This window comes from Telmatherina bonti (genome assembly GCF_933228915.1).
Source record: "Telmatherina bonti genome assembly, chromosome: 18".
Classification (NCBI taxonomy): domain Eukaryota; kingdom Metazoa; phylum Chordata; class Actinopteri; order Atheriniformes; family Telmatherinidae; genus Telmatherina; species Telmatherina bonti.
In genome coordinates, this window is record NC_136616.1 from 14,902,933 (window position 1) to 14,975,021 (window position 72,089).

Genomic DNA, 72,089 nt, shown 5'->3' on the forward strand with positions numbered 1-72,089 from the left:
ACACACCTGTTAATATTTCAGGGCAAATTGCAGCTCCGAGTGGCAGAGAAAGTCTCATTAAGCTGTCCTGTCGCCTCCCTTCCTGATGATACATTACTGTCGGAAACCGAATATAAAAGGATTACACGAGCTCTGCTTGTCAAGCCTGTCAGCACGTCTGCCGACAAGTCTCTGAAACTTGTCAAATCCTGCAGCCACTGCTGTCTCTCTTCACTTTTAAAAATATTTGATCCAGAGTTGATAATGAAGCTTTTCAGCCGGCTTGTCTGCAGATTATTCCTGCATCTGGTGGGTGAAAAATCGAGAAAGAATTTCTAAGTTGGCTTTTTCCTTTCAGCCCCTTTTAACCCTTACTTTGACCTTCTCTGAAAATTCCCTCATAGGAGGCAAAAGTTTGCACCACAGAGCTGTTTACAAAGTTTGTCTTAAACAAAGCTGCACCAGCTTTCATGCTGCTAAGCCCATGTGGTGAAATCTAAACTTATTTGCCTTCAAAGTAGCCCTTACTTTAATCTCCATTGGTTTGGCAGTAAATTGATGGACTTATAGGTTATTAGCAAACTGCTTGTGTTTATGGGTAAACAGTAAAAATGGCAAATGGACTGTACCGTCAAAGAGCTTTTATTACTTTAATGGTTCTAAAGTGCTGCGCAGTATTTTCCCTCATCCCCTCCTCCACACACACACACACACACACACACACACACACACACACACACACACACACCTTTGAGCAATTCTCAGTGGTATGGCCCTGAAAAGTGTGAAAGTCCATCCTTAGCTCTACTACAAAAGTGGCAAAAGAGAAGAGGAAAGAGAGTAAAAGCTGTCCTAATAGTGTTGGCAGTGAAACGTAACAACCACATTTCATTGAAGTAATAGGATCAAACTGTGACATTGGTAGTTCATAATACTCTCTTTACACTGAACCTCCTGCGGAGTCTCCAAGCTTTTACATGCTGCAAAGCCAGTACATCTGAAAACTCACACAGTTCTGATGCCCCATCTGTGTAGCGGTACCCAGCACCCCCGCAGCCTTCACTGGCATCTAAATCAGCACACGCTGACTTAACCACCATGCTGGCATGGCGAGAAGGCCGATCAGATTTCATACCGTTATTAATAGTCACCCTCTCCCCTTTCTCTTTGCAAACTAATAGCTAACACGGTCACACACTGTCTCTAAATGTCTCTGTACTACTCCTCTGTTACATCTCTGTCTTTTATCTGTCTGTTCCCTCCTCAGGATTAAATAAATTCCTCTTGCATGCTTAATAACTCCGCAGAAGCATGACAACATGACAATGCACAGCTGTCATCCACTGCAAACAGTAGTGTAAAATCTGTCTTCAGTGAAGTCAGAATCGTTGACAGGTTGATAAAAGACCTTAAAAAATGATGTTATGACATTTCAAATGAAAATATGCTTAATTTTTATTATAATACAGTGGTTATCCGGTGCGGCAGATCTGCGTTGAAGTGAGCTATCTTTTACAGGTTTGCTGTGAGAATAATTGTGCTGCAAAGGCCAACTTTTAAGCATCAATTAAAAAAAAAAAATCCTTAAAGCAAATGTCATGCTTTGAAAATGGTAGTTTGAAATGTCTAGCATCAGGACAAGTTCCTCATCAAACAAAGATGGAGGTATGCTTTATCGTTTCATGGAGTTCCTTCTGAAATAGATGCACAAACACAAAAGTATACAAATTAAAATGGAAAATAAATGTAAATTTTCTCCTGAAATGAGTGTTTTATTTAATTCGTGCCACATGAACTTGTACAACAAGAATATCACACTGAGTTTTAGAAATCAGAAATCATTTTAGGCTTTGCTTTGGATGAGATACAGGTCAAATAAAGGGACCGTTTCCCCCCCAACTCTCTGCATCTACCGCTTGTTGTCTTGCAGCGACCTTATATATTTAGCTGGAGTCCAGTTCTTCTGCTAAGCTCAATGTGGGAATGGTATTTTGAAACTCTTCTTTCTGCCCACTCCCATCCATCCATCCATCCATCCATCCATCCATCATCCATTCTCCCACCCACCCATCCATCCATCCATCCATCCATCCATCCATCCATCCACCCATCCATCCATCCATCCATCCATCCATCCATCCATCATCCATTCTCCCACCCACCCATCCATCCATCCATCCATCCATCCACCCATCCATCCATCCATCCGTGCCCTCAGTCCTCCAAGACACGGAGCTTATAGCAGCAGCTCTCCAAACACAACCACAGTCCCTTTTCATAGCCATCACTTCAAACAGGTGGTCCTACTGCCCCCCATGCTATTTTTCTGACCGTTGCTCAGTAGTGCTCCCCCCCCCCCCCCCACTTACATGCCAACATTTTTGGCAACTGCATGACTTGTTGATGAGTGCCCCCAACATGGCTCCCACCTCCCTTCGTTGGTCGGTGATGTCAGCAAAACCACGTGAATCGCTTTTTAAAGCCGTGGTGTCAATGTCAGACCTGTTCTTCTCTCCCCGGTGGGGACAGCAAAGTGGACCAACTCTCCTAACTCTCCCTGCTGGCCATCATCCTGCGTTAGGGGAAAAAATCTTACCTTTCAAGTCTAACTTTAAGCCCCTTTTTTTCTGCCATTAACAGGGTTTGAGAGGAGGTGTTCACTGCAGCTACCAGGAGACAATAACCATGAAGTGGGGTTGGGTGTTTTTAGGGGTTTTCCTCTCTTTGGGAACCCTGTCCTGGGGGGAGAAGGGCTTGGAGATCCCCGAGTATGATGGCAGAGATCGCGTCCATACGCTCACCACCAAGAACTACAAGTCCATCATGAAGAAGTATGACGTGATGGTAATCTACTACCACAAAAATGTGGATGGGAACCGCGGTACCATGAAGCAGTTACAGATAGAAGAGCTGGCTTTGGAGGTGGGTCTATGCTGCAGTTGGACAATGGATGGATGGATGGATGCATGGCTGGATGGATGGATGGATAGGAAAGAGTTTAACTAGGAGGAGAGGGGATCAGGAAAGGGAAGAAAGGGAAGAACTTGACTTCAGATTGTTGTTCCTTGATTCAACTGTGGCTGTTTTGGACCTTGCTGGTGGGGTTATGGGCCAAAAAAGGAGAAAGCGAACACAGGTGAAGTTTTGTCAGTAGAGCAAGAAATGAGCGATTGTAAACCTTCGAGGCATTGGCATCTTGTCAGATATGAGTGGATAGATGCTGTTGCTAAGCAGGCAGATTAGAGGCTGTCGGGGGACAGTAGAATGGAGTGATGAGAAGATATAGAAACCAAGAGTTTGTAGAAACCTTTATTTGTTCAACTTTTCAAAAAGCATGCCCAATTTCTGCAGCAGATTTAAACTTATTCATAATCTTTTTCATGAGAATAAATTTCCCTTTTTAGTCATACATTTTTCCATTCCAGTACCCTCAGAGACCCCACCCACCTTGGTCACCATCTCTTTGAACTGTTGCCTTCAGACGCTTCCGGACTTTAAAAACAAGATCACACAGACTGAAAAATGTTTTTATCCCGGAGGTGTTGCATTCTTGAACTCTGTTACCACGAAGTAATAAATCTCAGCAGTAGATTAGACCCTATAAAACAATGTTAGTTGCTTATTTCTAATTTATTTTATTTTAGCATCATCTTATCTTATTATCAAAAAATAATGATTGGTCAAAGAAATGAAGAACTGAAGAGAAAGTTTATAATAGTGTTTTTACTGATGGCTTGACCCAACACAGAGGATCAATTTGAGGACAAGTCAGCCTCTCTGTGCACTTAAAATAATTTATTTAATTAATTTTAGTTTGGCTATAATTACAACTACAAGCCATTAAAATGAATATATTTCATTTTCTCATCCACCAGTCACAAGCGGTTTATTGAGTGAGGTATTTACAACTCCACTGTAGAGGACAATGAAACCCCTTTCCACCTAGGATTGGATCTTTTCTGGTCGACATATAATGTCAATAGCAACTTAACAATTGAGCTGGTGTTAAATTATGTTCACACCAAGCAGTGAATTCGACTACATCTCATAACCATTCACATATGCAGTGCACCAGTGGTCTCCAACTCTGGTCCTCATGGGCTACCAACCTGCAGGTTTTGGCGTCTCTCTAGTCAAATGAAAAGGTTCTGTTACAATTTGTTGTCATCTTCTGCACCTTGAATGAGCCATTGATATGGGTCAGATGTGTTGCAGCAGGGAAACATTAAAACCTGCAAGATGGTATCTCAGGAGGACCAGAGCTGGTGACCCTTGCAGTAGGTTTTTTTTCTTTTGCCAGTTAGATGCTTTCAGTTTTTTGTGGGTATAGTGGTATCTGAAGGCTTCTTCTAGTGATCACGTGCAGTGAGTGATCAGCTTGGTTTTGAAATTCAGTTGTATTATTCAAATGTTAAACTTTGAGAAATCCAGGCTACACCAATTTTAGTCCAGCTAACTGTCATGGAAACACTTCACCTCAAAAACTTTAAACCCCATCTTTTACCATGACCAGTAGGTATGATCAGCTGATGAATACTATTTTATAGATTAAATTGTTCCTGTACCTTTAAAAAAAGTCAACTTACTACAGAATCATATCCAGGGTGTATGGGTTATGTGCTTGTATATGAGTTTCAAGGTTTATTTACCCTGCTGGTCCTTAAAGATACCATTAGCATAGATGTGTGGTTGGTTGCTAACCAACCGATCTGCATCCTTTTGCTGGATACACTTCACACCAGTCACATTGTTCTTGTAAACCAAAGCACACTGACAAGAAAATCAGTTTTACTGAAAATAAAGAACAAAATCAAAGTTTATGTCAAACACAGACATGAGATCTGAAAGTGATCTCATCCTAAACGTAAAGCAGCATGACAACATGGAAATTAGATACCTCGAACGAGCTTCCAGGTAAGAAGACACAACTGTAAACGCAACAGGGACCGAAATGGAAATGAGGCTGTAGCTCTTAAAGCATTTCTCAATCAGCGACTATTGTTCTGACGCTTTGAGACAGGCACTCTGTCTAATATTACTCCAGAGATGCTGCTCAGCAGACAACAGCTCAGGAATATGAAGCGATCGAAACTCTTTTACGAGATGAATAAATCTAAAGCCCTCTTCACCAAACAGCCAACAATTGATGCACCTGGGCCCTGCCGTCAGCCACTATATTCACCAACAACCCCTCTTGCCTGTCAGAGCAGCGGTGTCCTCTTACAGAGGCACAGTGTACCTTACGTTAGCCTGCATAAGTCACCTCTGTAAATAGCTCGGGATGCCACTGCATGCTAAGCAAGAGGCTAAAAGCTCTTGTGGGACAGTAAGAGAATTAAAGGCCATATTTCAACTGCAGCACCTTTCTCTAGCTGCACACTCTGTTTTGCATTACTACATACCCCTTGGTGCACAGATTGAAGTCCTAAACCATTATTTACACACCCAAATCACTGGAACTGATCAATTTCTTATCAGCGCTGCCAAGCGGCGCTACTTGGCTTGAAAGAGAGAGAGAGAGAGAGAGAGAGAGCGAGCGAGCAGTATTTACAGGAGCAATTCCTGCTGTACTGTTACTCTTCATGACTGCCAGCCAGCTGTGGCCATTCATCCAATCAGAAACAGCACTTGAGTTGCTCGGGGTAGGCGGGGGGGAGCTTAAAATAGCTGGTCATTACCACCTGTAAATCTGAACGCATGAATTATTAAAGTCCAGAGCTTAGGGACACAGAGCGACATTAGCTTTGTTTGAATCTCAGGCTCTACGTCACCATGACGAATCTATCATCTGTGTTGATCTTTTACCAATGTTTAATATTTTTATGGTCTGTATTTTTAATTTGAGCAAGGACAATAACCTATTTCCGTAAATTCTATGACGTTCATGCTGAAACTGTGAGATATATTTAGAATAGACGGCCTTGTTTCATTCCGAAACCACCATTTCCTCTTAGATACTCAGTTCAGGAAAAGAGCAAGATCAAAACTGAAATTTGTTTAAATAAATTATTGTTCCTCTTTATGATTCTTATAACAGTAAAGCAGATAATTATATTTATGTGTCTACACCACAGAAACTTTGTCTTTTTTTTGTGTCGCACTTGCAGCAGTCAGAAGCTGTTTAGATCAGTGTTTTTCGACCACGAGTGTGCTGTGATATCACCAGGTGTGCGATGACAAATAATGTAATTTCACCTAAATGGTCTAAAAAGCACCTCTGTGTTCATTCAAACATGCCCAGCTTCCTCACTGTGTAGAGTGGAAGATCATAAAATTCCTCCAGTTTCAGTAATGTCCTGCTGCAATACGATCCATAGTTAAAAACTGTCCATTTAGCAACATCATATTGGTTACATGGACTCAATCCTTATATGTATCATACATGCACAGTTGTAAAAGCCTACAGTTCAACTTTCATTTCAACCAATGTTAAAACTTTTCAAGTTTGGGACATTTTAGATGGTGTAAAATCTGCTATTTTGTGGCACCATTTTTGGTTTTAGCTTGTTTGTTTGAAACTACTGGATGCTCCAAACATAAGATGCATTTCCATTACATTTTTTTTCCAGAATAAAAGGGATATTTGGAAGCTTTGACAAACAACAATTCCAATTTGTGAGGTTTTCTATTGAACAGTGTTTAGTGCATTAGCCTCAAGTCTCGTAAAATCTAATTATTCTCGCAAGATTTTGCAAAAATTGCAGCTTATGCAAGCTAGCCACGTAGCATTATTTTGGGGGTTTCTACTTGCTGTGGAGAATTTCCTACGACTTTTCAAAGCTTTTTTCAGTCATTTTCTTTTCTGAAACTCTGAAATATGCTGTTGTTTATCCAATACCACGCCATCTTTACCGGAAATGAACTGGTCATGACCCTGCCAATGGGGGTCGTGTTTCCATTGCACTTTTCCAATGTGTTTCTTCATCAAAACGTCAAGAAAAAACACCTCATGAGAGCTTAAAAACTTTCTTTTGCAATATTTGAGACTTTTTTCGAAATGCAGGTGGTCCATTTTGGGTTTTTATTGCGATATTTAGTTGTTGTGCAATTCCAGGTGTAATGGAAACGCACTTGGAGTACCCTGACTGCTGTTTACTGCAAAATACCAAATGCTCTTAAACACTATAGAATATGACTTTGGAAAAAAATAACAAAAGATAAAAACAAGACTGAACACATGAAAAAGTCCCAGTAACAACCATTAACAAAATGCTGTTTTAACAGCTGCTCTGAGTTTCACAATATGGAGAAACTATAGCTTTCACTAGAAACTGTAGCAGCAGACTCTCAGTACATGACAACTCCAAGCTGTTAAAGGAGCTTTTGTGACTTTGCCTCGAGAATTTAAAGGTATTATGCACATTGGGCCCTACGATGGACTGACGAGCTGTCCAGGGTGTGCCCTGCCTTTTGCCCGAAGACTGCTGGGAAAGGTTCCAGTTTCCCCGCGACGCTTCTTTGGATCAAGTGGTTAGGATAAAGAATGAATGAATGTGCAATTTTTTTGGATTCTGTGTAGCTTAATAACGTGAAGAAAAACTTAGGTGTTTGCCTATTACAAACTGAGAGGCTGAGACTCGTATGTAGCAACACAAAGAAAAATGAAGAGCTCAAATTACAATATACAAAAAGCAAGAGTGACGCTCTGAAATTAACAACACCGTTAATCAAGCAAAAAGCTGCTTGGGACTGTATTAATATTAAGAACACCGTATATATTTAAGATCCTCATTTCTGTCTTATATTTATCACCGGCAACTGTCCGTGTATTACAGCAGCTCAGCCTTACTGTTGATGGTGTGAATTTGAACAGAAATAGCTCGCGAAGGTGTGTAGTTATCACATGAGCGCTCTACTATTTAGTTACTACATGGATTCCCTGGAACTATTTGGCTTCCAAGTCCTTGTAGTCAGTAGATTCACCCAATTACCATACCTAATTAATCATGTTCAGCATTGTTGGACACAGTCCATACAATTCAGAAAGAAACAACTGGACTTAGCAGGCATGTTTTCGGACTGTAGCAACCAGACTACAGTACCATGAGGATGACGAAGGAGGTGTTGATGATGAATCTGAGCTCTTATTGCAGAAAGCTGAGTCCATTTACCGTAAAACGTTGCTTGTCTCAGTAGGTGTGTTGCCATAGGTCTACAGTAATGTGCTATCAGCTTAGCTTTTGTGACCTGAGGTGGTTAAACATTTAAACATGGCTCTTCACAAACATTTGTGTTGTTTCACTGCAATTCAAAAAGACAAGAGTTCAGAAAATTATATCATCCAGGCAACAAGGCTTTACTTTGATGAAGAAGTTAGCTAGCTAATGCGAGGCTAATGCATTCTAGCATTCTGGGCTATAAGTGCAACAGGTGGAACTGCTTTTACTCACCCACTTTAGTCAGTTAATGACTTTTTAAAAGCTTGTTTTCAATAAAATATCTTAACTTGTTTTACTCAGACTTTATATGTCTGTGTAAATAGATATGTACGATATAAATCGTGACAGCAAGTCCTTCCAATAGTCCTTCTTTTAAAACAAACACAGGTCAAACATACTCATATTAGCTCTGCTAAACACAAACTCAGCACTCTCCCCTCATGTGCTGGGAAGCGTTACCCTGTCACATCTAAAATATGTCCGGCGTTTCACCTTTGACCACAGCTGGAGTCATCTTAGTCTGTGAAAAATAATCCTGTGTGTGACGGTTGCCGACAGGCTGCATAGTGGCCACTGGTTGCAAACACTGGTTAAATTTTGCAACACTGAGTGTAAATTGTAGTTGTAATAAAGTAGTATCTGTGTTTAGCTAACACAGGGAAGATGTTGCTTTTCTTTTGACCTTTTTTGTTTTCTTTTCTTTTATACAGTTTTACTGTATAAAAAGCTGAAAGGAAATCTTACCGATTCAAGATTATATCATTAAAACAGTGACTTCTGGCTCCAGTAAGTGAAGTACACAGAGCATGGTTCCCAGGCGGCTTCTTCCCCAGAGTCGCCACAGTGAATCGTTGGTTTCCAACCACTGAACCAATACAGAAGCCTTATTTGCACGCTTGTACATATTTCAAGCTGGATACCCTTCTTGATGCAGCTCTTTGCATTTATCCGGGCTTGGAACCAGCCATTTAGATAACAATTGTGTCTCCCTCAAGGCTGCAGCATTGAACTACATTGAGTATATTTCTGTGTAAACAAGCAACTTTAACATTAATACAATTCTAGTTTGTGGGGTACATTAAAGTGGAACTATTATGTGCATTTCAGGCTAATTTATTTTTATTTCTGAGACCAGAACGGCTGGGATTGATCGAGTTATTGCCACAAATCGCTTTATTTAGTTCAGACCGACCCTCTCCGTAGGCTGCCAGATCAGCCTGCGGGCAAAACGAGTGGACTGAGACTCTTCCGCATTAAGCCCCGCCTCCCACCACTGCACTACATCGGTAGCGCGCACCGCACCTGCTTTCGCCGTCATTGTAACATCTTATAAACAGAAGGATTAGGCTAATATGAACTCAATAAAAAAAAAACAAAATACCATGTCAACACATAGCATACAGCCCTACATGTTGGAACCTGAATCAGACCCTGAAAACGAAGTGGAAAACAGCAACCCACAGCAACGAATGCAGCAGGATGTCTCTCTTTGGTAAACTCACCAGCCATCGTTGGAAATAACTTTATCCCACGTTTTCCACCCGCCTGATGTATTTGTACATGCCCTTGTTAACCAGTAGAAGGTAACCAATCACCGAACCTTATCCCCCGGGATGTCACAAGGATTTCAAAGTAGAAAAAAACGACGCGTTTTTCGTTGCCATGGAAACCGAACAGAGAGCGTGTTGGAACTCAAACTCAAACTCAAACATGTGTTTAGGTGATAAAAAACAGTGCCGTTCACATGTCTGATGAGGATTCAACACTGTAACACTGTAGAAAGCTCAGAAAACTCCAAATACCATAATAGCACCCCTTTAAGCTATAATGCATGCTCAAAAGAGCTTGATGCTAAAGTTTTATTTACCTGCCCAGTGCTGGAGTCTTAAACTATCACAAATGTTTCCTAAAATTTTCCTCATACTGTATCTTCCTAATATGCTCTCCCTGGTAATGGGGATATCGTTCAAATCCAACTAAAATCTGAGAAATTGGCCAAAAATATGCCAGAAAAGTGTAGTTCTTTTCCTTTCAAGGGAAGCAAGATAGAGGTAATAATCCAGTCCTGATCAGCTGGTTTTATGATGACAATGCCCCACCTCGTCTGTGGCTCGTTGGCTAAAAGTACATTTCTCATCACTCCAGCTCAGAGCAAATATTAAAAGCAGGAAGCAGGAATAAATACATGCACAGTACAAAATGAACAACTATATCCAAAAACTGGTGAGGCGTCTTGGTAATGAATGTCTCTCTGGAGAGAAAGAGGGTTCTTTTGAACTCTGACCTATGGCACGTCACATACTGTAAATGCACAGATTCATCAACGAGAGCACACCTCATTGCTCGAGTTGCACTGATCTTTCACTTGCCATCCCTTTTCTTACCAACATGTCATCCCTCCTATACGCACACACACATTGTTGCTATGGAACCTGTACACTATCCAGTAAACTGGGAAAACAGAAAGAAGGAAGTTATTGGGTCACTTTGATTTGTATGTAAATTAAACTCTTAAGTTGGTTTTGACAAAGCTACAGAGTACGTCTAATATAACCCTTCTGTCAATTAAGGTTGGTTTAAAGTAGTTTTAGTTATTTGCTGGCTTATCAATACTTCTGATTTTTTCAGATCTCGATACAGATGAAATGATAAGTTATATTTATTCACTCATTAATTTTCCATACATTTACCCCGTTCATGCATAAGAAGCTGGAGCCAGTCACAGCTTACTTTCCCAGTGAATGTCAGAATACACCAGTCAATCACAATATAAATCACAAAAACAACAACTATTGTTAAATATTTTCACAAGTGGTGTGGTGGATAAATAAAGATGGTCAATTTCTTTTCTATATCTTATAACTACATGGTTATAAATATCTTTAATTTTTTATAACCATACAGATAACATGTCACGTATAATTACAAAGTAATTTATTTTTCTGCAAACCAACAAAATTTACCTTCTTGTCAGTTCTTGTTGATTAAATTAATTAAATTTAAATCGATTTGTAAATTATATTCAAATTAAGTAAATCAAATCAAACTTTATTTGTATATCACTTTTTGTGCTTAAAAACAATACAAAGTGCTTTACATTATAAAACAATTTACATAAAAAAGATTACATTAAAGACAAATGAGAGAAAGCAGCAGTACATAAAAATAGTAAAATAAAAAATCCATTATATCTGAGATATGCCAAGACTGGCGTTGTGTTCTGTATAGAAAAGATGGTGCAAACACCAACAGGACATTATATCCATGGTAAAACTTTCAGATGTTTTACTCATTTGGCTGATAATTCCTTATTGCTAATTCATTGATAAGGTTGAAAAGTTGTAACGCTAGAAATCCAGACTGAAATATTTCAGCTCCATATGACTACTACTGCATTTCGTGATTTATCCAGAAATAAAAGGTTCTTTTTTGGCCTTCACCTGAATGCTAAAACCTTTCATTTGCATTTGTTAAAACCCCTTGACAGCTACTAGATGGACTCCCTCACAGTTTGGTGAAATATTTGTTTGACTCTAAAGATGGACACATCCACTGTGACTACAGACCCTCAAATTTATGTAAATCTGGATTCTAATGCAACTAGTCAATGTAAAAACAAGAAGAATTCTACGTTTTAATTATATGGGTAAAACGTTTAAAGATAAAATAAAATAGCAATTATACTGCTCTTCCTGTAAGATAAGAACTACAGGAAAATACAACAAAAGGCTGTTATCTTTTTCCACACGTCACATGAACTCATGTTAATGATTAATTGGGGCAACATAGTGAAGGTTGACGCAGGGCAGGTAAAAACATGGTTCAGTAATGTGCAGGAAATCTTGGTTTGGAGGAAGCTTCCTCTTTGTCACATCTAATCTTCTTCCGTCTGGTGAGATATCCGACAATAGGTCAGACCGTCTCCGTGGTAACCATTATTCAAACTGACTGCTGGCTCGCTCTTTCACTAGAACAATAAATGACATGCTGGCGTTCTTTATGCTAGAGGAAGATAATTATAGAGCGAGACAAAAAAAAAAAAAAAAAAAAAAAAGCAGCTAATGTTAAGTTGCTACTGAAAAATTCTGGAAAATGTCTGACATTTTCTTTTGCTGTGTGTTGATACCAATATTTATTTGTTTATTTATTTAGTACGTAAAAAGAGAAAATGTCTTTGTTTTCGTCAATTATCTTTTAGCAGCTCCATTCATGATGCAGTTTACATACAATACACGCTTTCCTATGAGGTTTAACTGTGTCCAGACTTTTGGCTGGTAGTGTATGTGTGTCGACTTTTCAACAACACCGAAAAACAATTAATAAAATGAAATAAAATAAAATAAACACGGTTAACCCTTTGATTAAAAAATGCCACATTTTTTTCACGTGCAATATTTCACTCCAACAGACATGTTCCGACACTTTTCTTTGTCTTTAATATTGACTTTTTATTTAGTTTATTTTATCTATTCTATAGAAATATTTATAAAATAACATATTGTCATAATTATAAAATAGAAATACTCTGTAAAAATTGTCTTGTCTGGTTTATCACCAAGGTAAAGTTGGTAATTACATATATGTGTATATAAATGACATTTTATACTATTTTTCTTTACCCTTCAGTGAGTGGCAGTGTGTTGGGTGACTCTTTTAATGTCCATGTAGCAAAATTGCAATTATAGCATCATCAGTTATGAATAAACGAGAAAACATCCTTTAAATAGGTGTCCATTGTGGACACGTTGCATCAAAGGGTTAAAAGATCCCATCATTTCTGCTGGTTAAATTAACCAGGGCTGTATGAAAACGTTCAGAAATCGCTGCCAGATCCGGGAACAAAAGCCTAAATCTCAGTTGACAGTAAATTACTCTGCAGCAGATGAAAACCAGTGCTCAGACTGTACAAGTTGGATTGTATTTCTGAACAAGTCTCGACAGGCTCTTCGTCGTATGAATTGCACTTTATATGTCTTTTTATGCTTCAAGCTTCTTTCCTGCAGTGATATTTTTCATTTCCTCCAGAAGATTCCTTCGGTAGTTGCTGTAAGAGCCTGATATTCAATCACTATTTGACAAAAATCAAAGTTGTTTTCACATGTAGCTAAAAGTTATTATACAAAGACAAAAAAGGGACATTTTTCATCCTTAAAAACCTGTCTAAAAGTAACCATTCCTGCCACTGGGGGCTTATAAATTGTGGCATGCAGTGACATCGCAACAAATCCCCTCCTACTTTTGCTCCTAAATCTCCCAATTAGCATTAAATGAATCATTAAAGCATTGAATTAAGAACTAATCCATCAGATAAGACATTAGATGTGACAGGAGTGCTGTTGAGAGAAAGTGTCCTTCTCTGGCGTCATCTCATGTTTGTTTCAGCCAGACTGGGATTCCAGCTGGTATATTTTGTTCTGCAGTGAAACCCAGCTGTTGTTTGGACTTCAGGATTGATAAAAGAAGTGTTGGCCTGTTGACTGTAAAGAGACTCAGCTGCTATTGAAACCATATATTTTGCTACCTGATGTACTGTCACAGCATGAACCGCATAAGACGGGTCTTTTTAAGATGTACCAAACAATCTGAAATGTAACCCCTTGTCTTTCCTTTTTGTGCTTTCTAAAATGGAAGCCTGTTAGTCACAGATGCGACTGTGCATCTTTGAGGTAAGTAATATACATGATCTGAGGATATGCAGTGAAATATGTTGCTCAGCTGCTGATTGAATTAGTTTATGCAGGAGGGACATTTAGTACAAGGTGAATATGATGGACTGCTTTTGTAGAAGAGCTGAAAATCCTACTTTTCTCATTTGTAAAATAAAACTGAAGTGGTTGGTGGTATTATTAATGATAATTTGAATTTTCATAACAAATTCTTCTGTCTTGGTTGGTGAAAGAAGATTATTGGTGAGGAAGGACAGCTGTGGACCAAGCTGTGAGGAGCATACCTTTAATTAACCAGGAACAAAAGCATTTGTACCTGTTGCGGAGGGGGAGGGGATTTCTGTCTAACAAGCCAGCATATCTACAAGCTTTGCATCTGCAAAATCTTACTGCAGCTATGGAATTGGCAGTGGTTCAGGAGGTAAAGCATGTTGTCCAACAACTGGAAGACTCATAGTCCAAATCCTGCTCCCCCGGTCAAAAATGTCGACCTATATGTAATAATCTGAATATGTTTATCCTATTGCACCTCAATGCACCACAGTTTGTTTGTAAATGCGGATTGGTTCCCTGCATAGACTGTATAAGAAAGATGGACGTAGCCTCTGGCGGTTAAAAGTGAAGCCTATGCGGAAGTACATAAAACTGCAGTTCCCCCTTCATCCACTAGGGGCTGCAAAACAGAACAAATCCCCATAGACTCCCATGTTAAAAAGACCAACTTCACAGCAGAAATAAACATGTTTACAGCACTGATTCAAAAATCCATTTTAGGTTTAATAGGTCAGGTTTACCTTCATGACAACTGTGGGGAGAGTGAATTTTTTTCGAACTCCCCCATTTAAAAGTAATTTAATCTTGAAGTTCAGCATATTTAGGGGCGTGTCCTTTTGATTGACAGGTACCGATCTCATGCTTCAAGTCAGAAGAATGTAGAACAACGCGGTTTTTAGCCATTTAACAACGTGACTTAGCTTTAGCCCGCTTACATCCATTAGCTCGGTTAGCTCTTAGCTACAGAAAGCTCGGAGTTCGCTCGATGTCAATCATCCACCATTACGCTCACAGTGCCCCTCTCAGCTCTTTGCCCATATTCGTGTTTTCCGGGTGAGACGACATGTATGCCCCTGCCAAGATGACGATGGTAGGAACCGTCCACCGAGCTTCAATTTAGCTCTTCAGAAACCTATGGGTGACGTCATGGAGGCTACGTCCATCTCTATATACAGTCTATGGTTCCCTGTGGCATGGGACCTGTATGAAGCGAATACCCGTCTGCTGTGTACGTGGCTGCTAATGTACAAGTTAATGAAACGAGTTAACTTAGCACGTCCCGTTTGTCCTGATCATTCCTGCACGTCTGCAAAAAAGACAAAACAAGACACTAGGAAAGACATTTCAACTCCTTGCCCCCAGTGTTGGCATTGCTGGTGAATGAATGTTTTGCTGGTTTAGATTTTTGTGTGAAGGTTTGATCACGGCAGTCTTAAAAGATTTAGGGACATATTTTGTCACATTGATCCAATCCAGTTCAGATGTTTCAGTTCAGGAAAAAATGTCCTTTAAAAACCTGGTTGGGATGAGCTCTAAAATAAAAGCTGAAAGTGTAGATCAGGGGTGCCCAAGTCCGGTCCTTGAGGTCTACCATCCTGCTGTTTTTAGGTGCAACCCTTCTCTAACACACCTGAATCAAATAAGTGGCTCATCAGCAGGCCTCTGCAGAGCTGGATGACATGTAGAAGAGGAATTCAGATATTTGACTCAACTGTGCTGGACAGGTTTTGCATCTAAAAGTTGCAGGATGGTAGATCTCGAGGACTGGACTTGGACTACCCCTGGTGTAGATGAAGCGTTGTACTGGTTAACTCAGAGAGCTGAACAGGACAGACACTTTCTCTGTAGATGAGACAGCATCAATTGTGGGAAGGGTATCATGGCTTTTCTCTTGAATGGAAACTGTTTTTATTTCTGTTAAGATACTTATAATTTAATCACAGCAGACAGTTAAAGGAATGCATGGTTCAATGACACTATGAGCCTGGCTTATTTCCTGTACACGTCAGTGCGTCAAGTAAGTCCTCTGTCCAATCAGAGCCCTTCCCAACCCGCCAATCGAAAGTGGAATTAAGTGAAGGTGAAGGAGAATACATTCAGAATTATTTAATTCCTAAATATTAATTCAGAATTTGCAAACTTCATGTAACTGTAGCCAATGAATACCTTCTTTTTTTTAGAGGTTTGAAGGCTGCTTCCTGACATTTTGACAAACAGCATCATAGGATATACCGATAACAGTGATTTCTTAAACTCAGTAAGAGCATTATCTTACAAACCAAGAAAATTTCTCCACAGCAATTGTTTAGTCAAACAGGGTACACCCTGGACAGCTTGCCAGTCCATCGCAGGGCGCCAGGTGGAAGTGCTTTCTCTGATCTTTATTAACCAGCAAGAGATGCTTGATGTTTCTCTCACTTCAGCCATTTTGTTGTTGACACATCCTCCTGTTTGGTTTTCATTTCGGGCTAAAACATAACCGAGTTTTCCCTTCGCTTTCACCGCCGTGGCTGACAGGCTGGTTTGCTTGAATTATGCTGGAGGGAGAAATGCGTATCCAGCCTGGGCTTTCACTAGTAAAGGAAGGCATTGGGCATCACCAACATACGTGTGGGTGACAACCTATATACATAACATGGAAAATATGTGTTTGTACTTTCCATCCTGTATATAATGGTTTATAAATGGCCCTGTTGTACTCTCCCTTGTCCTTAACATTTCCTTTCATTTCCCCTTGAACGTTCTTTAATGTTTCTCTCTTCTCTCTTATCTGTATCAGGGAATGGCTCATTATTTATTCATGGGTGAAAAATGTCAAGGAAATAGGGGAGATCAGAGTGCACCATGAAAAATTCAAATATGAATTTTGTGCCTTTGAAAGCCAAACCATTCCAGTAATAGTTGGGCAGGAATAAAGAGCACTGGTACATTAACCTTTGCCAAGAAGTGGACTGGCCTTTAGCTTTTTGGTCATCCATCCTCAACAGATTGGCAGATATGCTGAACAAATATAGTTCTAAGGGTTCAAACTGCTCTGGTGTCTCCCACGGGATCACAAATTTGATTTAGAAATATTTCTGTTATTGTAATGCTCCCTAAATACACATCAGTCACGAAGTAAAGGTATCCTCACAAGGATAAAGCCTAAATCAGCTTATGATGCTTTCAGTTATTCTCTTCCATAATCCATTTTCCACTGCAGACAGTATCCACTCAGGGTGGACAGAAACAGCTATTTGTCACGTCAACAACAGAGACGAGACGGTTTACTTGTTTGTGTTTGTAATGTTATATTAATTTATAGCTACTTAAGTCCAAAGCCCACTGACTGATAAGTTTGAAGAAATCATCGCTGGGTTCAGCCGTGTTATCTGTTCCTAAATCACATAACCAGCAGCAGGAAAGTCTCTCACTGGCTGCGCTGGATGCCAGCAAGGCGAGAACTTTCCATACAATAAGCACAAAGTTGGCAACTCTCACAAGACTTCAGAATAAAGGCGAAACTATCACCTGACTGAGGTGTTGACATCAGTGTGTAATGTATCATGTATAAAAACCAGTCAATTAGCTTAAGGCTAATGTCTATGGAAAATGCCATTGACAAGCTAGCAGTTAGGATGTGCAAACGGATTAAAGAGATCAAACAACTTTGTCCATCAATGAACTCTGTGTTTATTTACAAATTTACTAGAAAGCTTACAAGTAAATTTTGTCTTATCAAGAAAATGAAAAACATCTTAAAGACACACTACAGAACTTTTGCCATTTTCCCCGTCCCGTGCTGCCTATCGACATTTAATTCAGCATCCATCTTGCATCCTACCTGACCTTTCTCCAGCCAACAAAAGACGATCTTACCATGACTGATGTTTTGTCACTTTCTCTCTTTTTATCTTGTAATTCTTTGCTGAGTCAGCGATGTTGTGTGTTCAAAGCAGCCTGTGAAATACATACAATAGATGTAACTCTGGCATCGAATGAGTCCGAAAGACTGAAGTGGAGAAAACTTGCTGCTTCACAGCAAGAAATCTTGCCAGTAGAAGGATGCTTAACCATCTTTGATAACATATTGTCACAACTTAGTAATTTTTTTTAATTTTAATACTTAGTGATGCATCATGAAATTGAATTGTGAGCTCATTGAAGATGCACCTAATAAGTAAAATATCAGTCATCCCCACAAAAAATAAGAAAGAAAAAAGAAAAATAATACTGTGCTAGACTGCATCGTGTGGCTTCAGTGTTTACTTTAGTTCTCGCTAATTGTATGTGCAACTCTGGCATCATATTCGAAAAATGGTCTCATTTGGAATAACAGCAGTCTGAACATCTCTGTTCTTCTCTGAAAGTTTTCTTACATATAAATCCATCGTATTGTTTAAATAATCTCAGTCAAATAATACATCGCGCCCTGACCACCTGCAGGTCGGACAAATGCAAGAGGGATTGTGAATTCATAAGATGAGATTGCTGTGTGACAATTAGACTGCAATGAGCTACATTAATAAGTGAGCTGGTCACAGATGGTCCCAGGCAGCTTTGTATTCAGTTAGTTGTTGTGAATAATCCAGTGTGCCTGTGAGCTTTTTGAAAAACTTTCTCCTCATTTTTTCACATCTCCCCTCAGAACATGCTGAAAAGTAACATTCAAACCACCTGAAAAATATTTTCCTTTGAAAAGAACCAAAACTCACCTTGTAAAACGAGAGAGAAAATCTTTTCTCTGCAAAAATCCTGGACTGTCTCCTTTTAAACAATCTCTCTGGCTTCTGGCAAGTTGGAGTGTTTTCTGTGCTGTTGTGTCTGAATCTTTCATGATACCCTGGCTCAGTGTTATGTAACAGCCTGGCGTAGATGGCTGTGATGTGTTACAGCAGCCATTACTAATTTACAATCTAGCTTAAAGGGGGAGAAACAGATAAACTAATTTTACACAGATCCCAAAAAAACCTGCTTACACTGGAAGATGGAAAAGCTTCCTGCTTTTCTCATTTTTACTGCTTGAAATGTCCTTTTGTTACAGTGACATTTGCTTTCCTTGCATGCTGTGAACCATTTCCTATTAGACACAAATTCAAAGGCATATTGTAAAAACTGAAGTATGAGTCATTTTGCAATCGTGCCCTAATGTTGAATAGTCTCCTTTTGTTTTGTCCATTTAGGACAAAAGGAACTTCTAAAGTGTCTGACATAGGGGTGTGAGGGAAATGTACTTCGATTGTAGTGGGGTGGGGTCTCTCTGGATTGGGTTTCAGACGCCACCGACTTATATTTAGGGAGTTTGGATGCCAGGTTTCGGTAGATGGAAAGTATCAGAGTAACATATCTTTGTGTCTGGATGACAGTTTTCCAAGTAAGAACATTACTTTGTGACAAGATTCACTGTGTGACTCATTTAATCTGTTAGGGACTTAGTCTTATTCTTGTTCAATGTATATTTAAAAAAAAAAAAAAAAAAAGCCATAAGAACACTTATTTATGTAACATATAGAAACAAAACCAGTTGTTTTCTTAGAAAATGAAAATAAAAAAAATCTTAAAATCTGCACAAAAAAAGAAAACGAACACTCCACCAGTAAAGTACACGTGTGCATAAATGATACATCACATTTTACCACAAGTGCATTTGTGTACTTTTGTATGTCTGAATATTTAAACTCCTTGCACGAAGTACTGTGCCTTTTAAGAGATGATAGCGGTTTGCTTGTTTGCGTCCCTTGGGTTATCCCTGAGTGACTTACATCACAAGGTGACACACACACACAAATGTGTGAATCATCACTTTCACACTGAAAAACATGCTAAAAACAAATGGGTGGGGCAAGAAGTCTGAAAATTCTTTCTTTATTTGAAGGTAATTTTAAAACTAAAACAAAGTTTTGAATGCAGCTCAACAAAGACAAGTCAACTATTTAATTCTACTAGATCTGCAGGTTTGTCATCGCTGAAAGTCCCCACTAAGATAATCAACAGTAATCAGGGATAAATTATCAGTGAAGATTTTTTAGATATTCAGTCTCGATCCAAAATAGAAACATAGCTATAATTCACAACTGGAAACTACATGCAACATTAAAGTATTTCATCAATTAACTGTACACAGCAACTTGATTTTTTAGCTTTATTTAAAAATAATCACTTAAAAACAATATACAGTACCAGTTTGGACACACTTCCCCATTGGCCTTAATGGGAAAGTGTGTCCAAACTTTTGACTGGTGGTGTATATATTGAAAATTCTTTCAAAAATGTAATTTTTTTATTTCTCTGAAGTGGAGATAAGTGAAGTACTGTTTAGAGAAGCTGTTAGCTTAGCTAGCTAGCTTGTTAGCATTCCTCCATGGTTCCAAACAGACTGGCAAAAAAGACAACAGCTACTTATGAGCACTTCATACTTATAGCAGCTGCTCAAGTACTCCTGTAATACACTATTCCCATTAAAAGCTGGCACAAGTCCATGTGCAGTGTTAAAATATGGTAATATAACTTTTATACCATATATTGAATTCAGTGTGTCCCGTTCAAGTTTTCTGAAATACAAGCAAATCTATCTGTGTATAACTGAAGAATACATCTTTAGACAAAAACTTTAGGCATGCTTCCCTGGATCAGACTCATATTTATATTTATATTATTTAATCAAGTTTAAATAAAAACAACCACTTTTGGGTGCTTGGTTCAGCCAAGAGGTAATAAAACTTATTTCAATTCTTAATTATTTTTTATGCAGTTTTGTATCTACCAATTATGAAAGTCAGACTTGGGGTGAGCTGATTCAATTATATCTTGCTCAAATGTATGAAAATTAGCATAGGGGTTGTACTTTTTCATTGCCAAGAAGGAGGTTTGTTATTATTGCTGTTTTTTTAAAAATTATTTATATTAAGCAGGATTACATCTAGAAATGTACTGCAACAGTCATAAAACCTGAAAGAAAGATGGTTCATACTGCAGGTAAATAGAAACTCAATAAACAGTGGTATAGATCCATATAATTCCTAAATTATGCATTTAATTTAGTTTAATCAAAGAGAAGTCTGCATCTTTTATATGTAACTTGCCAGACTTTCAGTTGTCTGCTTTGCCAGTTCAAAGCACAGGGAAAAACTGGAGAAGTAGGTCTAAAAGTCAATAAAAGCTACACTTAATAAATGACATTACCACTTTTTCTTTATTATTCACAATTTCCCCTGTAGTTTTGGAATATAGGAACATACCACTGACATTTTTGAAACAGAATGCAAATTTGTGCCATAACACAAAAAACCTGTAACTGCTAAAAAAAACAAACACCTCAAAATGTCCATTTTTAAAGATGAAATATAATTCTATGTCCCTTAGAGACTTTTAATATATATTTTCTAAATGGTCATAGTTCCTTGTGGTCATGATTAAAATACAAAACAGGAGTGAAACTGATAAATTCAAATCTCTGTGTATATAGTTTCACACAAATAAGCAGCCTGAATAAAATCAAATTTTTGTTAAGGTATTTCATTCAACATAAAAAACTAACTAAAACAAGATCCCATGAGAAAGTTGATTAGTGTTTATATTGGACGTTTTTTTTGTTTTTTTTTTTACATTACAGTATTTACCTTTTTTTTTTTTTTTTTAATACACTTTTTGTTTTACAGTGTACAGGCAAAAGAAGCACAGCCATGATTACAAAAGGCACAAAGTGGCCCCTTCCTGCAGTGTTTATATGAGGTGTGACTCTACTTAAGCATCTGTGGTTTGCATCATATTGTATTAGAGTATCATTTAATGTTAAGGATAATAGCAGATGTATCACAATAAATTATTTAACACAGTTATTTTTAACTATCTCGGCCATTCCAGCTGCCTTTTGTGAGGAAACTAGTTATCAGCATCTCAGAAACAACAGAAATATTTTCATTTTTTCTTAATAGCACCAAAGATAATAATTCAGAAATGCTAGCACTGAGGACGACTACCATTTAGAATATTTTATATATATAACATACTCTGTTGTTACAGAATATCTGGTAATATTGAAACAGTAAATGCAGATCCCCATGGCACTACAGCGTTAAACACTTTGCTCTCTCCCAGCTGATGATTTTGGTGCCCCAGCCAAGCACAGCACGCCAGAACACGTTTTTGACAACTCACCATGATACCCTGCTCTCAGCTTGGTCACCTGACAAGCTGACAGTGACTGGGCATTGGGTGAGAGTGACTGGGCACTGGGAGACCGAGCCAAGCAATTACACTGCTGACCTCTCACTTGGCTGTGCACACTCACACTTCTGGATGGGTCGGGGGATAGCAAGGGAACAGATGGGAGCGAGTAAAGGGGAGTCTTAATGGGGAGTGTAAGAGAGGGGAGGAAAAGAAGACCGAGTGTGAAATCATGAGGATGATTGATGGCATGTGTGTTAACCTGAGTGTTTGGTGTCTTCTTCCAATTATCTGCAAAACCTGCACTCTTTTTGTGTCCTTCACACTCTCATTTCTATAGCTGCAGGACTCCCTGACTTCCTCCCACAGCTTCACCTCTCTCCTGAATAGCGCTGCTAACTGCGCTGTAAATACGGATGACCTTTTAGGAATAGTTAGTCTGGCATCTGCTGTTGTCATGTCAGTTCTTCTCTTCAAAGCATGGTTGGTAATAACTGCCACTTCTGCAGGGTTACATCAGGTTTCCGAAGCAACATGTTGGTGTATGGTGGCTTTTCACTGATATTTGTTTCTGCTTTCAGACGGCTGTTGAAAAATGTGGTCGTGCACACGACACTCTAAAGTGTAAATCATTTGAGTTCTTTTGTCCCCTTGAGCGGCTGCACGGTGGCGTAGTGGTTAGTGCTGTGGCCTCACAGCAAGGAGGAGGCTCAAGCCTTGGTTTGGGGGAGGTTCAAATGGTGGAGTTTACATGTTCTCTGCGTGTATGCGTGGATTCTCTCCTGGTACTCTGGTTTCCTCCCACCATCCAAAGACATGCATGTTAGGTTAACTGGTTACTCTAAATAAGTGGTTTCCAAACTTTTTCTGCAGGGCCCCTTTTCATTGACGACAATAATGTCGAGCCCCCCTCCAGTCTCATGAACCAAAGAAACATACTAAGAAATGCGTCTTTAGTTTTACTGGCTGTATTGTAGGTAACTATAACTAAAACTGTGTCAGTATTATGATCCAATCTTCTGCTTCAGCGTGAAACATTTTAAACCAGGAATCTCTGCAAACTACTTCAGGTGAGTGGCGTTTTCTGTGAGACGATACTGCTTTAGTCAAACAACTTTGCTCTATATGATAGTTGGATAGTTTATTTCTAAAGTAACCTGCAGGATGAAAAGTCCCCATGTGGTGTTGTCACTTGTTTGGCTTCATACTTTATTAGATTAGATAATATTTTGGTACACACAAAAACTGCATTCTCATTAGTACCCACCATTGATTGTTACTATTTCTGGTCAAGCAGGGACAGACATGCTTCATGATAGTTTGTTCTTTTTTTATTACTTGAAGTCTTTCTTGTTCATTTATCATAATTTCCTATCATTACTTTTACAAATTTGTCCAGTGCCAAAAACGCCCAAGTTTTATTTAGCCTTGCCGCGCCTTCCCTGTGATAAGCCCCCCAGTTTGGGAACCACTGCTCTAAATGGTCCTTAGGAGTCTCTCTGTGATGGACTGTTGTACCCTGCCTTTTGCCCAATGATTGCTGCCATCGGGGTTTCCAACTTCCCTGCGATGGAACAAGTGGTTAAGAAAATGGATGGATGCCATATTGAGTGATCATGGGTTCTCTTTTGGTGGCTCTGAAGTACAAAGCAAAAGGTCACAACACAAATCTCAGCAGTGTTACTTTTTTTCTAGTGTGGGATCATAAATTGTGAGTTCTCCAAGCAACTGAGGGTAGACACAAAAAAACTAAAATGACATTTGACTTTTTGTACTTCACGTTGAAAATAGCCTGTTCTGGGTTCTTAAATGAAATTGTTTTCAGTTTTGGTGTGAAATGTTATGTTCTCAGTTTTATAATTGAGCTCTCTATGATGTTTGGATGTGTAATGTTTTCTGTTTTCCTATGTTTTTATATATTTTTTTCTGTCTTGTATTTTGTGAAATGTTTTGTACACAAGCCATTTTTTTCTGTCACATGTGTGAACATAAAGGCATGATATGTGTTGGGAAACATAATTTTGTTGGCAGCTCAGGACCACAGGACTGTTTTGCTCATAGTTACAGACCCAGCTCTTGTATTTGGTTGATTCTTTATTGTAATTATGCTCCTTTACATTAAATCTTGGAAAGACTGTTTCACTGGAGCCACATTTGTGAGGACAATCCTTTAATGGGATGAGCAGCAAAGTTGGGAATGTGGGTTGGGCTCATAAAAAATCTAGCTATATCTTGCATTAATTTGATAATTGAAAAGAAATTAGACAAATACTAGCAAATTTAAAGTTTTAACCTGAATGGTATGCGGAAGAACCATACACAGCTATAGCAGCATGGCACCTCTCTTTGTGATCGTTATTTGCGTTGTCACACTGCTGTTGGATAACATCTCGTTCTTCAACCAGCATTTAATAATAATAATAATAATAATAATAATAATAATAATAATAATAATAATAATAATAATAATAATATAGTGGCTTTTAAGGCATTCCAATTGATTTATTCATTCCTCATTCATACTTGGTGATGTGTATACATTTGGAGCCACAGCTGCCGTAGGGCAGACTGGTGGAAACAGCCACTCCCTACCAGCGGCCTCTGTGATCATAACTGAAACGTTCATATATATTTATACACCAGCTGTTACTGGAAGCAAAGCAGTGAAGTGTCCGACTGCCCAAGGAAACACAACAGATTGACCCAGAAAGCCAAGCCAGCTTTATTGATAAAGCACTTTCTGACAGCTACTGGTGAACAAAGGGCTAAAAAAGAAAGAAAGCGGGATTCCAACTGTCAGCTTTCTGCCATTGGACGTCTCACTCTACCACCTGTGCCACAGCTGCAATCAGCCTATTAATGGTTTTCATGTGACGTCGCTGTATTTCAATGGCGCCATCTTTATGACGGTCTTGAGAATACCAAGAATCATCTGAGAATACACCATCTAGATTCATCCAGTGCCAGATATTATTATTAGATTACAAGGATGTTTTGACATAAATTATAATCATACCTGTCAAGCCCCCTGTTTTGGCCAGGAAGCTTCCATTTTTTGCCTGTCTTTCCCATGTTATTTTTTTTAACTGTAAACCTAAAAAAGGGGATTTGCCTGTGTAGGGGGATGGATTGTAAATGATATAAATATTATTTTCGGCAAAAGATACATTAGGTAAATGTTGGGCAGATTTCAGAGGACTTGGCAATTCAGATGATAAAAGACATAGATTAAACTCTAAAATAACAATAAAAATAGAGTTCTTTTTCTCTAGCAGAGATATGCGAACAGTTAATGGCGCTAGGTCCTGAAGATGGTGTCTGAAGCAAAACTGTGATGTCAGTGAAACTCATGAATAGAGTTGTGTTAAGGCCATAAATTCCCATTACAAATACCATGCTTGTTTAGCAGCACATCCACCAGAGGGCAGTACAGAGTTCAGAGTTAATCTTCACTGTTGGGACATCAAATTTTAGACAAAAGCAAACAATGCAACTGTGGGCGAGAACACCATCATGATCCAAATCAACTGTAGGAAGGTGGTCTGGATATTAAATGCCTTACAACTTCTTACTTTTCATTCTCTGGGTGTTGGTTAGCTATACTCACTGACACTGTCTCCAAAGTTTTCAGTGATACTACTACGCTTTTTGCGTCGGGGTATATCTACAAGAACCATGAAGACATTCCAAATTCCGCACATAAAGAATGCATAAGATGGACAGAAGGCTCCTTGTCGATCTTTAGCACATAGCATGAATGGGCCTTTCATTTCACAAACATCAAGCCCAAACTTATCCCACGAGTGTTTAAAGATGATGAACAGAGGACTGCAAGGAGACCATTCCATCTTGTCCACGCCCAAATTTTAGGGCTATACTCCATAAACCCTGCTTACTAGGGTTGGGTGTGATCAACTTGGAGGACAGTGTTTGGCCCCATGTAAAGATATGGGATTATCAGTGACAACAGAATCTAATCTTGCAACATCTCACTGCATTGAGATTGCTTCCAATTATGAAAATCCTTGGTTTTCCAGTTAGCCAGGTGCAACCCCACACAATCACTCTACCTCCGCCAAAAGCTATCACAACACTAGCTGGCAGGCTCCAGTCAGGCACTTTGAGGGCACATTTACATCAGCCATGTTGATTCAAATCCTAGTTGGCTTGCTCGGATACAGTTTGGGGAAATGTGAATGCGCGACATGAATTCTGATTTGGATCAAAGACTCGGACTCGGTCCACCTACAAAGGTCCCATTTTGTTTCAAGCAGACCAAATTCAGGAAGTGGTCTACGGAACAAAGTTCACAATCTTTACTCGCATCGCGGGTAAACACAATCAAAACCTACACACACAAGTAGTTCATGGTCAGAAATCTGATCATCCAGACCACCACGATCAGATGCAGCTGCATATTTTCTTGCCTCTGGTGGAGATGAAACATGCGTTTTAAATGGTCTGACTTTTTTGAGAACTGCAATGTGAACACAATATCGGTCACAAAATACTGTTGCCACCCCCACCCAAACTGAATCGAGTCCAAGCAGACTATTCTTAGCAAACCATCCTGATGTGAAGATACCCTAATAGTTAACAATACCCGTTAGTCAAAACAAGAGCCAATAGCAGAATCAGCTGTTTGGCATTGGTGGAGAAGATTTGGCAAATTTGTATTGGGCGCAACTCACACACTCAACTCTGCTGCTCATCCCAATTTTCCACATAAATGGTAAACAGGCTTTCCAACGGTGTGAGATTTATTGCCAAGTTATCACAACAAAGAAATCATCACCCAAACACAGATTTCATTACATTTATTTTTTATTCAAATTATCTTAGTATGATCTTGATTATAATGACAAAAATCACCAAGATACCTTAATGGTAGCTGAATCTCCAGTCCCCAAATGTATAAATGAAAATTCTCAATGATGTGTGTTATTGTTTGAATGCACATTTTGTGGATATTTGAATGGTTTTACTGCTGACATGACTATTTGTATATGAGGTTCTCAGGTAGTGCTGACCCATATGGAGCTTATTTTAAATGTGATCCTATTTTGCCTCCTCTGAAACTCGGAGGCAGTGACATTTGTGCTTTTCTCTAAAGCGTTGCCTCTTCTTGCAGTTGGTCACAAGTGTAGCAGCAAATGTCTTTCAGGTATGTTGAGGTATGCTGCTTGTGTTTCAGAGCTGGGCTGTGAAATACAGATTCTCCTGCTGACGCAGAATCTACTAATTGTTCCACTTCTTTCACTCCTTGACTGCAGTTTAGTTAAAAAAGAAATGAAATTACTCGAAGTAAGAACCCACATGGCAGACCAATGAAGACTGAACTGCTTTCAAAGTCCAGTAACAGCAGCAGCTTGGGCTGTGCCACATTAAGTTCCATTTGTGAAAAGAAAAGTAAGTGTATGTTGTATGAAAAAAAATATATTTAATATTTTTAATCCATTTCTAACATGTCCATCCATCCCCACAATCATCTACTCAATCATGCCACCTTCGCTGTGAGTATAAATTCACCCAAATCATTTAATAAGAAATTGTCTGAGTTTGGACATTCCCATTGGTGAGGCTTTAATAGGAGACTCTGTTAAAAAAGAACTACTTAAGATGATTATAATTTAATCTATGAACATTTTGATACACTTAAACGGTCATATAGTATCGCTTTTCCTACAACGGTCCATATTTCATAGCAGTCAAAACTTTTTATTTTGTCTTAGCTCTTCAGAAATATAGACATCTGAGACAGATCTTTGAGTCCCTTTGTCCTTTACGTATCTAAATAGAAATATCAGCTTCACTGTCCACATAATCGCTCCATGTGACCTTTACGTTGACATGGCTTTTAGGCAATACATCCAATGGAACAACGGCTCCAGACCTATTTTCCTTGAGAAACCCCAAAATGCAACTATTAAAAAGCCATCCTGGATTACCCCCCAATGCACTACCTTGGGCTGAAACCATGCTTGGTTTTATGCTTTTGATTAGTGAGATTCTCACCATGAAGTTGTGTTCTGGTGGAGTCCTGTACTTTAATGAAGCCAAAAGTAAATTAAAACGTTTAGTCTTACTATATTATGATCATCTGCTCTGTGGTGTTTCTCAGACATGTTTAATTCATTCAATGCTGCAAGACAGTCAAGGTTACCACAAGAGAGATGAAATGCTCCATTTATTGTAGCTCCATCTTTTACTTTATTTTACTTTTTAATCCTGGTTAGGAACCACTGCAATAGAGAGCAATGCAGAGTCAGGAGGTCAGTTTCAGAGAAGAGTGAACATGGTGACAGTTTTTTGCAACCTTATCTCACAGATATACATTATTTTCAACTCTTATTTATATGTTCGCAGCACATAATTGTAAAAAAAAATGCATTCCCATGTTGCAACTTTCACACAAACCTTAACATAGATATAAGGAGGGAACTAACGTGCGTAAGAAAAGACAACAGAAAAAAAACAAAACAAATGTTAAAAATAAAAACTCCACACCTTCACACAAAGTTTAGAGGTATAAATCAACTAAATGAACTGTTATTTTATATATTTTCTCAAAAACGGAATAAATAATAATAAAATCCAACAGGCTGAAACTGACACATAGTTGTAAAAATGTGTTACTGATTTAGACACGATTTTTTTTATTTGTTTCATAAATACTAAAAATAATATATTGCCTTTTATAATTTCTTTCAAGATGAAAACAACCCTCTGAAATCCTTGCAGGTGACCTCAGAAGGTAAAACTAAAACTGAAGCATAAAACAGACAAGAGAACAAGTTTTTTTTCTTTTCTTTTTTCATGATTTGGGAGAATTTAACATTCCACCTAAAACGAGTCCATTCCCATCAGCAGCTATCATCTAATCTAACCTGGTCAGTGTACAGACTCAGCTCTGTAATCCCAGAGATCAAAGGAATGGATGGCATTAATCACTGTCTGCAAAGAGCAACGTATGACACACTGAAGCACTATAAACAGAGTCTGGCTATTTGTGCTGGTGCTATGGGGCATTTGGTTGCTTACAGTATGAATCCATTTCGCAGAGCTGCTTTGCAACCTGCTACAACGCTTCTGACTCACTTCAGGCGTAACCTCACATTTCAAGCAGCAGTCAGATTTTTAGCTCCGACAGATCTGATACTGAATTATGTGCAAAAGTTATAAGAAGTGAGAACAAACGGAAAGCTTTATGCAACTGTGCAACAGGTTAACGCGCTGTGTGGAGGGAAGGGGGTTTGCTTTAGGCCTGTATGCTTCCAGTGAACATGTGTTAGTACGTATGTGCATGTGTGCTGCATCTTTACTTTTGCAGAGTGTGAACTCCTCTCCTTTTCCACCACACCTGTTGCAGCGTCTCTTCCCTTCGACATAGCTGGTTCAAGTTCTGCCCCTCTTGTTCATCTGGAAGCCCTGCTGTCTGCCCTCCTCCCATATCTGCTATGAGGCCTGTCAATTGTTGGCTTTGGTTTCACTCAGATTTAGAAAGTGCAAGGCAGCACCACAGCGCTGGTGCCTTTAAGGCCCTGAAACTGAAAAGAAATGCCAAAGGTTTACACAAGTAAATGAAACTGAAAGTATGTTTTAATGCTTTTCTGGGATTTTGAAATGTCCATCATCATAAATATCAGCCAGTTATAAAAAATCAGCAATCACGGATTTAAATGCAACTTTTATTTTATCTGCCTTTCGCTCCACCTCTACCACCTCTTTGTGTCCCTGTCGCTCCGTCTAGCTTGCAGCCCAAGTTCTGGATGAACTCGATGATGAGGACATTGGGTTTGGACTGGTGGATGAAAAGAAAGGCTCTACTGTTGCCAAGAAGCTAGGTGAGCCTAACAGAGACACTGCTGGCAAAAAATTATTCTAATTTAATATAGACGCTTAGGTTTTTCAAGGTTTTTTTCCTCTTGTATTAACAAAACTGTTCATTTCAGTCAGTCCTGTGGTTGTGAAACAAACTAAGCTCATGTATGGAAAGGTCATTTATCTTAATTAAAATTGTTTTGTCCAATTTAATCCACCGCCACATGAGAATTATATAAAAAAAAGATTTATGATAAAGATGAATTTATTTCTACAGGAATATAAAAATCTGCCAAAAAAGGTCAGCATAGCAATATCTGGACCAACTCTGCCCTCTAGTGTTCACAGAATAGTGTTCACAGAAGATATGGCAGCTTTCTATTAGCCATACAAACCCAATGACAAGTGGATGCAGGCAGTGGTGTAGCGGTCGCTCAAGAAGTGGGTATACTCCAGATTTTGTCCCTTTTTTTTTTTTTTTTTTTTTTTTTAAAAAATAAACAGGAAAAAATAAGCAGAGAAACACTGTTTAAAAAAATGTGACATAGAAGACTACTTTGTTTTACTTCAAAAATCCATCTGAATATTTACTTATTGTCACATAATTTCTGCTCTTTAGTCTCAGAACCCCAGCAATGCTAAAAGGCATATTTGTCATATTACTCAGACTTTTTCTGAACAGTGTTAAATAAAAAAAAAAAAGAAATCCAAATGGACGCCAGGAATCGAGGTTTCCCAGTTTGTTTCCCAGTGGAAACAAATTAGACGAAACACTATTTTCAGCCCTTTTAATATTATGTAACATATTAGATCATGTATTAACATTGACCAAACCTGATTTTAAGCATTTTTACCATCTTTACATGCAACAGTCTGGGTCAAAATATAAACCTAAGTAAATAAGTTTACACCAGGGGTGCATGAGTCCGGTCCTCCAGATCTACCATCCTGCAACCGTTGTCCAACACGTCTGAATCAAATAAATGTCTCATTCCCAAATCAAATCAAACTTTATTTACGTAGCACTTTTCGTACAGATACATTTACCAGGCCCCTGCAGAGCGGGATGGCATACAGAAGAGGGATTTCAGCTATTTGATTCTGGTGTGTTGAAAAATGTAGCATCTAAAATTTGCAGGATCTCCTCCCCACAGATTGGTGTCGTTGATGTCAAGGATGTAAGCAAATGTTTCTATTACATCCACATAAAACAAGCAAAAGCTGTTTAAATTGTTTGCAACTGTGTTGTGCGTTTTCAGATCCTTCAAAGGGACATTGTGTAAGAATTACTCAACCAATTATGCATTCTAGCGCCTCAACCTCAAGCTGCATTTAACTTGACAAAAAGCCGGCATTTACAGCGACTTTGAAAGCAACTCTAACCGTGTAAACATCCACTTCTGTACCAACGAGGCTGGTATATTTTCTGCTGTTATGCTGCCCAGTGCTAATGAGCAACACTCTAACAAAACCAAACAGAAAAAGTTGGCTTTAGGCCAACTGTTGACCTTCAAGTCGAGGATAGAGCTACAAGTTCAGCATCTCTTTTCAAGTCTTTCCTCCTTTTAAGCTCCTTTCACCAAGTGAATGCTAGTTTAATGTTGATCCTACCTTTTTTGGGTGTTCCAGTTTTTTGTCTTTTAAGTAGGGGTGGGTCCTGGAGAGGAGGGTCTGCCGGATAGTCGAATCTCGGATTGAGGAGGAGCAGTGCGGTTTTCGTCCTGGTCGCGGAACAGTGGACCAGCTCTATACCCTCTTTGGGGTCCTGGAGGGGGCATGGGAGTTTGCCCAACCAGTCTACATGTGCTTTGTGGACTTGGAGAAGGCGTTCGACCGTGTCCCCCGGAGGCTCCTGTGGGGGGTACTCCAGGAGTATGGGGTACCGGACCCCCTTGTGCGAGCGGTCCCTGTACGACAGGTGTCAGAGCTTGGTTCGCATTGCCGGTAGTAAGTCGGATTAATTTCCGGTGAGGGTTGGACTCCGCCAAGGATGCCATTTATCACCGATTTTGTTCATAACTTATATGGACAGAATTTCTAGGCGCAGCCGAGGTGTTGAGGGGATCCGGTTTGGTGGCCTCAGGATTGGGTCCCTGCTTTTTGCAGATGACGTGGTCCTGTTGGCTTCATCTGGTCTTGATCTCCAACTCTCACTTGAGCGATTCGCTGCCGAGTGTGAAGCGGCTGGGATGGGAATCAGCACCTCCAAATCTTAGGCCATGGTCCTCAGCCGGAATAGGGTGAATCATATTTGATTCTGGTGTGTTGGAAAATGGTTGCATCTAAAATTTGCAGGATGGTGAATTTCGGTGAACTCAGGCACCCCTGGTTTAGACGGTAGGAAGAACCACTGCAGGGTTTGCGGCCTTCTGTTGAGGGTTTTACATGTTTTTTTCTCTTTAGTTGTAATTATGTTTCACATACTAATAAATTTGATTTATTTAGTGTAAAAATGATTCTTCCAGAAACTGTTTGGCGACTTTGACAGCAATTTTCTACTTGACAAACCTCCTAAATCTGAGAAAACTCTCCTTGGTGCCTGTTTGATAAAACTGTCAGCATGCCACACTGTGTCCATCTGCCATACTGTTGAAATAAACAAAAATAAAGAAATAAATGAGTAAAATCACATAAAAATATGTAGGTTTTCTGAATGATATATGAATAAAGAAGACAACGCAACTTGGACATAATTCACTTTCTCTCCTCAGGTCTGGATGAAGTGGACAGCATCTACATCTTTGCAGATGATGAGATTATTGAGTATGATGGAGAGCTGGCTGCAGATACAATTGTTGAGTTCCTCTATGATGTAAGTAATGTATGACAAAGATCATGTCAACATTAATCCCGCTAAAGTTCGAGAAATGCTGGTTATTTCTCTCCTGTACTTTTGGTGTTTTGTTTTAGCAAAACTGCAACTAGATGGGATATGTGTTGGATGTTATTTTGAAGAATTACAGTGAGATCTTGGTGAGTGTGTCTGTCTCACTCGCCCTTTCAGGTGATTGAAGACCCCGTGGAGATCATTGACAACGAACGTGAGCTGAAGGGTTTCTACAACATGGATGATGTCATCAGGCTGGTCGGCTACTTTAAGAGCGAGAAAACATCTCGTAGGATTGACTGAGCTGCAAACACAACTCTCCCTCTAACTTAAAACATCCGTACGAACCTAAAAGTTTTCATCTTCTGTATGTTTCCAACCCAGATTTCATGGAGTATGACGATGCTGCCGAGGAGTTTCATCCTTTTGTCAAATTCTTTGCCACGTTTGACGCCAAGGTTGTTGGATATAAAAAGAATTTTAAAATGTGAAAACTGAAAGTATTAAAGTAATATTTTTGTGGCATACATTTACCATGTGTTTGCTCTCATTTCTGCTTTTCAGATTGCCAAGAAGCTGAAACTGAAGATGAATGAAGTGGATTTCTATGAACCATTCATGGACGAACCTGTCACCATCCCTGGAAAGCCCTACATTGAGTCGGAGATTGTTGACTTCATCGAAGAGCACGACAGGTGAGTCTGTCGGACACTGACCTAATCAATCAAGTATATCTACTGTCCCGGTTCGTAGAAGTGTGTTGACCCAGTAGCAGAACAGAGAGGCAGGAAACAGACTATTGCAGGGACACAATTTAATCCAAAAACTTAACTGAACAGAAGAAAGGATGGAGAAATCACAGGCGAATAGAGACAAACGAAAACAATGAAACAGCAATTGAGAAAAGAAACCAAGGGGTATCAATACAGGGGAAACAATGAGACACAGGTGGAATATATGAGCTAAAATGTCCAGGAGAACTTCACGAACAGGAAGGCTGGACAGAAATCACAACTTTAAAATAAAACAGGAAACAAGAACCAAAGACATGCAAAAAAGTCCAGAAACGGAAAAAAGTCCAGAATCCGACTAACTACCGCATTGCCGGTAGTAAGTCGGATTCGTTTCCAGTGAGGGTTGGACTCCACCAAGGCTGCCCTTTATCACCGATTCTGTTCATAACTTATTTGGACAGAATTTCTAGGCACAGCCAAGGTGTTGAGGGGATCCGGTTTGGTGGCCTCAGGACTGGTTCCCTGCCTTTTGCAGATGATGTGGTCCTGTTTGCTTCATCTGGTTGTGATCTCCAGCTCTCGCTTGAGCGATTCATCAGCAATAAGTAATAGCATTCCTTACATTGTAAATTCAGACATATAATGCTAATGATATATAAACAAAAACATATTTAAACCAAAAAAAAAGTGTGCCATGTTTTATATAGTTTTAAGTCTCAGCTCACCACCAAACAGCAATGTTTGGAAATAAGCTTATTAAATAAAACGAAGAGACAAAAGGATAAAGGAGCCCCAGTCCAAATAAACAAAAGAGAGGAGCATTCACAAACCAGCCACGCAATGAGCTGAAGGATCCGGGATGCTCCCCAAACCGAAAAGATCAAATCAAACAAACAAAACCAAAAACTGGCACTAAAAAGCAAAGATCTGTGTGGTTGGTGGAAACCTTCCTGGGCACTGCCCACTCTTGGCCCTTTATATACATTTAGAAAAAAATAAATAAAAAAATTATATATACATATATATATATATATGTATATATATATATATATATATATATATATATATATATATATATATATATATATATATATATATATATATATATATATATATATATATATACTAACATGATCCAGCATAATTTCTTCACACTCTTGTTTCTATGTCTAAAAATTGGTCGAATAATTACATTCTATAATGTTTCAGACCCACTTTAAGGAAGCTTCAGCCCCACAGCATGTATGAAATCTGGGTAAGAAAAACTAAAGTTTCTGTCAAACATAAATTGTGATCTGCTAAACCGTACAGTTTTAATAACTCCAACCGGTTTTATGTGGAGTGTACAAAAGGTCTATTTTTGTGCACACAGGAGGATGACATTGATGGAGAGCACATTGTTGCCTTTGCTGAAGAGGATGACCCAGGTACATTGAAAGCTTTATACATTAGTTTTCATATAATTCTTCCACCATTAACATCTGACTTGTTAATAATTCCTTAGATGGTTTTGAATTCCTGGAAATCCTGAAGGAAGTGGCTCGTGAGAACACTGATAACCCCAACCTCAGCATCATCTGGATCGACCCTGACAATTTCCCCCTGGTTTGAACATTTTCTCCTGTTTTCATCCTCTTCTTGTTTGATGTTTCTTCTTCTTTAATGCTTTCCCAGTTATCATTCTTGAACTTATCATGCTCTTTCCCCTGTCTGCTTCTCACTTCCAGCTGGTTCCATACTGGGAGAGAACCTTCGGTATTGACCTGTCCTCCCCACAGATTGGTGTCGTTGATGTCGAGGATGTAAGCAAACATTTCTATTACATCCACATAAAACAAGCAAAAGCTGTTTAAATTGTTTGCAACGGTGTTGTGCGTTTTCAGATCCTTTAAAGGGACATTGTGTAAGAATTACTCAACCAATTATGCATTTTAACGCCTCAACCTCAAGCTGCATTTAACTTGACAAAAAGCCGGCATTTACAGCGACTTTGAAAGCAACTCTAACCGTGTAAACATCCACTTCTGTACCAACGAGGCTGGTATATTTTCTGCTGTTATGCTGCCCAGTGCTAATGAGCAACACTCTAACAAAACCAAACAGAAAAAGTTGGCTTTAGGCCAACTGTTGACCTTCAAGTCGAGGATAGAGCTACAAGTTTTTCCCTTTTCAAGTCTTTCCTCCTTTTAAGCTCCTTTCACCAAGTGAATGCTAGTTTAATGTTGACCCTACCTTTTTTGGGTGTTCCAGTTTTTTGTCTTTTAAATAGGGGTGGGAAAATCGAATCGAAAGATCGAATATTGGGATTTTTTGCTTCACAATTTTAAAATCAATTTTTTTGTTTAAAATTTATTTTTTAAATACATAAAAATAATCTACCGAATTACTACCTGCCCATTGTACATGTAAGCCAATCCAAAGTTCTTTGCTAATGGAAATGTGTCAGATTACTAATCGAGGTCATAAATCATCAATGATAACACATTTATAAATGCAGAAATTGATTTTGGACAGTAAACAACTGAAAATTTTATACAATGTCCCTTTAAAGTTGGTCATGTAGTTATGTATAAGACTCTTCAGCCCATTAACTTTTCTTCTCCTTCCATTACTTACTTTCATATATTGCTATCATGAATACATAGTCGGGGTAAGACTAAATGTACATTGTTACGGACAATCAAGTTTGTTTGCAGTGACATGATGTTGCTCTTCCAAGCAAACACCAATTGCCAAAAAAAAAACTTCCTACAACCTTGATGCCTGAATTATAAAACGCCTTTCCATTTATATTTATAATTCAGTTCATGCATAAAGTAGTTAAAGTAGTACACAGCCATTTTCAGATCACCCATAGCACAGGAGAAGACACCCACCACTACTATCCATAAGTTTTACCATTCAGTGGTAGATGATTGTTCAGATACAACTTAAATTCTTATCTATTCTAGTCATTTAGCAGATGCTTTTATCCAAAGCGACTTACATCTGAGAGTGAGAACACCACAAGCAAGAAATCAAACAGTAGAGGACATCATAAGTGCGACTTGTAGCCAGAGCAAAATCTTAATTATTTATTTTTTTTATTAAAGTTTTTGTTCCCTTCCCTCCCTTCAATACTCCCTTTGTTAAAATACGAGCCACAATTAATCCCACAAGATTGTTTTGGGTGCAACTTATTCAGTGTTGAAAGTTGCAAAGAACGTTAGCTTAACAAGAGTTAAGCTAACATTAGCTTAACAAGAGTTTTTTGTATGTAACTTAACAAGAGTTAAGCTAACAGCAGAACAGCTGAGTCTTTAGCTTGCTCTTAAAAGTAGACAAGGACAGTTTGGTAGATCGTTCCACCATCGAGGACCAACCTTTTTGTAAACTTTGATAAACAAATTAACTTATTCATAGTGACCATTGATTTGATGTTAAGCTTTGTGATTTAGACCCTTTTATACGCAGACATGTGCACATATATTCTGCGATCTTCTTAACTTTGTTTTCAGGTAGTAAGCTTCCCCATCAACCAGGAGTGCACTGTACATTTGTAAAAGCATCTCAAGCACCACTGATTTAAATAAGATACATGAGTGCAACTGTGTATTTAAAGAAACGATCTGAAATTTTTTTTTTCTTTTAAATGGGATAATAATTCCAACATAATTACACTGTTTCTGCTTTTCCATTGAGAAGAAGTGCAAACATACTGATGAGAAAAGACAGCTAGTTGTATTTAGAGAAGAATCTGATGTGTTTCAGATTCAGGTTTTTTTTTTTTCCCCTTAAGCAACTTCGTGTCGATGAGTGCAGATGTTTTAGACATGTTTCTTTCTGTGTTCGGGGCTCGTGTTTGTCAGGCTGACAGCGTGTGGATGGAGATGGATGACCAGGACGACATGCCCACAGCCGATGAGCTGGAGCAGTGGATCGAGGATGTTCTGTCGGGAAAGATTGACCCAGATGATGATGACGATGACGATGACGACGACGATGATGACGACGATGACGACGATGACGATGATGATGATGATGACGATGATGACGATGATGACGACGATGACGATGATGACGACGACGATGATGACGACGACGATGATGACGATGATGACGACGACGATGATGACGATGACGACGACGATGATGACGATGATGACGATGATGACGATGATGACGACGATGATGATGATGATGACGATGATGATGACGATGACGATGAATAATTATTACCATCCTTCTCTACATGTCAGCACTAATGAGAAAAGTCAAAATGGAACTCTTTACTTCAAACACCTGCAGTGAACAGAACCGTCTCTGGTTCGTGTTTCCTTATGCAGGATGGACAAACACTTTTCATGGGAAACGCTGTTCGTTAGCGAAGGAGTTTTTCAGTAAATCAGCGACCTTTTCCCCCTGATCATGAGCTTATCAGCCTAAAATGATAAAAATATATTGTTTTTTTAATGTCCTTTGCTCATCTCTGATGTCTGATACTGAATGAAAAACAAAAAGGCAAAATTCCCAAACATTTCAGCTCATTGTCACAGATGGACTTCAGTCCTTCTCTGCTTTTCTTAATTCACTGTTCCTCTGTTTCAGTGGCCTTTTCTAACACCGTCTTGAATCATTTTTAAAGAAAATAAACCAAAGCTCACTGGACAGTCTTAAGATCAATGCAGTCTTGGTTAAGTGATGTTCTGGGTAATAAAAGTTACAACATTATTCCTGCTCTCATATTTAAAAAATAATCATGACACGTTATTAAATCAATGCTTTTTGTACTTATTTTTGTTTATATGTGTGTCTGTGTATGTGTGTGTGTTTGATCTGGAACGCTTACTTCAGCTTTATGGTAAATTTGTTTAAGTTTACAGTGATTTAGCTGGTAACTGTGTAGCTTTTCCTCACATTCTGCTCTACATGCAGTTTTACCAGTAATGATAAGAGAAACATGTGGAAACTTTATAGTTTCAGGCTTTCCACTGTTCTGTTTACATGTAACTTCTTACATGACGTCCACTTGTTTTAGATTTACTGTTATTTTTCTACATGTTTAACGTGCCTAACTAGAGGTCTTGTTGGTAAATTCACTTTTAAAAAAGGGCAGAAGTACCATTAAGTCATGTAAAAAGATGGTGGAGAATTTTCATCTTCATATTTGTTGACAGTCATACACCGATAAGTCATATTTTGTACAGATATAAATGGTGTTTTATTGGATTTATGCTACAAGGTAAAGTCATTTGTTTCATTGAACAAATGCAGTTTAGAGCTTCAAGATGAAATTGCTAATTTTGTTTGCAGCAAACATGTTTTCAAAAAGATGATTTCGCCCAACAAATGACTCATTTTCCTTTAAAACTTTAACAATACAGCAAATACTGATGCCACGATATTCGTCCATAAAAACTCAGTGTTGTTAGTGAGAACATTGTCGATACTACCTACACTAGGAGCTATAAACACAAATACAACTGCAGACTTTAGCTTGTAACTAAAAGGGAGACCTGTTTATCAGTGCAACTTACCATGATATAATTCATGCAAACAGAAAAAGGTAACAGTGTAGAAAAGGGTAAATTAGCTGGAGTAAATATTTTTCTTCAGTGAAAATATAATTTGCTGCCTCATTATTAATAAATTAAACATTAACTTTGGGGAAAAGTTGCTCACACACGCAACAACTCCTCAAGTTTACCTCCAAAAGCAGTTAACTCTTATTTTTAAATTGATCCCACTCAGCGTCGTTACAGCAGACGGATGGTCTGACTGCGGGATTGTGCTGAACGACTTTACTCTGCCAAGAGGAGTCTTTTGGATTTAGGGCTTCTCTTGATTCTTAAACGTTATTCTTTGTTATTACATTATTTATAGATATAAATTTCTGCTTATACCTGCTTGACAGAAGAGACAGCAGAGGGAAAGGTGAAACCAAAAGACAGAAGCAAAAATGGGAGAGAAAACACAACAGACATCATCTGGAGCACCTGTAGGAAGAAGAATGATAAAAACCACGAATACAAACGCAACAGCAACAAGTATATGTGGGTGTGTGTCTGCGGGTGTGTGTTTTGTCTGTGTGCCAGAGCATGAGGGTTTGTGGGTCTGTGTGTGTGTGTACTAAACATGAGGAGTGAGTTGTGATGAATGATCATGTAAATACAGCTGTGTCCCGATCCAGGACAGTGATAATGAATTTATTATTCCATCAAGGTTGCATCTTTCCCAGCATGGCGAATGCACGACAGAAAATGGTGCACAATGAAGACCTCATTTTTAACTGTGATCCGATTGAAGGTTGGTTCCCCACCTATTTTCCTTGAGGACCCCCTCATGCAAACACCAGAAAGCCGTGGACCTCCTGCCCCACCCTGAGCTGAAACCATGTTTGGTTTTGTGCTTTTTGTATTCTCACCATGAAAGCTGTATTCTGGCCGAGTTCTGTCCTTCGATAAAGCCGAAGTTAAATTAAAAACAGTACTTTTTTTATATAAACGGGGACAAATGATCGGCTCTGTGGTGTTTCTCAGACATACTTTATTAATTAAATGCAGCAGAAAAAAAAATCAAGGTTGCCAGTATAGAGGTGAAATTCTCCACTACTGTAGCAACATGAGCTGAATGAGCGTTCTACACCCCTGTACATGGACAGAAATGACTGGATGCACAAGATAGAAGTCATTTTTATTCACTTATTTATCTCACTAAGGATACATTTCTTTAAAACAGATCAGGTTTGGATGTTCCTCATTTATTTACGGATCTGCAAAAATTGGTATTTCAGGCTCCCAAAAACCCAGTTTCAACTAAAGAATAAACCAGATAATTTAAAACAAAACTTCAGATATACTTCAGCTCGTCAGTGTGTGGATGTAGTCTGAATTTTTAATCAGTGATTTTGAATGCAAAGCCTCGTGTGACTCCTCTCAGACCCCATAAGAGCCACTGCAATAGAAGCTTCATCTTCTTCCCACCTGTAGATGAAAAAAAAATAATGCACTTAAATTTTGACGGACAAAGTTTAAGGGAACATTTTAAGGAGTGAATGAGACCAAAAACTTCCATAAAACCAAAAAGAAACTTTTTCTCTGCTACTATGTACAGCAGCTTCAATCAAAGTGAAAAACAACACAAGTTAATCAAGCTAATTAAGCTTTAAAGTACATTATTTATAAAGTACAATATATATATATATATATATATATATATATATATATATATATATATATATATATATATATATATATATATATATATATATATATATATAAAGGACTTCACAATAATGTACTAAAAAATAAGAAATCTAATGAAATAATCCAAAAAAAAAAAAAGAAAAATTATAAATGAAGTAAATTAAGTTAAGTAAATAACAAAATAAAATTCAGTTAAACGCTAAGCTAAAAAGGTGGATCTTAAACCGTGTCCCCTGATGACTTGGAGAAAATTAATGTTCTTTTAAACTGTACTTCAGATATAAAGTCGTGGATGGCAGAGACCTTTTTGCAGCTCAACCAGGACAAAACTGAAGTTTTAATTATCGGTCCTGAAGGCAAGAGAGAGATCCTTTTTATCAAAATTATAAGATTTTTAATCCCTCCCAGTGTGTGAGAAATTTGGGTGTTCTTCTTGACTCTGAGCTGGAGTTTATTCCACACATAAAAAATGTAACAAAAACAGGTTTTTATCATCTAAAAAACATCGCCAGAGTCCGCCCATTTCTCTCTCCTGTACAGAGGAGCTGATGCATGTTTTTATTTCCAGTATATTGGAATAATGTAACGCCCTGCTCTCTGGTCTTTCTAAAAAGTCTCTTTCCAGCAACAGAAAAGGTAAACAGAACATTTATACTGTTTGGATGTTAAATATTTACAGAAAACATAGAAGCAGAATAAAAGCCTTGAAAAGCATCAGAGTTTAGAAGACACAGCAACACGGACTCAAGATGAATTTGACCATTTTATCATCTGTGCTGCTGTTCTGTGGCTTGACTTTGGCCCAGAACAATGCTGATCAGACAGAAGTCGCTGCTGAAACACAGTCATGTTGTCCTGACATGTGTAAGCTCCTACAAGAGTTTGGTGCCATTAAAGAAAACCAAAGGGCAATGGAAACCAGACTGAAGGAGGCTGAAAACCAGATTACTGAACTGAAAGGCAAAGGTTGAAGTAACTTTTTTTTAAATGAAAGTTCTAAATATTTTAGTGATAAATTTCTAGATCATAGGAATTATATATTAATGTGGTCAAATGTTGGTTTTATTTTTAGGAACAACCAAGGTAGCATTTAGTGCTGCAACAGGTGGGAATGGACACATCGGACCCTTCGACACAGAAACAACGGTGATCTACAGAAATGTGATAACAAATGTGGGCAATGCTTACAACCCATCAACGGGTAAGTAGAACTTTATGTTAATAAAAGTTATCAGACTAAAAAAAACATCTACTGATCAATTAAAAGAAGAATAACAAAATTATGAGGAAATGGAAAAGCAATATTCAGATGATGAAATCCAAATGATAAAAACATTTACAAAATGGTAACTTAAAAAATGACTTTAAAAATCTTAATGCACTTCATAAAATTTGAAAAAAATTCGTAGATATAATATAAGTATGTATATTGTAAGATCCGATATCATCGGCCTATATCTGCCAATTGAGAATAGCATGTAATATCGGAAATTGTTAGTATCTGAATTTCCTTTTTGTAATGACAGAACTTTTACATAGAATGCACATGTTATACATCAAACTCTTCAGCTACGTCTCCCCTCAATCAACATGTGAAAACATGACAGATGTTGTGTAAAGTTTGTGAGATCTTTTTTGTCTGTTTGGCACAACTAGCATTTCAAACCTGTGGCTTCTGCATTTTTGAGCCGGTCGTCATGGCACCCACATGATGAAATCAACAACTTTCTCACTTGCAGCGTAATGAACTTGTAAATCTTGTAAATTGTCTGATTTGGACTTATTTGAAACTTTGATTATGTTTATATTATTCATTATTATTCATTTATTTAATGATTATTTATTCAAAGCTTTATTATTTGCTCAAATTTTCCGACCATGTTCACCTTTCTTTATCTTTCACTTCCAAATGAATAAAGGATAAAAAGAATTGCCAATATAAAAAACCAAAAAAAAAAAACCAGGCCATTTAATTACATTTTCCTTGTGTTTTTGTCTTTGAATTCAGGTAATAAAACAGGAAAATAGTTTTTCTTTTTTTTCAAATTTTCTGTTTTCGACTCTAAATGAAAAAAAAAAATGCAAGAGCTCTGTGATGTTAAACAAAAAAATAAAAACAATTTGGACTGATGACATACATATAATTCATGTTCAAATTCTATGAGCAAATGTACAAGTGCTGTGTAAGAGTGTGCAGTCAACTGGAGCTCCTAACAGAAGCTGATGTGTTACATGCAAGTGTCTCCATTTGTCTCATCAGTAAACAACCAAATCACTTAATCGTGGGTGAACAGTTGGTAATTTGGAAGGATACAACTTTTAAAGCAATTAGTACTAGTTATAATTAAATTTTATGAAATTTTGCTGATTTCTTCAAATTATCTTACTTGCATTATAATATTACATTATATTACATTATACTTAACATTATAAAAGTAGTAATAAAAAGTGAATTTTATATCAGCAGTGAATACATTTTGTCAGTTATACAATACAATACAATACAACTTTATTTATAAGGCACTTTAAAAAAAAAAACAACAATGTTGACCAAAGTGCCACATTGTGGGGGGTTAAAAAGAAACAGAATAAATAACATACAATAGGACAACTTAAAAAATATCAGACATCTAAACAAATCAGATAAAAATATAAAAGCAATCAAATTAAAACAATCAAAATAAAATCAGATCTAAAAAGTCAACTTATTGTGTGGAAAGCCAGCTAGTTACATTTAAGCTATTGCACATCATTTCTTATTCTCACTGTCCGCAGTGGCTCATTGCATTCTGTAGTGGAGAAATCCTTGTACAGTCTTGTAAAGATTTCCAAAAGAAGTTTTATAAAGCGAAAAGAAAAGGATAAATCCTCAAGTTTTGACCTGTTTATCTGTAGATGTCAAATAATTGAAGCAGGAAATTATCACAAAAATATAATTGATCATCATAAATTGAGGAGGATTTGCATTTTCTGTTATAAATCTGTCAAAAACTTCTTTAAAAGATTTTTCAAAGAGAAATTTTTTTCATTTAACAGTTGAAGGTAAAGTAAAATCACCTCTGAATATTAATTTTCATGTTTTTTTCATTAGTAAAATACAAATCAAATCTGTGAAAGCATTCAATATAAGGTTCTCAAATACTAAAATATTGTGTTTACAGGTATCTTTGTAGCACCTGCCCCGGGCATTTACTACTTCACCTTCTTTTATCATGCTGGAGGAGATCGTCTTGTGTCTCTGGCCATCATGAAGAACAACCAGGCTGTTGTGACAGCCTACGACCACCAGACTAACAGTGACGGGGCTGATAATGGAGGCAACGCAGCTTTCCTGCAGCTTCAGCAAGGGGACCAAGTGTACGTGCAGTTGGGTAGAAACACACATGTGTGGGGGAACAATGAAATCACCACCTTCAGTGGTGTTCTTCTGAACACACTGTAAGGGAGGCTGAATGGATTTTGTCTTACTAGAATCTTTATTTGTGACTATTTGTGATTTCAACCTCATTTGATGCAAAGAGACATTAACATGTTGTGAAGTGCTCATTTGCTAATAAAAAATTATTGCAAAGACTAAGAAATAATAATAAAATGAGGTAAAAAGGCAGCCAGCTTATCAGGATCATAAGGCCACAAACATAACAGCGTGAAAATGGGGCCAAACTCTGCTCAGTGTCACATCCTCATTATTATCATTACATAAAGGAAAGTTTTTCTTTAATGGACACCTAAATGTGACGCAAGCTGAAAGCTTTTACACATTTTGTGAAGCAGGAATCATGAAAAAGTTCAAATGAACTACTTGATTTTTTCTCATTATTACATGATCAGATTATAAATTCATATGTCTCTGTTCCATCTTGCTTTCTTCATTTTTATTTCCTCCATAAAAAAGGTTTGTGATTAATCAAGATGAATTATATACCAATAAAACATTTAAAAAGACTATTGTCTGCTTTTAAGCAACAAACTGTTATGTCACGGTTACACAGTTTAAAGGGGTGCTATTATGGTATTTGGAGTTTTCTGAGCTTTCTACAGAGTTACAGTGTTGAATCCTCATCAGACATGTGAACGGCACTGTTTTTTATCACCTAAATGCATGTTTGAGTTTGAGTTTGAGTTCCAGCACGCTCTCCGTTCAGTTTCCATGGCATCGAAAAACGCGTTGTTTTAGAGAGTTTTTTCTACTTGGAAATCCTTGTGACGTCCCGGGGGATAAGGTTCAGTGATTGGTTACCTTCTACTGGTTAACAAGGGCATGTACAAATACATCAGGCGGGTGGAAAACGTGGGATAAAGTTATTTCCAACGATGACTGGTGAGTTTACCAAAGAGAGACATCCTGCTGCATTCGTTGCTGTGGGTTGCTGTTTTCCACTTCGTTTTCAGGGTCTGATTCAGGTTCCAACATGTAGGGCTGTATGCTATGTGTTGACATTGTATTTTGTTTTTTTTTTTATTGAGTTCATATTAGCCTAATCCTTCTGTTTATGAGATGTTACAATGACGGCGAAAGCAGTTGTGGTGCGCGCTCCAGATGTAGTGCAGTGGCAGCTGACCAATCAGTGACAACTTATATCTGGCGGGAGGCGGGGTTTAATGCGGAAGAGTCTCAATCCACTCGTTTTGCCCACAGGCTGATCTGACAGCCTACGGAGAGGGTCGGTCTGAAGTAAATAAAGCAATTTGTGACAATAACTCGATCAATCCCAGCCCTTCTGGTCTCAGAAATAAAAATAAATTAACCTGAAATGCACATAATAGTTCCACTTTAAGGTAAGCAGAGGTTTATGGTGGACCAGTTTAACTTCTAGGTACAATGGGAGGGGTTGAAGATGGATAAAAATCAACACATGGAAAAGAACTGGAGCCACAAGGTACTATGAACAACTGTATTTGAAGCTCAACGGTAACGGATAGTGCTCTTAAGATCAAACTTCATAACATTGAACAGGTTAGTACAATAAATAAATTCAGGTCAAACATATTACTGTATGAACAGAAGAAGAACAAAAACATGACAACTCCAACACTTGTTTAAAATATCTGTATTTGTCTTTGTTGTAGGAGGTTGAAATTCCTTGTGCTTGTCCCTTTTGAGTTTGTTCGGTTGTTCCTGCAGGTTTAGGGATTGTCTTTTAACTTCAAGCAGGATCCTCCAAATAGTCAATTTAAAGTTCAGTGAGTTTTTTGTGTCAAGTCCAGATCAGGTGGTTAAGTTTGGAATCAGTCCTACCAGCAGATGAACAAGAAGAAGTGAAGAAGTTTTGCCTCTGGAAAAGGTGGATGTATTTGTTTCTACTCCTCTGTATATTGGGCTCAAGCGTGGCTCGCCATTTCCCTTGTCAGGGAGAATTCCAGTTCAAAGTGGGTCCTGGGCTCACCATAAACCTAGCTTGAATAAAATCAGGCTATTACCATCTTAAATCCCATACTGTTAATCGCTGAGAGACATAAGTTTTCTCTAGACACAAAAAGTTTATCGTAGCAGATCATCAACATGACAACAAATTTTCATTAAGAATGAATTATTTTAGGTAAATTCCCTTTTTTTCTTTTAAAACAGGAAACACTATATTATAAATAATTGGATTTTATTTTAGATTATTTGATTTGAAAATGTATCTAATAAAATCTAAAATAAAATCTAAATCCTTCGATTGGATTAAGAATATCCATGATATTCTTAAGATTTTGATTGATATTAAATCACTGTTACCCACCACCAACAGAGTTTTACAGTAGGGGACAGTCTTACCACTTGGGTTAGTAGCAACACAAAATCAAATTTACATATTGACATCCTCTTAAAATAATGGCCTATGCTGTTTTTTTGGTTTTCACAAAACACAAAAAAACTGAACACAAAATTGAATATATTATATTTTTTATATTTGACAGTCGATGGCTACTGACATTAAAACAGTGTCTCTCAATTATTTAACATTAGATGATGAATAAATGACCTGGGCACATTATTAACATGTCTTTGAGACTTAAGTCATTTTAAACTTTAAACATGATAAACAACAAAGCATTTTAGCAATAAACTCAGCAATGTGGAGGTGGTGTGTGAATCTCCTCATTTCTCCCTTTTTTTTTTTTTCTGTTTTCTGGGTTCTTGACTGATGCCTACTAATGTGGCAAACTGTCAAAGAAGTGATGACATTTTATTTTTGCATGATACGCTTCATTGACATAAAATCTTGGAACTTTCTTTCCTGGACTGGGAGAGCAGGTGGGAACATTTATATTCATGCTATTGGCTCATTTAGAACCTGAACCCTCTGTGGCACTGATTTCCACGTAGAGTTCCCTGAGAAGGACAGTTTGAAATGCACCTTGCTATCACTACTAAACTGAAGAAGGTCAGGTCAGGGACAGTTGGATCTCCAGCTTTTTTGCCTGGTCTGGTGCTACTGAAGTTAGATCCATTCATATTCATGAACTGATCATTCTTGTGATAGCGTGATTCTTGCAGTCTGGAGTATGATGACAGTTTCTTGGAGTAAAGATATCCATCACCATTTTGTGTTCAACAGTACTATGAATTTGGTCAAACTCCACTTGTGTGTGCCGTGCAACAAGGTGTTTCTGTATTGTTAGTACTCCATACTTCCTTTCAAGTTCAGAGAATGCATTTGGCACACATGCATTGATAATTACAACCGTCGCTCCACCCTAGGATCTCCTTGACTTCATTCATTATCCTAACCGCTTAATCCGATGAAGGATCACGGGGAAGCTGGAGCCCATTGCAGCAGTCTTTGGGTGAAAGTCAGGGTACACCCTGAACAGCTTGCCAGTCCATCGCAGGACCACACAGACACAAACAACAGCTCACACTCACTCCTAGGGACAGTTTTAGAGTAACCAATTAACCTAACATGCATACCTTTGGACGGTGGGAGGAAACTGGAGTACCTGGAGAGAACCCATGAATACACGGGGAGAACACGCAAACTCCGAACAGAAAGGCCACTGCCCAAACCTCGCCCCAGCGACCTTTTTGCTGTGAGGACACAACCACCACGTTACCGTGCAGCCTCAGTCTCCTTGACTTCTGGATGGATTTTGATCACACCCTTGAAGTGGTTATGCAACCCTTCAGAGAAATATTATATTTCTGCAGCCCTTACTCCAGCACTTGCAGCTTCCGGCTGATATTCCCAATGAAGTTGGCCTGAGTGTAGGAATTTCTTGTTTTTGTAGGCCTTTGCTTTTGCATTAGTATGAATCAGCAGCCAACAGGTCCCTCAACCAGTCCTTCAGGAAATGCTTGCATCAAATTCAGTTTTTGCATGTTTGACACATGTCTGTACAGCTCTCTGAGTTAACTATCTAAACTTTCAACCTCTGTTTTAGACCCCATCCCAACCAGATTATTCAAGGAAATATGTTTCTTAATCAATACATATGTACTGGACCTGATCAATTAATCTCTATTAATAGGATATGTACCTCAATATTTTAAGACAGCTGTAATCAAAGCATTGCTTAAAAAACCTACGCTGGATCCAGGAATTTTAGCTGTTTATAGACCAATATCTAATCTCCCCTTCTTGTATAAAATTCTTGAGAAAACAGTTTCAACCCAACTATGTGCCTATCTGAGAAGAAACAATTTTAGTCAGGATTTAGAGCTCATCATAGCACAGAGAAACACTAGTGAAAGTTACTTCTCATGGCCTCAGATAAAGGACTGTCTATAGTCATTTTTTCAGTGCTGCATTCAACACTATTGATCACAATATTCTACTCCAGAGGCTGGAACATGTTCTTGGGATTAAATAACATGTCCCATTAGGCTGGTTTCAGTTATATTTATCTGATAGATTTTGGTTTGTAAATGTAAATGATGAGTCTTCCTCACACACCAGGGTAAGTCATGGAGTTCCTCAGGGTTCTGTACTTGGACCAATACTTTTCACATTTTACATGCTTCCCTTAGGAAATATCATCAGGCAGCATGGTATAAACTTTCATTGCTATGCAGATGACACTCAGATTTACCTTTCCATGAAGCCAGATTAAAACAATCAGTTTCTTAGATTACAAAGATGGCTTACAGACATCAAGACATGGATGACTCTGAGTTTAAAAGGAGAAAATTCAGGCAAGATGGAGGTTGTTATCTTCGGGTCTGAAAAACTTGGAACAAAATGATCCAGTTATGTAATTAATCTGGATGGCATTATTCTGGCATCCAGTACCACTGTGAGTTATTGGAGTTATTCTTGACCAGATTTTTCCTTTAGCTCACATCTAAAGCAGGTTTCTACTGCCTTCTTTCACTTGCATAATATTGCAAAAATTAGGGGCATCTTGTCTCAGAAAGATGTCTTACAGACATCAAGACATGGGTGACTCTGAATTTTCTCCTTTTAAACTCAGACAAGATGGAGGTTGTTATCTTCGGGTCTGAAAAACTTGGAACAAAATGATCCAGTTATGTAATTAATCTGGATGGCATTATTCTGGCATCCAGTACCACTGTGAGTTATTGGAGTTATTCTTGACCAGGATTTTTCCTTTAGCTCACATCTAAAGCAGGTTTCTACCGCCTTCTTTCACTTGCATAATATTGCAAAAATTAGGGGCATCTTGTCTCAGAAAGATGTAGAAAAATTAGTCCATTCCTTTATTACTTCTAGACTGGATTACTGCAATTCCTTATTTATGGGTTGTCCCAAATGTGCCCTGAAAAGTCTCCAGCTGATCCAAAATGCTGCAGCGAGGGTTCTGATGAGGGATCATATTTCACCAGTTTTAGCCTCTCTACACTGGCTCCCTGTTAAATCCAGGATAAAGTTTAAAATTCTTCTCCTCACATGTAAAGCTCTCCATGACCAAGCTCCATTGTACATAAAAGATCTTATAGTTCCATATATTCCAAATAGAGCTCTTCGCTCTCAGACTGCAGGTTTACTGGTGGTTCCCAGAGTCTCAAAGAGTACTATGGGAGGAAGAGCCTCTCGCTATCAGGCTCCTCTCTCATGGAACCAGCTCCCACCGTGGGTTCGGAGGCAGACTCCCTCCAAACCTGAAAGATCGAGCTGAAAACCTTCCATTTTCATGATTCTTATAGTTAGGACATGAGCATCTCCTGAGTTGGAGTCTGCATGTACGGGACCCAACTAGGTTATGCTCATTGCTCTTATAGTTATGGGTAGTCTAGCCATCCATTACTTATGTACCAATGGGACGTCACCTGATGCCCAGAGAAGAATGAGTGCACTATGTACTGTGTTATATAGTGTAGTCCTACATAGCAAATGAAGGGTTAGGGAATAAGGTGGACATTCCAACACACTCTTCACTATGGTAATTATATACAAAGGTAAAAACATTTGATCTTGTTAAGTGAGGTTGAAGTTGATATTATCAGCGGTGGTCAGCACCACACAGAGATGATTTAGGAAATAAAAAAAACAATCTTTAAAAAAGAAACAAAAAAACAACCTAGGCCATTATTTTAAGAAAGTGACAATATGTAGATGACACGAGCTACAGTCGTTAGTGCTGCTAAAGCCATTAGCAAGGCAACCAAACCTTTAACTCAAAAAGACACTGCCAAAAGCTCCTGGCGCTCCAGTCTGTTAATGATATCCCCTACATCACAAGGGTGTTACGCACTGTTATAATGCAGGTATTCTTTAATGCAAAGGCCCATTCTCACCTATTTCAGCTTGATTAGCTTTGGCAGCAGCACCAGCTGGCGGATCTCTACCTCCCTCTCGGTAAGGAATGCTGTTTTCAGAGGGATGGAGCTTAACTTTTCCCTGCAATCAAAACTCTGCATTTACTGATGAAACGATTAGGATACTCTTCAGATGTAAGAACTTTGACCAACACATGAAACAAATGTGGACAACTTTTGTAAAAAGGAAAAAATGACAAGTGAGATATAACAAAACATAATACATTTGGGTTATACAACTAAATTATGACAGCATTTCCTCATTGTCCTTGCAGATACAGAAAAGCATATAATATATTAAATGTGTTATGAGTGTTATGAAAAGTGGCGATTGCTGTCACCTTTCATGAAATAAGACACTTCACAAGGTCATAAGCGAGGGGGCAGGGGATATTACATGTTCAGCATAGCTCAGTCTCCCAAGTTCTCTGAAGTGGGTTTTTATCATGAAATGAATTGTTAAAAGAAAGGGGGTTTTAATCTGACATGATTTTAGTCTAATTATAGCTCCATTTAGCTTGCATGCCCATTCTCCAAGACTGGAGAACGTTCAAAACAAGATTAAACTTTTAAATAATTTACATAAAATGGTATATCACCACTCAAAAAAGCATTTTTTTTCTTTAATCTACTTCATGAATAAGTTAGTTCCACAAGAAATTGTGTTTTAGCAGGTTCACACAAAACTTTATATATATATTGTAGTGATCTTGACCTCCCAGGACTAAAAACATTCGACTGGATTAAACAATAGTTGGTATTTCTTTCTCTGCAGTAATACTGGTCCACACAGGACGAAGAGGAGTGACCATTTGACCCAAGAGGGAGGGTGCCACTCAGAGATTTACACCCTTTACTCCCTACAGAATGCGGCTGTGTCAACACGAAGGATTAAAGCACATCTAACAATTTATGGTTGCAGGTCGGGGGAAATGCCGAGAGTCGCATCTGACCAAACCCTGGTTCTTGTCAGAAATGACACTTCTAAGCCAAAGAAGAGACTCCATGGTGCCAGAACAACCCCTCCCCTGACGGAGAAGGAGACAGAAGGAATCCAAACTTCTTTCCCCAATTGAAGGAACCGATCTAACTTAGTCTAAAGGACTGTGGTTAATTGTTTTGGTTGAATTTCTTCTTTTCCATTATTTTATCTGGATATGTGATTTAATTCTTTGAACTGATCACACACACACATTAATCATAAACACTGCAGTAAATAATTGTTGATTATGTTTTCCTAGCTTCAGACTTCTCTTAAGCTACTAATGTGAATTAATAAAATGTGAGTTTTCTTTTTAGGATTACCCGATGAGGACGAGTCATGACAATTAATTAATCCACCTTTAATAAAAATTACATGTAGCCAATCTTTTCATGTGTGAAAGTAATACTATAAAATGCTTTCCTTCCCCAGCAAACGAGGAATCTGCATAACTCTGAAAGAATGTGATTTGATGTGTATTGCGGCAGACAAAGCAAGGAGTTGAAAGTATCCTGTTCACATTAATGAGATGCAGAGGGAAGGAACTGGAGCTGACCTGATTGGATAAGGTTGGTCAGCCTCTGACAGAAGCAACTCATGATTGGCTGGAAGTTCGAAAGGCGGGTCTGTTTAAATTAGACTGGCAGACCAACTTCCTGGGCTTTTTGTCTCCTGAGCTTTTTGTCTTCGTCTAAGCTTTTGTCTTCTGTTTAGTTTCTTTAGCCTTTCGTCTTCTTTTCTTTTTGTTATTTCATTATAAGTTTTTACCTCTCCGTTCTTCCGAACGGGAGAAAGTACAACAAGTGTTTATTTGTAGCCAGTATTTTTCCCAAGATCAGTAATTAACTAGAACCGTAGCTCCAACTTTTTCCATTACGTCTTTACACGTAAAATCTGGAACTATCTATTTTTGGGACAATCTGGATCATCATCACACCGCTCTGGAACTCCGCTGAACGGACCCAGAAGCCCAGAGTAGCTGCGTAGACCTACATCTTCTGACGCTCCAGGGATCCAATTCCCCCGGAAACGCGCCGAATAGGGGACCAACCACCCGCTTCGACCCACACTCCGGATTCAGCGTTCAAAGTAGGATCTGATAGCGCTCTGACATTTGTGATGTCCCAAACCAGTACATCAAATCCTAATTAAATAATTAAATTTGAATTCTTATCCAAATTTAGAATTATTGAACACGTTCTTATCAAAGATTTAAGTGAAATAACAATACAGATTTATTTACTTAATTCCAACCAGTTTCTTCCTGCTCCATCTCATTTAATTAATTTCAGCGTTCCTTATTACTGTCATAAATGAAATTCCATGCTGACAAATTCATCATACCATCTCACCCATAAACTTTCCATCATTATTCATTTTCACTGCTGTATGTTTACCATCATTGTAAATAAATATGTATAATCAATTCATCCGTTCTTGTCATAATTTCTGAATGCACAATTTCTGGTTCATTCGTTCTTAGGATTTACTCCTTTGAAGTGAGACTGTTTATTTAATTGAGTTTATTTCAGGTGTCTCATCCGCCTGAATTTTAAGTTAATTAAAGGTGATGAGTGGTGCTCCGAGGTAATTAATAAATTCATAATTTGTAGAGGCTATTCTGCTACAATATATATATATATATATATATATATATATATATATATATATATACATATATATATATATATATATATATATATATATATATATATATATATATATATATATATATATATATATATCACAGGGTGTGATCAACAGCTGTTAAAAAAAAAAAAAAAAAGAAAGACTTCTTACAGTCTAGATGCCTGAATTATAAAATCTTTCTCGACTTGGCAAAGGTAATAAATATTGCATCTGTTACATGCTGCAGTCACTATACTCCACAGCTCTTTGCATTTTATTCCAGTGGCTGTCTGAGGACTCCAGTAGGGTCAGCTGCTTTGGTAACTTCAAAGAAAAAAATCTTTGTTTCACACAGATTTTTTTTGTGGACACAACAAGGAAAATAAAGTCAGTATGAAAGTGTCATCCTCTTGCTTTTTATTCGTCTCATTGTGAAAACCTTTTGTTTTGCTGCTCCATTAAGTGTTTTAGGGATTGTGTTTATATTTAGCTGCATCACTTTACAAATTGATGTAGTTAGAAAGAAATTTAACACAGTTTCTGTCCATTTTTGTTCACTCAAATGGTGTCGTCCTGGCCTCCCTCTCTGAGTTGCTGCCCTGACAGTCCCCTCTTGGTCACTCTGGTCAGCTGACCAACTTCTCCTGGATGTACCGTGGACAGAGAGGATGGGCCGTTTTGCTTCCAAATTGTGACATTTGCAGCAGTTACATGTGAAAAATGCTTCATCGGCTGCTTTTAAGGCCCAACTCTTTAGTTTGGCTTTCAACCCAGTTTAAGCTGTTGACTCCAGTTTATTCTCATTTTACTTTAAGATGTTTTTCACCTCCTACTTATTTCTAAGGCCGTTTTATGCTCAACACTTTAGCCAGTGGTTTCTGCTGTTTCTACAGGGCTCTATGTTCAGGTGGCTTTGTTTGCCTCGGCACTGTTTCAGAAGTGATTTTAACAGCTTGAAGGACATGGTGGCTCTTCAGTCTCTTATTTTTTTTTTACCTTTTAGAACCACGTGATGCTCTTTAAAAGTCTAACATCTTCTGCCAGATGACTATTATTTGTTCCAGAGACTTGATTCAAGACCAGAGGTGACAGAACATTTGTGGTAAAAGCTCCTAAACTCTGGAGCGACCAGCCTCAGATCAACTCAGCAGTATCTTTTACATCTTTTCTAAGTAATGTTAAATATACCTCTTTCAACACTTTTTAATGGAGAGGTTTTTCAAATTGTAGCTGACATTGATTCTATTATTGTTTTACAATTATTTCTATTGTGTTGTGTTTAAAGTCTTGATTTAATTGTTGCCTTGTGAAATATTTTTTGACATTAGTTTTGAAAATTTCCATCTAAATAATTTATTTCATTTATTAAAATTGTCATAATTAGGGAAATCTTAAAAAGGAGGGAGTTTTTTTTATTAAAGAAATTTTGATGAGCTCAAGCAGAAGAATTTAATTTATTTTCAGTTGTTTTAAAACTAACCATGTAACTAAAACATGTTTTCACATGTTTCAAAGTCCAGTTTCTAAACCATAAAGTTCAGTTCAGGAAAAGCAAACAGATGAGCTTATTGACAGAAATTATGCAATATTCAACATTTCTTGATTGCAACAAAAATGACAAACACAACATTTGAGGTGTGTTTGGCAGTGATTGTACTTCCTTTATTGATTTCCATGGTGGTAATGTGTATGTCCTGCTTGCTGTCCATCAAGGAATCTATTGACGTTTTTTCCACAGTCCAGTGTTTAATTATTTAATGATGAAAGGGTTCAAATTCAAGCAGTGTTACATGGTTTTTATATACAGTTTTACTTCAACTCAAATACACAAATATGCTGTTATTTTATGTAATTATATTAGGCTTTTTTAATTTTATTTTTTAATTATTCTTTAAAAATATTAATAAGATAATAATGTCATTTTTCTACAGCAAATATTCGATAAAAAAAATGGCTGTATCTTTTTTCTTTTCATTAATATTGAGGGAATTATGCTGATTATAACGTGACACTTGTAGATATTTTATTTCTTTTCAGTGAGTGAAAGATAATCAGATGACACACCGATGTTTACTGAAGTGACAGATGTGCAAATGTATCATCTCCATCCCTGAATAAACAAGAAAATAGCTGTCAGATAGGTGTCAACTGCACTATGTATGAAGTGCTTAAACTCAGCCTCAGTTCATGGGAATCCCAGACCGGTTGCCATGATTACACAATGACCAACATTTCTTTTTTGCAACAGAAAAGGTAAACCAAACATTTGTACTGTGTTTGGCTGTTAAATATTTACAGAAAATCTAGAAACAGAATAAAAGCCGTGAAAAGCATCAGAGTTTAGAAGACACAGCAACACTGACTCAAGATGAATTTGACCATTTTATCATCTGTGCTGCTGTTCTGTGGCTTGACTTTGGCCCAGAACAATGCTGATCAGACAGAAGTCGCTGCTGAAACACAGTCATGTTTTCCTGACATGTGTAAGCTCCTACAAGAGTTTGGTGCCATTAAAGAAAACCAAAGGGCAATGGAAACCAGACTGAAGGAGGCTGAAAACCAGATTACTGAACTGAAAGGCAAAGGTTGAAGTAACTTTTTTTTTAATGAAAGTTCTAAATAGTTTAGTGATAAATTTCTAGATCATAGGAATTATATATTAATGTGGTCAAATGTTGGTTTGATATTTAGGAACAACCAAGGTAGCATTTAGTGCTGCAACAGGTGGGAATGGACACATCGGACCCTTCAACACAGCCACAACGGTGATCTACAGAAATGTGATAACAAATGTGGGCAATGCTTACAACCCGTCGACGGGTAAGTAAAACTGACGGTTACTTGTTTTTGGAAATGTACTTTCACTAAGTGGAGGATATTTAGGCACGAGCGGTGCGAAGGCCTAATGGAACTGTAGCATTATACTCACAACCATTGAATTGCTTTTTTAGAGGCCTGAAAATGCTCAAAAACTCATTAAATTTTGCGCACCCTCTTAAACGAATGTGAATGTGAAGTGCTTTAGACTGTTCTGGCAAACTTGAACAACGGCGCCACCTATGTTTGGTTCCCCATCACTGTATGTCATCAATCTTCATGAAAATTCATACACATGATCGACATGATACGATGAACAAAAAATCCTTTTAACATTGTGGTGAAAAGTTGACTGGAAGGCGGCCATCTTACGTCAAAGTTGCCATTTTGGCGTTTTACTCTTCTCGCATTTTAAAGAACTTGTCCTAGGGCTTTTATCCCACTGAGCCAAAAATTGGTCAGGACGTTCAGGAGGCATGTGTGATTAAATGTTTTGTTACTTTTTCTAATAGGAGACTTTGAGGGGCGGGGCCTCAAAGTTTGACTTCTCGCCATGAAAATTAAACTGATATAACTCCCACATAAAGCAACATTTCTGAACCAAATTTGCTAGATATGTTGGCAGTCCTCTCCTACAGAGTTTTATATGTCAATAATTTGATTATAAAAATGCCACGCCCTCTAGAGGGCGTGGCATTTTTATAATCACAGACCGATAACTGGCTTTGTGGACACCATCAGGTCCAAATTGGGTCAGACATCACAAAACATGTTGAAAAGATGTGGTAAAAAACGTTGCTCTACGCTGCACGATGTTCCCGTGCTGCCATGGCAAAGTTCCAAATGATGCCGTGACATCATTATTCCCTATAAGTTTTTCAATTTTGATCTGATCACCCTAAAACCTAAAGGTCAGGGCCCGGTCCTGAACAGATTGATGTGACCATTGCCCGTCTAGACCTAAGCCCTGCCCACTTACTAGGAAGTGGGTTTTTTTTTTTTTTGCACATTTGAGGGTCATCTTTATAAGCAAATTATCCAAAAAACTTGAAATTTCTTCCAAGCATATCAAACCCTTTCATGATGCTATATTAACTCAAGTCACTCACCAAACATAACCATGGCAAATGTTGGTCCGACGTCATGAAACAGGAAAAACATGTTATAAATGAGCACCGCCCACCACATTGAGTGACATGGATGAAATTCAGAACAACTGTAGAACTTTCAGGTATCTTAAAAAAAGTCTCTTGGATGTATTGGCTAAATCAAACACGAAGTCAGCCATTTTGAAAAGGGTGCCAGTTTTCGTGTCATTTTGGGGCATTTATTTCCCATGCATTTTGAAGAACTCCTCCTCGGGATTTTATCTAACTGACACCAAACTTGGTCAGGATGCTCAGGAGGCATGTGTGATTTCTTCTAAGAGAAGATTTTGTTTTGGAGGGGTGGGGCCTCAAAGTGTGACGTCTCAACAACAAAGACTAAATTATAAAACTCCCACATAAAACAAGATATCGGCACCAAAACTGATAAATTTCACGCAAGTGCCATAATGATCAAATGTGTAAGTCTACAGTTGGACTACAAATTAGCCCCACCCCATTGGCAACAAGAAGTGTCTGATTCCATGAACAAGGAAGTACCTGTAACAAAGTCATGAAACCTTTGATATTCACCAAACTTGCAATGACCAATGACAGTCATGCCCTGAAGTGAGTTAAACTAAAATATACTTGAGAAAAGTATTAGTGCCCCCTGTAATTCTTCAATCAATCAGCCCTGCCCACTACATTGACCAACATGGATGAAATTCGGTATGATTGTAGAACCTTCCAGTAACTTCAAAAAGTCTCTTGGACATATGGGCTAAATCAAACAAGCAGTGGCCATAGGCCGAGTGGTGCTGTAGGTGCGAGGGCCTTCGTCACCGCTTGCAGCTTTAATTATATCCTGTAATCAAAATTAAAGAAGAATAACAAAATTATGAAGAATTGAGAAGCCATCATCAGATGATGAAATCCAAATCACAAAAACGTTTACAAAATGGTGATTTTCAAAATATGACAGAAAAATAAACTAAAATAAAAAAACATGATATAGAAGTCATTGTGTTAATTTGTCGTTGTCTGATATCATCAGCCTACCAATATTATCAGCTGACATTGGGATTAAAATGTAATGTCGGAAAGTGTATTTTTTGTTTTTCTTGCAATGACACAAATTAAACACAACATTAACATATCATACATCAAACCCTTCAGCTGCGTCTCTCGCGGCCAAAATCTGGGCGGCCAAAATGTCAAAACATGAGAGATACAATACATTTTGGGATCTGGTTGTTTGTTTGGTACAACTTGTAATTAATCCTGTAGCTTCAGCATTTTTGAGTCAATTTAAGGGCAAATGTTAAGAGATTTTTTAATAAATACTTCTTCATTTCACAGGCAAAGTGAGATCACTTGAAATATCCTGTTTCCGTGCTTTTTTCCTGGCCAAATTTGAATCATCTCTGTTCTGTGAAAGTATTAAAGGACCCCTTTTATATTCACCATTGTTTTAAAAGACAACAATACTATTAACTGCTTTCAGTTACATTTACAGCAATCTTCCTGTTTCACTGTTTATATCTTTTATGTCAAACCAGCAACTTATTTCGACTGGAATTGTGTGTTTTATTTGTTTCCAATTTCAGGGAAATTCCAGAATAAATTTAGTCAGCTTAATGCAAAGTTAAACGTCACACATATGACTCATGAAATCAGAGATTCTCAAATACTAAAATATTGTGTTTACAGGTATCTTTGTTGCACCTGCCCCGGGCATTTACTACTTCACCTTCTTTTATCATGCTGGAGGAGATCGTCTTGTGTCTCTGGCCATCATGAAGAACAACCAGGCTGTTGTGACAGCCTACGACCACCAGACTAACAGTGACGGGGCTGATAATGGAGGCAACGCAGCTTTCCTGCAGCTTCAGCAAGGGGACCAAGTCTACGTGCGCTTAAATGCAAACACACATGTGTGGGGGAACAATGAAATCACCACGTTCAGTGGTGTTCTTCTGAACACACTGTAAGGGAGGCTGAATGGATTTCGTCATTTTTGAATTTCACTGAATGTATTTGTAACCTTATGTTTAAAAAAAAAAGGAAAAAAAAGTTAAGGAGGAAGGTGTTGACGGCTAAATGTTATTTCTTACCTCTGTGTTAGAACTACATGTGTCTTTGTGTGTAATTATAGCATTTTTTGATGTGGAAAAAAAAAGGACTGAAGACAATAAATCACTTTCTAGATTGATCACCTGAAAATCAATTTACTGCTGTTACATCATCATTACAGTAAGACATGTTTTTCTTTAATAGACTTAAATGTTGTTACTGAAAATATCACATTTCTTAACACTACAGCTTTATTTACATTGAAATGTGATTAATGCAAAGCTGACACAGTAGGAGCAGAAAACACACTGTGAAGCAGGAATGAAAAGTTTAAATGAACTACATTGTACTGATTGTACTGGATTATAACCACTTTTAATTTTGTGTCTCTGATACATCTTGATTTATTTCTCTTTATTTATTTCATGAATAAGGTCTGTAATTATTAAAGATGAATTATATGCAAATAAAACATTTAAATGAACTCTTATCTGTTCTTAAGCAGGAAATGTTTTGCCAATAAACAACCACAGTATTTCCTCATTGTTCTTCCAATAAAACTATAAAATGTACTGATAAGAACTTGCGGACAAAATTATACGGGAGGTCAAATCTGTTATGAATGTCATAAGTGGTGATTTTTGTCACGTTTCATGAAATCAGGCACTTAATGAGGTCATAAGCTGGGAGGTGAGGGGGCAGGGGATATTAAATGTCCAGCATGACTGCATCTTCCAAGTATGTTGAAGTGGATTTTATCATACAATGAGCTTAGGTCTTTTTAATAACTTAAAAAACTAAAAGGATTTTTAAATGAATCCTAAAAAGAACAGGCAGCCAGCACAGTGTGGCTAAAACAGGATAAATGTGCTCCGTCTAACATGTTCCCGTCTGCTGCAGAATTTTGCAGTGACTGCAGACCGGAAAAACATTTTTGTGCGACACCAAAGTAAAGAGAAATACAGTAAAAGTTGTTATAAAAGTGTGAATTAATATTTCAAAATCCTACCTTAAAAGAGTATGTTTTGGCTTCACCAGTTGCCTCAGCTGGAAAAAGCTAGAGTCAACCACTGCACTGATCTGCCTGTCTAGATTAAAATCACTGTCCAGTTTTACACCTAGATTTGTGGCAACAAGTGTGCAAGATTGAGCAAGAGGGCCCAAATCAGCAGAAGAGGGTAGCAGTAGCACCAGAACTGAAAACCAAAACTTCTGTCTTCTGCTCATTAAAACGAAGAAAATTCAAGGCCATCCAGGATTTGACGTCATTAAGATATTCTCAAAGTTTTTGTAGGGAACAAAAGTCTATATGTTAAGGGTTACATAAACCTGACTGTCATCAGCATAGAGATGGAAAGCACAATTGTGTTTCCTAATGACTAACCCAATGGGAAGGAGGGATAATGAAATAAGTAGAGGCCCTAGAATGGACCCCTGTGGGACCCCACATGACAAAGGAGGAGAGGATGACTGAAAATGGCCCAGTTTAACAAAAAAAGTCCTCTCGGACAGGTAAGACCTGAACCACTATCAGCCAAAAAAGCACAGTATATCTATAATTACATGTCTACTTGTGCCCACACTGTTACACATACAGTCTGATATATACGGTGAACATAAAGTCAAACATTCAACCTTTTCTCCTTCTGTCTGTCTTTGATACCTCTGGTGATGGAAATGATAAGAGGTAAGTGGAGAATTTCTATGAGCTTCAGACGGATACAAGAAGTTTTTCTTGTCATCCAGCAGATGGCACTCAAGTATCAGCTTGACCTCATGCTTATATCAGTAACCTTTCAGTGAAAGAAGCTAATGTTGGACAGGCTGACCTGACAACACCTGCAGCAGAGTTTATCTGCTGTGTTTAGTCTAAACACCTCATAAACCTTTCCAGCACTGAATATTGGTCTAAATTCTGTCTGAAATACCGATGAAAATTCAATGCAACCATTGGAAAAAGGTTGTGAAGCATCTGGAGATGCTTTATAAGTGGCCAGTGGAGAAGTTTACTGGTGCAGTTTTCTGGATAACTGGATGACATGATGTAGCTGGGGATCATTAAACAGCCTGCAAGTTAATGTCAATAAGAGATCTGAAGACTTTGATACGCTGCTGTTGATGTTTAATTTGCTGTTTTGTAGCTTGAGTTTGACCCAAAATTAACTTTATGTTACTGTTGAAACGTCAGTCTTAAAGGTATAATCTCCTGCAAGAAGACGGTAAAAATCCAGCAAAAAGAGGGCAAAATATTCCCATTTTATTTAGAAAATCATTTTTTTTCTTTGTTTTTTCTCTGGATTTGTACATCTGTAAGATGACAGGTCGTCAGAGCACCACGTGACTTATTAAAACTGATCGCAAAGGAAGATTAATTCAGTTTACTACTGCAAAAAAAAAAATTTCCTCAAGGGATTATAAAAGTATTGTACTTTCATTTATTTATTTATTCGTTTATTTAATTTAATTAGACGTGTCAAAATTCTTGTTAAACATCTGCAGCATGACGTGACCCAGGACTCCGCAGGATCAAGGGAAACTTTTGATGTATTTGGGTTTGTCACTGAAAAATATCTTTCTTATGAGTTAAAGAATAATAAATATTAACTGGAGAATGTGTACTTATTTATACTTTGGCCAAAAATATACTTCACTGTGAACTACAAGTATGACATTAATGATAAACAGCTGTTATAGTTGCTTGTATTGTCAGTATTTATAATTTAATTTTTTCTCTTAGTTTCAATGAAACAAGTTGTTATAAAGAATATAGATAAAAAATAATAATAATAAAAAACAAAACGAAAAAAAAAACCACACACAAAAATATTACAACTATGTAAACCAGAGTTGATAATAACACTGAAGAAAAGTAAAACCACTAAAAAAACAACTAGAGAGAACAACTAGGGATAAATAAAATAAAATAAAAATGATTATTGTGTATGTGAATTCCTATTTCTCATTTGGATTAATTAAGTATTGTACTTTTATCGTATTTTAATTAACTTAAACTTAACTTAACTTAAATTAACTTAAGTAAAACAACACAAATCATCCAAGAAAGTAAACAAAGTAAATCCAGGCATAAGAGAAGTAGTGATCTATTTGGAAGTTTTTTATATTTTCTTCACCTTATGCGAACTGTGAGGCTACACTAAAGAACTGTTTATCTGGACTTTGGAATGAAAATATTTTCTTAACAAACTGAGTTTATTTAATGATATTTGTCATCTTTCGGGCTTGTGGAAAAGCAATGGGATTGTTTTTGTAATACTCCTTTCTTCCACAAGAGGGAGTAAAACTGAACTGCAACCTTATGAAGGACAGCTGGCAGTGGGCAGATAAAACATCTAAACATGTTTAAAATAAAACTAAATGATTTGTGTATAAAATTTCTTCATGTTTCCTAAAAATACAAAACATTGTATCTCACTCTGTGAGTAAATATTTAGTCTCTCATACAAACATCAAGTTGTTTGGGACCTTAACTAAAGTAACTTAACTAAAAGATTTTCCTCTTTTCTTCTCCTCTGCCAGCACAACCGATAAGTTAATGGTTACTCTGGCATCAGTCTTGCTGACATGATTACTTTACATGCAGGTGAGTGAACTATGCCCCTCAGCTGAGTTTTTTTTTCTTCTAAACAAATATTTAGAGCAAATCTAGGAGGAACAAAAAAAGCAAACAGAGATCAATGAATTATATAAACACCAAGCGGGATCGTGTTAATCAGAGCCTCACAGACAGCGTGATGTTTTTGTTGCACAGGAAGATGAATTTAATCATTTTCATGTTTATTTTACTGTTCTGTGGTGCGATTCTGGCCCAGGACAATCTTCAGACAGCTGAAGTAAAGCCATGCCCTGAAGCAAGTTACCTTTTGAGTGAGCTGGCAGATTTGAAAGAAAAACTGTCCAAAAGTCAAAATGACATTCTGGCCCTGCAGCAAAAAGGTAAGAAAAAACAACAACACGTATTTGCATTAGCACTTTCATAGGAAAATACATTTCTTCCTTTTGCATCTGTACAAACTGTAAAACGTTTCTTTGTGCTGGAAATGTGATTCTCAGGAGGAAACCTGATAATGTTCAGCGCTGCATTCAATGAAAACAGGGCACTTGGACCTTTTGACACAGACACAACCTTAGTCTACAAAAACGTGATCACGAACATTGGTAATGCGTACAATCCCTCCACAGGTAAGATTCACAATCTCCCCAATTGTTCGGAAAGTCAAAGGAAATGTAATTTACATTTGGTTATCTGACAATAACCACTGTGAAAAACCGCATCAAATGAGACAAACGTGTTGCATCATGTCCATCAGTCTCTGATATATTCAGATATTTTGGTTTGATGAAATAAAATGTGTGCTTGTTTCAGTGTCTAACAGCTGTGTGTTTTTGCAGGGATCTTCGCAGCGCCTGTCGCAGGAGTTTATTACTTTACCTTTTTCTCTCATTTTGGTGGAGATCTTGAATCACATGTGTCACTGTTCAAGAATGACCAAAGGATTATCCTCACCAATGACCATAAGTCAGAGCAGGACACAGCTGATACTGGAGGGAATGCAGTTTTCCTGCAGTTGCAGCAAGGAGACCATGTCCATATGATCTTAGAAACAAAAACGCATATTTTTGGAGGGCCCCAAACCAGTTTCAGTGGCTTTTTGGTTTCCAAAATGGAATAGAAATAATATAAATCTGATGTTGTTTCGTCGCCATAGGGTGGTGCAGATATTTGTGGGTTCACTCACTGATTGTTCATGTTTACAAATCATGTCAGATAGTTGTGCTCCTTCTTCTTACTGTCATATGTAAGTTGCTTTGGATAAAAGTCCAATGTGGTCCAGATGCCAAAAAACATCATAACATTAAATGAACTGAAATGAAAATAAAATGAAATATAATAAAATGAAATAAAACTAGCCTAATTTTCATTTTCACAATACAAGTTAGGGCAATTTTATGATGTTTTTAGCACAGAGGTGTAAATCGCCATAAGTTGGCTCCACTAAAAAGGCAAAATATTCTACTCTTCCCTATTCTACAGTCATTTAGCTGATGCCCCCAAACCCTAACAAAGAAAAGCATTATTTATTGTAGATTTGAAACACCTTCAAAAAGTTCTCATTATCCTGACATAAAAATATCCTGGCATGTCATCTACCAGCATAAAATGCTTTTTAATTTTTATTAAATGAATATTGTTTTGCCCCAGCAGTATGGTGGTAGCCTTTCTGTATGGAGTTTGCATGTTCTCCCCATGTATGCGTGGATTCTCTCTGGGTACTCCGGCTTCCTCCCAACGTCCAAAAACATGCATGTTAGGTTAATTGGTTACTCTAACCTGCCCATAGGAGTGAGTGTGAGTGGTTGTTTGTCGTTGTGTTGGTCCTGCAATGGCCTGGCGACCTGTCCTTAGTGTATCCCGCCTTTTGCCCAAAAGACTGCTGGGATAGGCTCCAGCTTCCCAGCGACCCTTCATCAGACAAAGCAGTTAGGATAATGAATGAATGAATGAATGTTTTGCTCTACAGAACTTGACCTTATGCATTGCAGGATGACGGAAGCTCCAATCAACAAACCATTAACTGGAATTCAAATTTACTACCTATAAAAACTTTGTTACAGTTTCAGCAAACTGTTATTCTGTATGTCTAAAGGACTGAATGTGCATATAAATTTGAAAAATAAACATGACCAATTATGATACAGTTGATTGAATTTACGTGGTTTTTCCACAAAGACGCGTTTAATTCCCCATAACTACACTTTGGCCTCAACAACAAGCTAATAGAACATCTGCAGCATGATCAGACCAGCATGTCTGCAGGATAAAGGGACGTGTTTGATGTATTTGGGACACTAACTTGGTTAGGTTAGTGTTTCATAATTTACTTAGTTATGTTAAAGATTTAAAAAATGTCATGATAGCGGTGCAACTATTGCTCTGAAGATCTTTATGGCAATAGATTAGAAAAGCATCTAGATCAGCATGTTGCACTGTGTATAAAAGATGAACGGAGCCTCTATGATGTCGCCTGCAGGTTTCTGAAGAGCTGAATTGAAGCTCATTGGGCAGTCCCCACCACCGCCACCTTGGCAGCATGACTTGTCATTGCTCCCAGAAAGTACAAAAATGGGCAAAGAGGTGGAGCTGAGAGGTGGGAGTAGTGAACCTGGGGGTGAATGATTGACATCTATCAAACTAGGACCTGCTTGTAGCTAAGAGCTAACAGAGCTAACAGGCTAATGGGGTAGGTGGGCTAAAGCTAAATCACGCTTTTAACTGGCTAAAAACTGTGGTTGGGCTACACTTTGCCTCCTTGCAGCGGGATATCAGGTGCCTGTCAATCAAAGGGACACGCCCACAATTTTTCCCCAATTACTCCCCCCACAGTTGTCATGAATATTTTTTGTACCAGGCTGTAAACATGTTTATTTCTGATCTGAAGTTGATCTTTTTAACATGGGACTCTCAGAATATTTGCTCCGTTTTGGAGCCCTTAGTGGATGACGGGTGGAACTGCAATTTTTGGGACTTTGCTGCTTGGTGAAGGATAGTTGTCCATCATGGAATGATGAGTTGAGCTCTGATATTCATCAGAGGGATAGAAATCATATTTTAGGAAGAAAAAAGATCTATAAAAATGTCAGTAAAAAACAAATTTTGGAAAGCTTTTTAAAGAAATAATGTTCAAGAAGTCATATCATTTTCAAATGAATGTTGAATGTGAAGGTCAATTAATCGTTAAACTATACGAAATTTCTAATAACTTTAAAAATGTTGTCATCAACAAGGTTTACAGCTTGAGATCTGGCATCCAAACACATGTTAATTTTTCTTATAACACAACATTATCATGAGACACAAAACATGTTATTTGTCTTTCAACACGGTTAACCAAGACGCAGTGGAGAAGATGCCGCTCTCCCTTTTAGATCACACATCTCCTCGTAGATCAAATAGAAAGTGTTTAAGGTTGCTGCTGAGCAACTCTCTATGCCAACATGACATGTTTTTAACAGATATTTGTGATATATGAGACTGAAAATTGAGATTTCTTCTGAACATTACTGTGATTTGGAGGTAATAAATGAAAAAAATATCAATTTCACCATCAGACAATTGTTTTTATGCAAAAAGAGGCATAATTGGGGATAATTATTAGCAAATTAATCCTTCCTGGTGGAAGTGTGGTCCTCAAGGGCGAAAGTTCTGGAAGTTTTAGATGTTTTCCTGCTCCAAAACTCATCTTCAAATCAAATGGACCTAGCACCCTATCAAGTTCTGACTCATTAACTTACCAACGCGTGTTGGAGAAGGGAAACATTGACAATTTTCAGGAAGAGGACCGAGGTTCCAGACCTATTTTCTAAACTAACCTTCACATGGGTAAACCTCAGACAGCTAAGTGTCAGTAAAGGCAGCTGCGCTTCTATATGTTGTTCTATCAACAGTGGAAAACATCATCAGCTTTTTTTTTCTGTGCTTTTTACATCAGGTGAAAACTTTAGTTTCATCACTGAGAACGTTATTTCCAAAGATGTTTTTTTTAAAAACAAAAGGTCCCATTTGTGCCTTTTTACATTTACGCACTCTATCAGAAACATGAGGGAGACGAAAAGTCTCTGCACCTTTCAACAAACAACGGCTGAATCAGGTGCTTCACAGTGGAAAGACTTCAGACTTCAAAAAGCAGAAGCAGTTGGAGCTCACTGAGAACTTCCCGGTTTCATTGTGCAAATGTAATTGTTTCAACAGTATTTGTGTTATCATCGGAATTAAAAGCTTACTCTGATAGTGTTGAAACATTAATCTCCATAAAGTTTGCACAATAAAGTTAAGAAAATGTATCATTGCGCTCTGAAGGCTTCTGCTTTTTGCATGAGAAGACAAAAGCTTGTGCAGATTGTTGTCAGAGGGGTGTTTGTACACGTAGTGTCTGGTTGTGTTTTTAGGTATAATGAAAGTTTGAACCGCTTGGTCATCATTGGACATCCTGAACAACCACCTGCCACTGCAGCTCAAATGCAACATTTGAGAAGAAAGAAAAAAGGATTTTAGTCTTTTACCATAACATACATGTTTAATTGATCCCACTTGAGATACTGGCCTCTGTTTTTAGACCATGTCTAGTTGTCCTTCAGCGACAGTCTGCTTCGCCCCACATGTGTGAAGGAGCGCTCTTGTTTCCTTCCTGCAGAGTGTATAACCAGCACTGCTCCCGGTAGTAAATAACACACAATGCAGTAAAAGACAAGATAAATTATTATTGTACATTTTGTCATTACTGCACAAGCTTTCATTTTTATTTTTTTACAATATTCTGTTTTATGTATACATCTCTGCAATTTTGCTTCATAGAATACATTTTCTTGTGATTTTACTCCCATCTTTTCTGTTGCACTGAATCCCCCCCCTCCCACTCATGATGAATACAGGTTTTATGTTATCATGAGATTTGTCACAATAACAGATATCATGTTCTGGCACCTGGGGAGCAGTTGAGGGACTGAGGGCCTTGCTCAGGGGTCCACAGTGCAGTTACCTTAAGTCTGGCTCCTCCAGTCCCAAGTCTGGCTTTCTAACCACTTGGGTACCACTTTCTCATACGTGTAGTAATGGATTAGATACAATGTGATGTTTTGTTTTCTGCCAAAAAAGTGTCGAATACAAGTTTTCACTATTGCTTTAAATAAACGATTGAAAGAATTGAAGTATTTCCTTTCTTATTTTTATGTTTTCTTCATGCTTTCTTCCACTACTTGCTGGTTTTCTGTCTGTCCCTTTATTGGAAAACCACAACCCCAGATGGGGATGAATGGCAGAGTATCCTTTCTCTCTGTTTTATTAGTCTTTATTCATCCCAACAATTGCTTTGCTTTTTGAGACCAAAAAACTCAAATTTAACATCATTAACAATTTGAAAATGTTGTTTAGTTGTTAAGTAGCTAAAATTTGAAGCTGGATTGCGGGGCAGACATATTTGTTGTGTTTTCCTTCAGTGTTTCCAGTTAAACCGTCCACCACCACTGAAGATCAAAATAAATATTCCTGAATAGCTTTTACAGTCAAATAGACTTGAATATGCTTTTTAAGGTATTATACTCACAGATATCTGTAAGATCACTGTTTTTCATCATAACAGTTATCTATCAGTTTGTAATGTGATTAAGAAACAGCATGACTAGCACTTGTCTAATGCAGTATTGGTAAATATTATTTTCCTCTATGGTGAAATACAGTAGTTTGACTGAACAGTTTCCGTTTCAATATGATTGGTTGAACTTTTCAGAAGCACTAGTATAAAAAGGAATCAACATTTCCAACCCTCTGTCACAAACTTCATGTCCACCCGATACTGACCTCCTTCAAACCACAACATTGACAGTCCAGAACAGGTGAGAAAATCTCTTTATAGGAAACAATTTATTTAAGGAATGGTAAAATGTTGAGGCTGCTTATAATATAATTTAACAGATCAAAATAAGTTTTATATATTTTTCTGCTTCTCAGTTAATATCAGATACAGTTTGTGATTTCCACCTTCTTCTCCTACATTCATTTTTGTGTATACATTGTTAGATTATACATTTTACATATATATATATATATATATATATATATATATATATATATATATATATATACACATTTGGCATCATTTTATGGTACAAACTTTGCTCAAAATCTTTTTTAACTCAGCTGGACTTTTGTCTTCTGCCCCTTAAGAAAAGAAGAATACCTTATAAACATTTTGACATATAATTTGGTAATAAGTTGTAAATATCTATAAAAAAAAATGTAAGTACATTTTATATTTTATGTTGTGTTAATGGTGCAAATAAAGAGTTCATGTAAGAAAAAAAAACTGGACTTGTACCATTGTTTCATGAGTTGGGTCTTTCCAGATTGATTTGTTCTCTTGCGGTGAAGCAAATTCCAAAGATTTCCTATTTTTACTTGTTCTGGAAGTATCTCCATCTGGATATTCCTCATCCAGATGGAGATCCGGATCTCTCCCAACATCTAATATAATTCTAGACCGATTCCCCAAAAATCATGAAAGTCTGTTCCTAATTGTTTGTGTAAAGTTGCAAACAAATAGACAGATAAACAGATAAATGAAGGGATAAACATCACCTGAATGTTGGAGGTAAGAAACCAACAGCTTGATATTTATAGACCAAACATTGTGTCTCAAACAGGCTTTATTGACTCATCGTCTTGCGAAATAGTCATTTATCAGTCATGTTGTATTGATTTATTGACCCATCTGGAGGATTTCCTTATTAGCATAGTTTTCGTATTTTCAATTTTGTCTCATTGACCTCGACTTCCACGCACAGTTCAAACTTATGCATGTTTGGTTACCATGCATGACTGGTGTCCTTTAGAAGGTGTACCCCCCACCCCACCACAACATGCTGTTTTACTGTTGTATCTAAATACTTGCATGTTAATTTATGAAGTACAGGTCACATGCTTAATATGTTGTCTTTTCTCCCTTTAGGCAAGATGAAGATCGCTCTCCTGGTCACTGTCATGTACACTCTTACCCTGGTTCTGCTTCTCGGTAAAGCAGACGCTAACAACCCGTTTCCGTGTCAGAACAACCCTGACAACAATGCATACAGCAGATTTGTCCGCAGACACATTCTTCAGCGGTCTTTTAACACTGGATCAAGGAAATTGTGGGAAAGGTAGTTTTTTCCTGAACATCACTGTAATATCACTATAAAAGTAAAAGGTTTTTGTTTTATTTTTGTTTTACTTTCTTGAATTCACATGATGTTTTCCTTCAGGTATTTGACAATGTTTGGACTCTGCCGAAGACCACGTCAGTCCTTCATGAGGCAGGCGGATCAAAGGCTTGTGGATCGGACCTGTAACGGCAATGGCAGGCGTTTGTCTGATAACTTATGCACCAGTACCTCAAGCATGTTGGTGTATGATCTCAAGGTTAACACCGTCACCTGCAAAGTCACAAGTCTACAGCAAAGTAGGAGATATGTTGTTTTGGCTTGTGACAAAGTTACTAACCGCTGTCTTCCTGTTCACTATCAAACAAGTTCCAACCAACCACCAACAGGTGGTTTAATCTGCCAACCATAGCTCTGGAAAGCTCAGCTTAGTTGTTACTTTCTGCTTGCAAATAACATATGTAATGTAAACTTTTCTGTCATTTGGTAGCATGAAATTATTCCTCCTAATTCACATTGTTGAAATAATTCAGTGCTGAGAATTTGTGAAAAATAAAAGTTTAAACAGAAATGTTCTTAAATGTTTAAGATCATTTATGAACAAAAAGAAATGGTTTATTATTTTAAAAGAAAAGTATTTCTTTATCTGCTCTAAATGAGATTATAAAAAAAAGCTCCTGTGTTTTTACAAGCTAATGTGCTTGTTTGCATTTTTTAAGTTAAAAGCTCCTTTTGAACAATAAAATGTGTCAACATGTCCTGTTTGTTGAGTGTTATTCACTTTTAGTTTGTTTTGGTTTCGAAACCTTCAAAGATGCTCCTGTCTCTGCATTGCTTTCGGTTCGTCAGCTCTGCTGGAAATTAGAGGACTTTGTGGTTGTTTTGACCTTTCCTTGAACTTAAGCTTTTAGTCCAAAAAAAAAAAAAACCCCTGTTGTGATAGAATTTAACTTTTTAGCTTCCCTAAAATTTAAAACAAATATTCTCCAATGTGCGTAGTGTTTATATCTTATTTCAAAACTTAGTTGTAAACCGTAAGTGAAGCTCCAATATAGTTAAATATTATTCTGCAGTACTTTTTGCTTGTTTAGTCTGTTCTTAATGGTGAGTCACAGGACTTTATTTTTTATGTTGTCCAGAACATTTATTTGATCCAGAAATACTTCACAGATCATAAGTTGTCTTATTATCTATCATTTTCTTTTGTGTTGTTTACTAAAGAATAAACAGATTCTTCCCCAATTTGCGAGTAGTAATTTGCATGTGCAATCTAGAATTTTGCACATGGCACTGAACCACAGTTTGTGGGTGATTACATGGCTTGGATTCAATGGGCGGCAGGTGCAAAAGTGTTGCAGACTCTTTATTTAAATGAGGGCTTTGGACGTTTCAAAATATGTTGCACTGTAGCCACTGTCACCGGATGCGGCACAACGTTCATTGGCTTTTGTATGATCAGATAGTTCCATATTGAATTAGTTCATTTTTGTGTGCCGTGTAGTCATTTAAGATTTTTTTTTTTAAATTCAGTGTGTTTGTGTGAAATTGGACTGAGACCATGTACATACGTAGCCAGGTTGTTGTAAAACCGAACATCTTTCCTTCTCCGGCCAGTAAAAAAAAAAAAAAAGAGTCCACAGGACCTCGTTTTTCAAAAACAAATCCATCCACACTGTCACAACCCGCAAGAACGGATGTGACAATGAGGAAAGGCCATGCTGTTTATATGCAACAATATATTTATTAAAGAAAAGATCAAAATGTATGTGTATGCGGCGTGACATGGTTGCAAGTCAGTGTCTGATCAAACCACAAACCAAGCTGAAGAACCAGAAGCACTGAAGGTGGTTGCCTTGACCAAGCAGCAACCTCCGGCGGTTAAAAGTGAAGCCTATGCGGAAGTGCATAAAGCTGCAGTTCCCCCTTCATCCACTAGGGGCTGGTTTCAAAACAGAGCAAATCCCCATAGACTCCCATGTTAAAAAGACCAACTTCACAGCAGAAATAAACATGTTTCCAGCCTGGTTCAAAAATCCATTTTCGGTTTAATAAGTCAGGTTTACCTTCATGACAACTGTGGGGGGAGTGAATTTTTTTCTAACTCACCCATTTTAAAGTAATTTAATCTCAAAGTTCAGCAAATTTGGGGGCGTGTCATTTTGATTGACAGGTACCAATCTCCCACTTAAATTAAGAAGAACGTAGAACAACCATGGTTTTTAGCCGGTAACAATGTGACTTAGCTTTAGCCCGCTTACCTCCATTAGTTGGTTAGCTCCCGTTATCTCGGGGTTAGCTCGGTTAGCTTTTAGCTGCAGAAAGCTCAGAGTTCGCTCAATGTCAATCATCCACCATGACGCTCACGGCTGCCCTCTCAGCTCCACCTCTTTGCCCATATTTGCATGACGCTGCCAACATGGCGATGGTAGGAACCGCCCACCGAGCTTCAATTCAGCTCTTCAGAAACCTATGGGTGACGTCACAGAGGCTCCATCCATCTTTTTAAATACAGTCTATG

At 37.8% G+C, this 72,089-nt stretch overlaps 1 protein-coding gene across 2 annotated transcripts; it reads left to right on the forward strand.

Moving 5' to 3' along the window:
• Nucleotides 1-2,505: 2,505 nt before the first annotated feature.
• Nucleotides 2,506-38,121, forward strand: casq1b (calsequestrin 1b). 2 transcript variants are annotated; one of them, XM_079257930.1, is made up of 12 exons: nt 2,506-2,901; nt 27,135-27,167; nt 29,754-29,847; nt 32,536-32,636; nt 32,829-32,940; nt 33,036-33,109; nt 33,216-33,346; nt 34,595-34,640; nt 34,758-34,812; nt 34,890-34,990; nt 35,113-35,187; nt 37,234-38,121. In XM_079257930.1, the coding sequence occupies exons 1-12, from the start codon at nt 2,665-2,667 to the stop codon at nt 37,594-37,596; spliced, it is 1,422 nt and encodes a 473-aa protein (XP_079114056.1). In that variant the 5' UTR covers nt 2,506-2,664; the 3' UTR covers nt 37,597-38,121. The 2 variants fall into 2 exon arrangements, with proteins under 2 accessions (XP_079114056.1, XP_079114057.1); XM_079257931.1 differs by lacking the exon at nt 27,135-27,167.
• The last annotated feature ends 33,968 nt before the right edge of the window (nt 38,122-72,089 follow it).

Excerpts from the sequence above, each read along its gene's own strand:
- casq1b (XM_079257930.1), top strand. The coding sequence starts at position 2,665 with ATGAAGTGGGGTTGGGTGTTTTTAGGGGTTTTCCTCTCTTTGGGAACC. Across the intron at positions 34,813-34,889 it reads TGCTGAAGAGGATGACCCAG|ATGGTTTTGAATTCCTGGAA; the intron begins GTACATTGAAAG and ends ATAATTCCTTAG. Across the intron at positions 35,188-37,233 it reads GTGTCGTTGATGTCGAGGAT|GCTGACAGCGTGTGGATGGA; the intron begins GTAAGCAAACAT and ends CGTGTTTGTCAG.